At 43.8% G+C, this 72,089-nt stretch overlaps 2 protein-coding genes across 2 annotated transcripts; one reads left to right on the plus strand and one right to left on the minus strand.

Annotated features, from left to right (window-relative positions):
* Nucleotides 1-3,288: 3,288 nt before the first annotated feature.
* On the minus strand, nt 3,289-19,695 carry sgk2a (serum/glucocorticoid regulated kinase 2a). The gene is made up of 12 exons (XM_078236077.1): nt 19,642-19,695; nt 18,722-18,771; nt 18,580-18,637; nt 17,056-17,139; nt 13,609-13,740; nt 8,943-9,055; nt 8,809-8,845; nt 8,639-8,725; nt 7,007-7,102; nt 6,259-6,414; nt 4,985-5,074; nt 3,289-3,862 (listed from the first exon to the last, which is right to left on the minus strand). The coding sequence occupies exons 1-12, from the start codon at nt 19,693-19,695 to the stop codon at nt 3,704-3,706; spliced, it is 1,116 nt and encodes a 371-aa protein (XP_078092203.1). The 3' UTR covers nt 3,289-3,703.
* Nucleotides 19,696-47,906: 28,211 nt separating this feature from the next.
* On the plus strand, nt 47,907-68,549 carry slc2a10 (solute carrier family 2 member 10). Its single transcript, XM_078236159.1, has 6 exons — nt 47,907-47,964; nt 52,884-52,965; nt 57,994-59,418; nt 62,149-62,271; nt 65,208-65,343; nt 67,205-68,549. The coding sequence occupies exons 2-6, from the start codon at nt 52,938-52,940 to the stop codon at nt 67,293-67,295; spliced, it is 1,803 nt and encodes a 600-aa protein (XP_078092285.1). The 5' UTR covers nt 47,907-47,964; nt 52,884-52,937; the 3' UTR covers nt 67,296-68,549.
* The last annotated feature ends 3,540 nt before the right edge of the window (nt 68,550-72,089 follow it).

Raw genomic sequence — 72,089 nt, forward strand, 5'->3', positions numbered from 1 at the left:
AGACTTTGGGCGTGACGTGAGAATGGTGAGAATCGCTACTAGTCTGTACTAATGGAGGCCTTTCGCGATGGCCAGGCCGGAGGCCTCAGAGGCCATTGAAGCCCCCGGGTGGTTGGGGTCATGGCTGGACAGTGCCTGTCGGGCAGTGCCCACCTGGCGGTGCTCCAGACACCCTGGTGGTGTCCACCTGTCACCCTGGCTGTGGCCAGCAGTGCCGGCTGGGCACCATCAGTGTGCTAGTAGGGCACCTCCAGTGTCAAGTGGTGGTGCCTGTGGAGGGCTATGCAGTGGGTCTATGGCGGTGGGATCATGTGGAGATGGACCTTGCCAGGGGTAATGATAGGGGCGGGGGCATGTTGAGGGTCAGGCAGGAGGGCCCATCGGGAGGACCCCTGATGCCAGCGACTTGTGTCGGGGAGGGGAACATGTTGTCTGTGAGAGGGGTCCCAATGTGTGGGGGTGAAGGAAGGGGTCTCTCAGTGCACTGAGAGATTGGAGTACCCTTGCAAAATAGCACTTTGAAGCTGGGCTTACCAGTGTGTTTAAGCCCTGTTTCCAGACCACCACGCCCCCCCCCCCCCACCCGCCCCCCAACTCCCCGAGTACTGGTGCAAAATTCCAACTTTCCAAAAAAAAGTGACTAAGACCGTGTGGGAGGATTGTGGTATGGAGCACGCATGAGAGACTGGCGTGGATCACTCCAAATTCTCACTGGGCTGAGGGGGATTGTGATCGACCGGGGGTGGGTGACGGGCCAACTGACTGGGGAGGCCAGCGATCACACTTGGGGGGGGGGGGGCGGCGGTGGGGGTGACTGAGAGATCTCTCTGAGCTGTTGCACAGAACACAGAGATTGCACCCTCTACAGTGAGCTTTCTGGTGAGCTTAAGCCCCACCCCCTCTCCCTACTGGCAGGAAACAGATTATGCATTATTTGCACAGAGTGGCATAAGATTGGACTTGTGGCCTTGCCAAAAAAACAGATCTGAAACTCTCCTGTTTTCATACTCATTCAGGACGAAAGATTTTTTGGGTAAGATCTCTATGATTCTAATTGTACAAGGCATTGGCGAGACCACACTTAAGTACAGTTTTCTTTTCTTATCTAAGGAAAAATATACTTCCTTGGAGATGTCCAATAAATCTTCCAAGGATGGGGTATTGGTTGATGAAGAGATGTTGAATGGAATGGGTTGACATTTCCTGGAGTTAAGAACAAGGTTATTTAACACAACCTTGACTTTTGATCATGTAATTGCTGAGTGGCTGTATCCCTGACTGAGGCATCTAGAACTAGGAGCCATAGTCTCATGATAAGGGAATGGCCATTTAGACCTTCATTGTTGTAATGTAAAGAAAAGACTTTTGCACATATAGATTCAAACTAACAACAAGGTTTATTGAAAGAGATGTTCTCTACACAGAGTACAAACTGAAATTAAAAGCAGGAGCAGCTGAAACACCCCAATTGCATCACCATCAAATCATGTGACCAGCTCTTAAAGCAATCATCCAACTATTTAAATGTATAACAATTGTGGCAAAATTTGTTTATTCAAAGGGTTCAGAGAGTAGTGGAGAATGAGATTAGTAGTTTTTGCACACTAATCAAGGGATGTGAGGATAGGGTGAAAATATTCTTGAGGTAGAAAATCAGCCATGATTTTATTGCACAGAGGAGCAGGCAAGAAGGGGCCATGTAGCCTACTCCTGCAAGTTAGCATAAGTATCAGCCCTAGCCACGACTGGCAGGAGGAAATCCCAACAGATGATACATTGAACAGTACAAGTCACTATAGAACACCTTTCTCCTGATCCACAGTGAAGAAACAATACCACATTGAGCAATTGTTTCACTTGTTGGCAGCAGTACCCTCAGAAATCGATATTTGCCTCTTTGCGTTCTAACCATAATACAAATCTATAGTTGTGTGAGAATATGTTCTTCTCTGTGAACTCCAATTCATGCTTTCCAGAGCCTCAAAACAGAGTTTTAATTTCTGCATCAACTATAAAATAGCCATCACTAATCTGTTTACTTCATGCCAAAAAGATGATACCAGAATATAATATTATGTATATTTTCACTCTTAACCTTGAACCCAGTTCTTATGTGAGGAACTTTGGCAAAGAACTGCATCTACTATAAAGTAGATTCCTCTTCCGTGGAGTTCGGTGACAACTCAGTGAAGGGCAAAGACTTCTTATCCTGCCACCATTTTCCCCTACTGCCACAAATGTACCTTACAATTTTCTCCTGAAAAACTTCTCATTTGGGCCAAAAAATAAGCCCTTCATTTGAAAACTTAAGGGATTCTAAGCATGAACAAGAACTGGATAGATATATGCCATAAACTTAACCTGGATTGGATTTTCTCCCCCAACCTTTCAAAAATAGCCACAACCATATGGTCCTCTAGACGAGAGCATATTCCTAAAATAACATGTTTGTTAGAGTTGACATCCACTTGAACTCTTAGGTACTAAATTATGGGGAGGCAGTGGCATAGTGGCATTGTTACTGGACTAATATTCCACAGACCCAGGGTAATGCTCCTGGGGACCAGAGTTCAAATCCCACCATGGCAGATGGCGAAATTTGAATTCAGTAAAAGTCGGATGATGACCATGAAACCATTGCCGATTGTTATAAAAACCCATCTGGTTCACTAATGTCCTTTAGGGAAGGGAATCTGCTGTCCTTACCTGGTCTGGCCTACATGTGACTCCAGACCCACAGCAATGTGGTTGACTCTCAAATGTCCCCTCAGGGATGGGCAATAAATGCTGGCCCAGCCAGCGATGCCCACATCCCATGAACAAATAAAAGAAAAATCAATAATTGGGATAGGCACCTTTTATTTTCCAGCCAATATCTTGAAAATCCTCAAGTCAGAGAAAACTATAATATTGGATTTGAGGGTATCCACTGCCATATCCAGTTGGTTAGTCCATCATTCAGGATGAAGAATAGATCAGATCCCTGGGCAAGAGGACCAACATAATAGTATCTGCCAGAAGGAGTACTGTAGTGCTTTCAAGATTGTGGAATGAAAGGGACAATTTTACTTACACGTCTAATACTAATTTCAAGAAACCAGAATTTAAAGTTGTGAACAAATATTTGGGAGTCAAAAGAATCATTGCATAAATGAACCAACAGCTTGGTATGCACCAGAGTTGTCATTTTACTGTCAGAAGCTACCATTGAAGAAATTATCATCTAAATTGAGAAATGGAGCTCTGAGTTGCAGGAACTAGCAGTTGAGGTTGTGCAATTCAGGCTTGTTTTAAACAGTATTCAAGTCTGCATGTTTATAATGACAGGAACAGGAAGGTTAACAGCAAGGTATATTACACAGCTGGATGTCACAGAGAAAAATGGAAGGACAAAAGGAACACAACGTTAAAGCAAAACAGATACAGAAGAGTTAAGGGTATTTTACCCATATATCTGTCCATGTGCATACATGTTTAGAATTGAGTTGTGCAAGGCATGTTTGTACATTAATGGGAGATTGACCTGCAAGAAATGTTCCATAACTCATAAATTCTTAAGCATTATACTCCTCAGAAAACTGCAAGCAAGTCATTTTTCATTCAAGCTAAACATTAATTTCCCCAGATGTTTTGTGCGGTTTTCAGTGTCTTCTTCCTGATAGTAATGTCCATTTACATTCCTCAGTTTAACTAGATACTTTTATCATCTCAAATTATCGTCCGTAGTAGCATAGGAAAATCCCAGGAATGCAGTTGTTGCAGTCGGGCTGTTAAAGGTAGAATCAGGAATGCGTCCCACAGAATTAGGGACAATTTCTTGTGTGAATTCAGGATCAAAATGCTGTAGGTCACCAGGGCCAGCCTGAAAAAACAAAGACATTGTGAAGCAAAAGATTTAAAAATTGGTGTGTTTATTTATTTTATCCTGTGAGACACAAAGTTTTTGGTAGTGAAAATACTTTAGATCCCTTTATATGATGCCATGTCAGGTATTGTATGGACCAGCCATGATAAAGCTCACTATACTGTCTTGTCGGATCTTAAAATAATAGTCAAAATTGCACTTTTGCATGATGGTGCTTTCCCTCCAGACCTCCCCCCACCGCCCCAGACAAGTGCTGCTTACAGTATTGGGTTAGTGCAGTCTTACATGCAACTTTTCCCCCTCATGACCTCTTGAATTTTGCTATGCAATTTAAGCCTTCACATATCTGAAGTGTGAGCTTGGGACACTAGAATAAGTTCAAGGAAATTTAGAGATTAAACCCTTACAAAATCATATGCAGGGAAAAGTGAAAAACCTTCCTTTAATCAATACCAAAAATTCCATGCATTTCCAATTTTCCTAGCAGATGAATGATGGACAGATTTCAGCCAGTCAGACATATCGGCTACTGATTTTACTTGCAAATCGAATGAACCTAAACAGGAGTCTGGTATGTCATAGGCGCCTCAACTGACTTCTTAATCTCATTATATTCATTTTTTCACTTACTTGAGATTTGGGAAAGCATCCTTCTCACTATGGACTTCCTACAGTTAGAAGTGAGAAGGTAATCGCTTTGCATTTGCAAAACTCTTCCTTAACATAAATGAGAATTAGAAAATCACCTATGGGGATATGGCAGATGAAATGAGTTTCATTCTACTTCCATCTAAAGTTTGAAAAGTAGCAAGTGGTCTCAATCTGTTCTTTGCAACATTTTGCCCACCATGAACACTAAAACATATCCTGTATGTGATGAACTGACTGGAGAAGAAACCATATCCAGACACAAGAACAGCAACCCAATGTTACCTTGTGTAACATAGATCAGACTTAAATACATCTGTCCAACTATCTCCATGGTCAGTGTTGGTAGGTGCTAAATTGTGAACCATCGCTCAAGCAGATTTCTATAGCATTGTATCCTCTTGCAAAATGCCACACAACAAAATATACAGCTCTACAAGTATAAAAACCAACAGAAGCCAGAAAACATACCACATTGGGATTGTATGGTGGGGTAATTCTCTTGTGGTAGAGATCCTCCCAGTTGATGGATGAAAAGAATATGTGCTTTTTTATATCAAGCTGTGACAGGAGAAAATACAGTGAAGTTAGTCATGCCTCATTCTAAAGTTTGAAGTGAAAATTATGTTTTTTGGATTAAAGGCCTTGAAATGATTAGATCTGTTACCCAACACTTTGCACGTGCTCAGTGTAAAAGGCAGTATCCATAACTATTATTGAGGTTGTTATGAACCAAAACGTAATCTTATATATGCAGCGAGTAGGCTGTAGCATTCCTCAGGAAAAGCAATCCTTTGTTTATGGAGCGCCAAGAAAATATTTCAATTTCAGAGATGCTCAGAAAGCTTAATAGGCTTAACATTCAAGTATATCCAACCACTGCAGAGCAGTAATCAACAAAGCAAAGAGCTGAAATATGTAGCTAAAATAGCAGAATATAAAGCAAAGACATTATGCTCCAACTGAATTGTACATTGTTTTCACTGCACCTCTCTACAGTATTCAGACTTGGTCAGTGACAGAGCAGAGGCATTCAACACTGGAGGTAATATAGAGCAGAATCAAAAAGTTGATCCCTCGTATTAAAGAATTGAGGTATAAGGAAAGATAGGAAATTTGGGTTTTTAGACTTGAGAAAGATGAAGTGATGGGTGACTTTTAGAGCTACCTAACTTCGCCAGCAATATGGAAAAGGATAAACCATAAAATTACTTCTAACACGTGTCTGACAGATTCATTACAGTTTCAAGACTAACATATGATAAACTGAGATAAAGAAGATCTTCACACACACAATCATTAAATTGAATAAATTTCTAGATAACGGAGTAGAGGTGAAAGCCCTGAAACAATTAAATGTAATTGTGTACGCTGGATGAATTTAAATGGATGGAGTGGTGTTCCTCTTCACAAATCACACTGTGATGTTATAACATCCCTCATGTAGTCAAAACATCCCAATGCACATCTTAGTCAAATTAATTATTTTGAAGTGCAGTCATGTGGCCAATTTGCATAACAGCACTATTCCATTAATAGCAAATAAAGTAAATGATCATTGAACTTGTTTTGATGGTATTGATTGTTGGATGAATGTTGGCCAAGGCACCAAGCGAATGCCCTACATTTTTCCTCAAAATAATGCTATGCTGACTATCTTGGATGAACTCTCATTCTAATCAATGTAAAGTGTCCTCATATAATCCAGTGATTAGTGTTCAGTCATGTACAAAATGCACACATACAAAATCCGCTTCAGCTCCTAATCTTCTCTTTTGGTCTTTTTGTAGAAGTCCCATCAGGATATCACGAGCGGCTGTTGATTTACCCATTGGCAAGTGGAGTGGCTTGTAGAGAATGTTATTGTACAACTCAGCTACATCTCGACTGTAAAAGGGTGGCTGATGACATAAAAGAAAGAAACATTGACTCATTGATAAAATCTTGAAGGAAATAAGCCGGCGTCAAACTAAATTTACTGTTTAGACTTGACTAAAGAGAAGCTTGCACAATAGACAAAATAAATTAAAAAGCCTGTTTTCTTCATTTTAAACGTTGTTTTAGACCCAAATTTGACATATTATGTAGTATTTTGAATATGTCTTGAGTATAACAATTTTCACAGCAACTTCATTGCAGTGTTAATGTAAGCCTACTTGTGACACTAATAAATAAACTTTAATTCTCCTTCATTGTTACAATTATCTCAGTACTAAACAGAGTAGTTAGAAATTTTCAGTTTAATGTACAGTATTTAATACTACAATGTAAATTGGTTCAGAGTATTGAAACCATCACCAACTGCAGTAACAAGAGACCCCAACCATCTTAATGGGATAATGGTGGCAAGTATATTGGATGGGGAGTGGTGGTCAAGAAATATATAGTTTAATATATTTATATTGATTGTGAAAAAATGTTAAAAATACACCTAAATACTACATTGAGTTTTGGGTACAGATTGCAGGCTCAAGTAGCTAGTTTGTTACTTACCAATCCAAATAACATCTCGTAGAGGACTGCCCCAAAGCACCACCAGTCAACAGTCCGATCGTATGGTTGTTTTTTTAACACTTCTGGAGCAAGATACTGACAAAACAAAGTACATTTAGAATGGATGCTTATAAATTTTCCACAATGTGAAAATATACTGCTTGTGAGTATTAAATAGGAGCAATAGCCAATTGAAAGTTCATCAATCACACCACAAGAACAAAAGTAAACAAAACAAAAAAATTCCATTAACTTTCTTCCACCAATTAGAAACCTGATCAACAATCAGAAGTTGGACAGTCACTCATTGAACTGTAATATCCTTGCACTCTCAGTGGGTCAATTGTAAAGTTTATTTATTAGTGTCACAAGGAGGCTTACGCTGCAATCAAGTTACCGTGAAAATTCCCTAGTCGCCACACTCCGGCGCCTGTTCGGATATACTGAGGGAGAATTAAGCGTGGCCAATTCACCTAACCAGCATGTCTTTCAGACTGTGGGAGGAAACTGGAGCACCTGGAGGAAATCCACACAGACAAGAGGAGAGTGTGTAGACTCTGCACAGAGAGTGATGCAAGCCGGGAATCATACCCAGGTCCCTGGTGCTGTGAGGCAGCAGTGCTAACCACTGTGCCACCGTGCTGCCCTATGTATACAATCCTAGGTGCCCATTATCCACTGTTACAAGTATGACCAATGCTATCAACATTCTAGGGGTTACCATTGACCAAAAACTGAATTGAGTAGGGTCAGAGGCTAGGAATCCTGTGGCAAGTAACTCACCTCATGACTTCCCAAAGCCTGTCCATCATCTACAAGGCACAAGTCAGGAGTGTGATTAACTATTCTCCCCTTGCCTGGATGAGTGCAACAATGCTCAAGAAACTCGACACCAGTCAGGACAAAGCGGCCTGCTTGATTGCACCCCTTCCACAAACATTCACTCCCTCCACCACCAACACACAGTGACAGCAGTGTGTACCATCCAGAAGATGCACTGCAGCAACTCAGGAAGGCTCCTGAGGCAGCAACTTCCAAACCCATGACCGCTGCCATCTAGATGGACAAAGTCAGGCGACACATGGGAACACCACTGCTTGGAAGTTCCCCTCCAAGCCACTCCTCATCCTGACTTGGAAATATATTGCTGCTCCTTCACTGTCGCTGTGTCAAAATCCCGGAACTCCCTCCTTAATACCACTGTGGGTGTACTTACACCTCAGAGATTTTAGTAGTTCAAGAAGACAGCTCATCACCACCTTCTCAAAGGCAATTAGGAATGGGCAATAAATGCTGGCCAGCCAGCGATGCCCACATCCCATAAATGAATTTTTAAAAAACTCAATTAGTGCCATATGCTTTAGGAATGATCCTGGACAACATTCAGTCATGTGAATTGTTTTAGAGACAGAGCAGAGAAGGATTAGTGTCACCTGAAACGTATGGTGAAATGTAGAAATGTGAAAGATGTTTGATTTGGACTTAGCTGAAAAATAAACGAACTTTGCAGGATGGATGCCCTAATTGATGTTACTTACAAAAACTATGCTTTCTGTGTGGTCGCTTCACGGACAGGCTTTGATTATTTAACTCTTTCAGGCCAAATGAAATATAAAATTGTCACACACGTACCTCAGGAGTCCCGCAGAAAGTAGAAGTTGTTCCTGTTGGTTCTATTACTTCTTTACAAAGGCCAAAGTCTGTTAGCACGATATGACCCTGAAATAAAGTAAAACCTGGTCATGAACGGCGTTGTGAGACATTTTTATTTAAAATGAAACTGGGAAGATTGTTATTAATACCTGAGAATCCAAGAGAATGTTTTCAGGCTTCAAATCCCTGGAATACAAAGTGAGATCTACCAATCAACCGCAGAGGCTTTGGAATTTTATTTTTAAAATGTTGCAGAAAACACCTCCTTTACAGCAGAACTCACCGATACACAATGTTGAGCGAATGCAGGTATCCTATAGCACTGGCCACCTCCGATGCATAAAACCTGGCTCGTGGCTCCGGAAACGTGTGCTCACGTTGCAAGTGGAAAAAGAGCTGCAGCATTAAAAATAACACTTCTCAGTGGTTGTAATGTGTCAATTGTTTTCCTGCAGTCGCATGGTTTTACACCGACAGCCCTCTGGATCAACATGTTGTGGAACAGCTAGTCAGTAGCTATAGCAGATAACCGGAACCCCAAGCAGAAGGATTTCCTTTGGCATGGTCTCCCAGGATATTGTCAACTTTCAGCAACTAGGTACTCCCAATATTTCCTCAGTCTTCCAGACGCTGGGAGCAATTGTAGTCCCCTTCCCCTTGAGCCTGATCAGTAGGATCCAGCTCCCTCACTAAATTTACTGCAAAGAGATTGTGAGGATTTTAGTTCACTGCATTGCAACTGTTTTGCAAATGCTGTGGGTTGAATAATATCACAAGTTTAATGTATCAGGATAGTATGAGTCATAGAGTTTTACAGCACAAAAATATGCCCTTCGACCCATCATGTTTGTACCAGCCATCAAGTACCTATCCTAATCCCATTTTCCAGCCTTGTACGCTATGGCATTTCAAGTACTCATCTAAACGCTTCTTAAATGTTGTGAGGGTTCCTGCCTCTACCACCCTTTCAGGTAGCGAGTCCTAGATTCCAACCACCCTCTGGATGAAAATGTTTTTCCTCAAATCCCCTCCCCTTTACCTTAAATCTACACCACCTGGTTATTGACCCCTCTACTAAAGGGAACAGTTCCTTCCTAGCTACCCTATCTATGTCCCTCATAATTTTGCACCCCATCAGCCTTCTCTCTCTCTAAGGGAAACAACCCCAGGCTAACCAGCCTTTCTTCATAGCTCATAAAAAGTATGGAAAATCTCAAATTCTTGTTCCTGTGGATCACAATACACAAATGTTATTTGATAACAATCGGAGGTCCCTATCTGCTTCGAGAAGATGACCATCATCCCAGTACCAAAGAAAAGCCAAGCAGCCATGCCTTAATCTGATAGCTCTGACATCCATCATCATGAAGTACTTCGAAAGGCTAGTCATGGCACAAATCAATTCCAGCCTCCCGGACTACCTGGATCCACTGCGGTTTGCCTACCGCCGCAACAGATCCACAGCAGACGCCATCTCCCTGGCCCTGCACTCAATCCTGGAACACCTAGATAACAAGGACACCTATGTCAGACTCCTATTTATTGACTACAGCTCAGCCTTCAACACCATTATTCCTACGAAATTCATCTCCAAACTCTGTGCCCTGGGCCTCGGCTCCTCCCTCTGCGACTGGATCCTGAACTTCCTAACTCACAGACCACAATCAGTAAGGATAGGCAACAACACCTCCTCCACGATCATCCTCAACACCAGTCCCCCACAAGGCTGTGTTCTCAGCCCCCTACTATACCCCTTATACACCGATGACTGTGTGGCCAAATTCTCCTCCAACTCGATTTTCAAGTTTGCTCTCGACACCACCGTAGTGGGTCAGATCTCAAACAATGACAAGATAGAGTACAGGAATGAGATAGAGAATTTGGTGAACTGGTGTGGTGACTTGTCTCCAATCATTGACTCTGTCTACATTTCCCGCTGCCTCGGCAAAGCAGCCAGCATAATTAAGGACCCCACGCACCCCGGACATTCTCTCTTCCACCTTCTTCTGTTGGGAAAAAGATACAAAAGTCTGAGGTCACGCACCAACCAACTCAAGAACAGCTTCTTCCCTGCTGCCATCAGACTTTTGAATGGACCTACCTTGCATTAAGTTGATCTTTCTCTACACCCTAGCTATGACTGTAACACTACATTCTGCACTCTCTCATTTCCTTCTCTATGAACAGTAAGCTTTGTCTGTATAGTGCACAAGAAACAATACTTTTCTCTGTATGCCAATACATGTGACAATAATAAATCAAATGATAATTATATTGTTGTTACCTCGTGTTTATGGTTGCAATTTTTCAGAGTTAAAAATTTCCCAACATTACATAAACAAAGTAGGAAGGACAATTGGAAGTTTTGTAAAATTCAAATCCAATTGCTGTATGACCTCCCCTCGACCAAACAAATTCAGAGAAATGATTGTGTTTTGTGGTTTTCATCTCAGTAGCATAATTTGCCTTTGATTTTATCTCAGCCTTTCTGTTGATGATGTAGAGCAATATTGATCAGGATGTGTGCCAACTTTCACTAATCCTCATTCACACCTTTGTTAGCTATGGACAGAATTATTCCAATGCTCTCCCCCAATAAGGCTCAGCTCATCAAAAACCCTGCTGCCCCTATCTCCGATGTGCAGTCTGCTACCTGCCAGCTCCCAGGTCTGGAGAAATAGTCCTCACTCACATCATTCTAGAGGGTACTGGATTTGCAAAAAATAAATTCTGGGACAGTGCTTTTAAAAAGCCTCCCGAATGAATCAGCAAGCAGCTGCCTTAACCAGCGACCAAAGAATTCAAAACTTAACCTTGATTCAGATCTCAAAAGTTCCAAGTTTTGCTTCTTCTCCGGGGCCTCTGCGCCACCTTGTGGCTAGTGGTAGGAGTGCAGCTGTGCAAATAGCTTTAGAAATGAGGGACAAATGAGGCCCCGGGAGTAAGCAGAGCAGAATCTGGGACAATCAGCAAAATTACATAATGAACCCATACAAAACAGGGTGGTTGGACACCCTGAATGTTGGCTGTTGAGGTCATCAATGTATATTGTTGGATGTGCCTTTGGGCCACCGGTCATTTGATTTGATTTATTGTCACATGTATTGGTATACAGTGAAAAGTATTGTTTCTTGCGTGCTATACAGACACAGTATATTGAACATAGAGAAGGAAAGGAGAGAGTGCAGAATGCAGTGTTACAGTCATAGCTTGGGTGTAGAGAAAGATCAACTTAATAGGAGATAGGTCCGTCAAAAGGCTGATGGCAGCAGGGAAGAAACTGTTCTTGAGTCGGCTGGTTCATGTCCTCAAACTTTTGTATCTTTTTCCCAACAGAAGAAGGTGGAAGAGAGAATGTCCGAGGTGTGTGGGGTCCTTGATTATGCTGGCTGCTTTTCTGAGGCAACAGGAAGTGTAGACACAGTCAATGGATGGGAGGCTGGTTTGCATGATGGACTGAGCTTCATTCACAACCCTCTGAAGTTTCTTGCGGACTTGGACAGAGCAGGAACCATACCAAGCTGAGATACAACCAGAAAGAATGCTTTCTATTGTGCATCTGTAAAAGTTGGAGAGAGTCGTAACGGACATGCCAAATTTCCTTAGTCTCCTGAGAAAATAGAGGCGTTGGTGGGCTTTCTTAACTATAGAAAGGTTGTTGGTGATCTGGACATCCAAGGACAGGTTGTTGGTGATCTGGACATCCAAAAACCTGAAGCTCTCGACCACTTCCACTTTGTCCCTGTTGATGTAGACAGGGGCATGTTCTCCTTTGCGCTTCCTGAAGTCGATGACTATCTCCTTTGTTTTGTTGACGCTGAGGGAGAAATTATTGTCGTCACACCAGTTCACCAGATTCTCTTTCCTGTACTTTGTCTCATCATTGTTTGAGATCCGACCCACTACGGTGGTGTCAACGGCAAACTTGAAAATCGAGTTGGAGGGGAATTTGGCCACACAGTCATAGGTGTGTAAGGAGTATAGTAAGGGGCTGACGACACAGCCTTGTGAGGCACCGGTGTTGAGGATGATTGTGGAGGAGGTGTTGTTGCCTATCCTTACTGATTGCGGTCTATGGGTTAGGATGTCTAGGATCCAGTCACAGAGCGAGGAGCTGAGCCCCGGGCCATGGAGTTTGGAGATGAATTTCGTAGGAATAATGATGTTGAAAGCTGAGCTGTAGTAAATAAATGGAAGTCTGATATAGGTATTTGTTATCTAGGTGTTCCAGGGTTGAGTGCAGGGCTAGGGAGATGGCATCTGCTGTGGACCTGTTGCGGCGATAGGCAAACTGTAGTGGACCCAGGCAATCTGGGAGGCTGGAATTGATTTGTGCCATGACTAACCTTTCGAAGCACTTCATAATGATGGATGTCAGAGCCACCAGATGATAGTCATTAAGACACGCTGCCTGGCTCTTCTTTGATACTGAGATGATGGTCATCTTCTTGAAGCAAAGAGGGAACTCAGATTGGTGTAAAGAGAGGTTGAAGATGTCTGCGAATCCCCCGCCAGCTGGTCTGTGCAGGATCTGAGTGCTCGTCCGGGTACCCTGTCCAGGCCAGTTGTTTTCCGTGGGTTGACTTTCGAGAAGGCTGCTCTGACGTCTGTGATGGTGTTGTGTTTTGTCAAGATAGTGCAGGAAATCTCTGATCAGAGTGAAATAGTCAATGTGCCATCTTTGAACTGGGCTGATGGGAATTTTCTCCACCACATTCAGGAGGTTGTGGTTGGAAGCAATGTGCCCAACACGTACACTGCTGTCTCAGTATTACTTTGGTCGCAATGTCATCGCTAATTGAGACCAGCACAAATAATATGCAACCAAAGATATGGAGGGGCAAAAGAAAGGGAAGGGGTGCTACAGTTAAAGGTAAAAGTCAGATATGAAGCTTAAGAAGAAACTGCAATCTCCAGGAATCACGGTCCACTAGTGGCCATCCACTTACCTCACCACCGTTCACATAATCCAGGACAAAGTAGAGTTTCTCTGTTGTCTGAAAGCAGTAGTGGAGCCCAACCAGAAAGGGATGCTTGAGATTTTTCAGCAGCACATTGCGTTCAGCCATAATGTTCTTTTGCTAATTTAAAATAGATACCATTAGAATCTGAACGACTAACCACAGAGAAACGATCCTTCAATCAGTCCATTTAACTACTGTACATTTACATTCTCTGGGTACATTTCTAATTTTGTGAGTGAATTCATATAGGTTAGGGCGCCTTAGTGTCCAAAAGATATGTAGGTTAAGTTTGTTAGCTGTGGTAAATGGGCAAGTTTACAGGGATAGGGCAGTGGTGTGGGTCTGGGTAAGATACTCTTTTGGAGAGTCGGCACAAACACAATGGGCCGAATGGCCTCCTCCTGCACTGTAGGGACTCTATGGTAAATATCAAATTCAGCCCAGCTTCAGTGTACCTAAATGCATGCAATCCTATCCTTAAACAATCTCTTTAGTATTAATTACCAGTCATATTAAATTTTTACCCTAAATTTATCCCAGTGCAAAAGCACAGTTGTAGGCCCTTTCCCTGTTAACAGTCTGAGATTAGCCTACCAGTTCATAACCTTAGTGTCATATTTGACCCTGAGATGAGTTTCAGAACTCATATTCATGCCACCACTGGGACTGCTTATTTCTATTTATGTAGTATCATCCAACACACCCCATTTCAGCTCATCAGCTGCTGAAACTCTCATTTATATCTGAAATACTATTGGGCTTCATTCTTCCAATGCACTCCTAACTATCCTCCCACATTCTACCCACTAGAATTCATTCAAAACTCTGCTCTCTGTGTCTTCATTCGCACCAACTTCTACTCTCCTATCGTTCCTGTGCTCCCTGATCTACATTGGCTCCCACTCAAGGAACATCTTCAGTTTAAAATTCACATCCTAGTTTACAAATGGGGGCAGCAATGTGGCACAGTGGTTAGCACTGCTGCCTCACAGCGCCAGGGACCTGGGTTCGATTCCCAGCTTGGGTCACTGTCTGTGCGGAGTCTGCACTTTCTCCCCGTGTCTGAGTGGGTTTCCTCCGAGTGCTCCGGTTTCCTCCCACAGTCCAACGACGTGCAGGTTAGGTGCATTGGCCGTGCTAAATTCTCCCTCAGTGTACCCGAGCAGGCGCCGGAGTGTGGCGACTAGGGAATTTTCACAGTAACTTCATTGCAGTGTTAATGTAAGCCCACTTGTGACAAATAAACTTTAAAAAATAAATCCTCAATGGCCTCATGCCTCCATCTCTGTGACCTCCTCCAACCCCACAACCCTCCGAGATATCCGCATTTTTCTCATTCTGACCTCATGAGCACGACTCATAGTGGGTAATCAGAAGCTTTTTGCCAGGGTGGAAGAGTCAACCACTAGGGGGCACGGGTTTAAGGTGCAAGGGGCAAAGTTTAAAGATGTACAAGGCAGATTTTTTACACAGAGGGTGGTGGGTGCCTGGAACTCACTGTCGACGGAGGTAGTGGAAGCGGATACGATAGTGACTTTTAAGGGGCATCTTGACAAATACATGAATAGGATGGGAATAGAGTGATATGGTCCCTGGAAGGGTAGGGGGTTTAAATTAAGTTGGGTAGCATGGTCGGTGCAAGCTTGGAGGGCCGAAGGGCCTGTTCCTGCGCTGTAATTTTCTTTGTTCTTTGACTCCAATTTTAATCACTCCATCACTGCTGCCTGTGTCTTCAGTTGTCCGGGGCCTGAACTCCTTACACCTCTCGGCCTCTACATGTTGCTTACCTCTTTAAGAGGCTCCTTTAAAACCTATCTCTTTTTAACAAGGCTTCTGGTCATCAAACCCAGTGAGTGAAATTTAATCCATTTCATCATAGTGGGTAACATGGTGGTTGGGCCCACTTTTATTTTATTCATTCAGGGGACATGGGTGTTACTGGCTGGCCAGCATTTATTGTCCATTCCTAGTTGCCCATTTCAGAGGGCAGTTGAGAGCCAACCACATTGCTGTGACTCTGGACTCACAAGTAAGACAGACCAGGCAAGGTTGGCAGATTTCCTTCCCTGGAGCAAGTTTGTGAACCAGATGGGTTATTCTGACAATTGACAAATGATTTCATGGTCATCAGTAGATTTGTATTTCCAGATTTTTATTATTGAATTCAAATTCCACCACCTGCCATGGCGAGATTCAAACCTGGGCCCCCAGAACATTAGCTGAGTTTCTGGATTAATAGTTTAGCGATAATACAACTAGGCCATTACCTCCCCCTAATCGCGGGAAAACCCACTCTTCAGTCTCCCAGTGGCAGGAAAAACCCCCTGCGATTAAGTTGAACGCGGGAAGGGTCCAAGCTGGAAACTTGCCCACTCATGCTGGGATGTCAATTTCACAACTGAGCCAATTGACATCAATTATTTGAGCCCACTGGGTGTAGTGGGAGATCAGGGATTAAAAACCAGTCGTGTGGCTTTCCTATTATTCCCAAAGGCCATCTACTAAACCCTGTTTACCAGGGTTGGGGAGAGGTGTCTTGTTATCAGTCCTCAATTGAAGGATCCAGCATCAGAAAGGGTGGGGTAATGGGGGGAGCGGCTGATAAGAGCTACTTCCCTTCCAATGCCTCCAAACCCCTTCTCTCCCCTCTCCTGCGATTCCTACGACCCACCTCATGTCCTCATTCACCTGAGTCCATAGGACCTAGCAATGGTCCCTGGTGAAGTTCCTATGGCATTACCAGTAGCAGTCAATGCTCCTGGTGGTTACTGGCAGTCCTGTAAAGCTGATTGGCGGGCAGCCACTGGAGGGCAGGATTTCTGCTACTGGAGTCCTAAATGCTCGGGACAATCCGAAGCTGGCCAGTTAAGTGACCAGGGAGGCAATATTGGGCCTCTCCCACAGAGTCTACATGGTTTTCCAGCAGTTTGGAGACCCACGGGACCTGTGTTGAGAACATTAAATCCAAACCATTATCTCCTTTTGTGGCTTGCTGTCATATTTTGTTTTTGATATTGCTCCTGTGAAGCACCTTGGGATATTTTATTAAGTTTAAAGTGCTAAATATAAGATGCTTTTTAAAAAAGTTTATTTATTAGTGTCACATGTAGGCTTACGTTCACACTGCAATGAAGTTACTGTGAAAATTCCCTAGTCACCACACTCCGGTGCCTGTTCGGGTACGCTGAGGGAGAATTTAGCATGGCCAATGCACCTAACCAGCATGTCTTTTGGACTGTGGGAGGAAACCGGAGCACCCGGAGGAAACCCATGCAGCCATGGGGGAGAACGCGCAGATTCCACACAGACAGTGACCCAAGCCGGGAATCGAACTTGAGCCCCTGGTGCTGTGAGGTAGCAGTGCTATCCGCTGTGCCACCCAGTTGCCATTACACTAAAGGAGTTAAACAATGAGGACAGTCTTATACTTACATCTTTTCTATTCAGGATCATCTTCTTCTGCAAGACTTTGATGGCATAAAACTTGCCATCTGATTTATGTTTAGCAAGGAGAACCTAAAATAAAAGTTCAGAGATTTAGAGTCCTAACTCTGTAAGCCACACTCATAGGATATAAAAGCTACATGTTTTCCAAGTCTATATTGATTATATTCCAAGCATAATTTTGACCAAGTCTAAACTAACAAATTGGATCATATTTCAAGACAGTTGCAAGTTTCTGTCATAGAGTCACAGAGGTTTACAGCATGGAAACGGGCCCTTCGGCCCAACTTGTCCATGCTGCCCTTTTTTTTTAAAGCCAGTAAGCTAATCCCAATTGCCCGCATTTGGCCCACATCCCTCTATACCCATCTTACCCATGTAACTGTCTAAATGCTTTTTAAAAGACAAAATTCTTCCTGCCTCTACTACTACCTCTGGCAGCTTGTTCCAGACACTCACCACCCTCTGTGTGAAAAAATTGTCCCTCTGGCCACTTTTGTATCTCTCCCCTCTCACCTTAAACCTATGCCCTCTAGTTTTAGACTCCCCTACCTTTGGGAAAAGATATTGACTATCTAGCTGATCTGTGCCCCTCATTATTTTATAGACCTCTATAAGGTCACCTCTCAGCCTCTTACGCTCCAGAGAAAAAAGTCCCAGTCTATCCAGCCTCTCCTTATAACTCAATCCATCAAGTCCCGGTAGCATCCTAGTAAATCTTTTCTGCACTCTTTATAGTTTAATAATATCCTTTCTATAATAGGGTGACCAGAATTGCACACAGTATTCCAAGTGTGGTCTTACCAATGTCTTGTACAACTTCAACAAGACATTCCAACTCCTGTATTCAATGTTCTGACCGATTCTGACCTGTTCTGTAAGCTGTTCATTTTGACAGACCTGCATTTAGCTTAATCGATGAAAATATCTTACTTTAAAAATAACGCTCTATGGAAAATGGAAACAAAATGTAGAATGAAAACAGAAAATGTTGGGAAAACCCAACGGTATTTTCTGTTATTATTTCAGATTTCCAGCATCTGCAGCATTTTGCTTTTATACCAACATATTCTAATTCTCTTCCCACACCTAGTGGCAGACTTTCATCTGTTTCCATAACTAGTTATTCTGGGAACAGGTCGCTAATCTGTCGCCAGGGGCTTATAGCTTGAGGGGCACCACTCCACATCAAGTATGGCTGACCAAGAGTCCCTCCTGCTCTTACCACCAGCTATAGGTGTGTTGGAAAGATTTGCAGGTTGACACTCAACCTGTTTGGCCACATTATAAATACACCTTCCTTGGCCATTAGGCCCTGGGGTGGGACTCAAACCTGGAGGTTCTGGCTCAGAGGCGGGGACGCTAGCCACTGTGCCCCGAGACCTCCATGACAAAATATAGGAGCTGGGAAAACAGGTTCAAAGTTTGCACTGCAGGAGAAACCCAAACATAAAAGTACAAACAAAATAAAACAGAAATAAAATTATCTTAGCAGTAAAATAATTCACTTACTTTCCCAAAGCTCCCTTTTCCAATAATTTTGAGAAAATCAAAGTCTGTTGGTTTGGCACTGCAAGCAAATAACCATGTTTTTAATTAACTGTTTCCTGGGACAACAGAACATGATTCCAATATTAAAATTAAATGAACTCACAAGGAATTGGCAGAAGGTCCCAGGTTGATGTTATTCGGCACTGACTTGATCTGCAAGAGTAGATTTGGATAACACAATCAAAAGAAGGGATGTGCTTGTTAAATCATTGAATAAGGATCTGGAAATAATCTCTCCCTCAATGTCAACAAAACGAAGGAGATCGTCATCGACTTCAGGAAGCATAAAGGAGAACATGCCCCTGTCTACATCAATGGGGACGAAGTGGTAAGTGTCGAGAGCTTCAAGTTTTTAAGTGTCCAGATCACCAACAACCTGTCCTGGTTCCCCCCATGCCGACACTATAGTTAAGAAAGCCCACCAACGCCTCTACTTTCTCAGAAGACTAAGGAAATTTTGCATGTCAGCCAAGACTGTCACCAACATTTACAGAGAACCATAGAAAGCATTCTTTCTGGTTGTATCACAGCTTGGTATGGCTCCTGCTCTGCTCAAGACCACAAGGAACTATAAAAGGTCGTGAAAGTAGCCCAATCCATCACGCAAACCAGCCTCCCAGCCATTGACTCCTCTGTCTACACTTCCCACTGCCTCGGCAAAGCAGAAGGCATAATTAAGGACCCCACGCACCCCGGACATTCTCTCTTCCACCTTCTTCCGTTGGGAAAAAGATACAAAAGTCTGAGGTCACATACCAACCGACTCAAGAACAGCTCCTTCCCTGCTGCTGTCAGACTTTTGAATGGACCTACCTTGCACTAAGTTGATCTTTCTCTACACCCTAGCTATGACTGTAACACTACATTCTGCACTCTCTCCTTTCCTTCTCTATGAACAGTATGCTCTGTCTGTATAGCGTGCAAGAAGCAATACTTTTCACTGTCTGTTAATACACGTGACAATAATAAATCAAATCAAATGTCAGAACAGGAAATCACGGGTTAAGAGTATTTTCTACTCACCGGATTGCCCTCCTCATTGTGAAAGGGATCCTTTCGAATTTTTGAGCGATTCATTTTTCACAAGGCAACTAGTTCTGGAAAGAAGAAAGACATCAGCTGCCTCTTGCTCTTTGAAATCTCCTGTTTTATAGTGCGATTTTATAAAGAGAATCCAATTCAAACAGATATATGATGCCTTCATGATCAAGTGATACTTGAAAAACTTGGGGGCAAGTAAAGCTTGGCATTATTTTCATCAAAATGGTGTCACTCACAAGGGTTATATAAGAAATCACAAGCGTACTGAATTGAAAAAAAAATTCACTGAACATTTTCATCTGTGAGACTGCGTGCTGCCACCGGTTTCATGTATTTTCAGATTACTTTATCACTCTTGCAACAATCCCAATTCTATTCCCAGTGAAAACAGTGGGGCAGCACGGTGGCACAGTGTACTGCTGCCTCACAGTGCTAGGGACCCAGGTTCAATTCCTGGCTTGGGTCACTGTTTGTGCAAAGTCTGCACATTCTCTGCATGGGTTTCCTCTGGGTGCTCTGGTTTCGTCCCACAGTCTGAAAGATGTGCTGGTTAGGGTGCATTGGCCGTGCTAAGTTCTCCCTCAGTGTACCTGAACAGGCCCTGGAGTGTGGCGACTAGGGGATTTTCAAGGTAACCTCATTGCAGTGTCAATGTGAGCCTACTTGTGACACTAATAAATAAACTTTTTTAAAAAGATCTCCTTTCTCTGAATCCTTTATAATCTTAAACCTAGGCTATTACTGTCCCCCGTGGATTATCCCAAGCTGTTGCAGGGTTATCAGCACCTATTCCCAAGCTAGGTTCTCAATTTGCTAACTAGATATATTTACAAAAAATGTAAGCAGGTCGGTTTACAGAATGGCACAATCCTCTGTATAAAGACTGCAAAGAAGCACAAGGTCATTTAAATCTGTATAAAGCTGCAGTACCAGTGTATATACAGCTTCACCTGCCAGCAGTTTCTAAAACACTCTCACATCCACTTTTGTTTCATCCACAACTAATTTACTTCTCATACTCTGGTGTATTTGCACTGCATTTCTTAGACCAGAGGTTTAAATATTCTCAATTTCTTCAATGTGTCTGGAATGGATGACAAATTCCAGGAAGGCATAAAATAACATGTAACAATGTGAACGACGACAAGACGTTAGATCCTCCAGTATTCTCATTTCCAGGTTAATTTCTGGGCAGTGCTATAACCTCTTAAGTAAAGTTTTCCTGAGTTACTTAACACGAAAATAGTATTTGGATAGGAGCCATTTCCTGCATGGAACCTAATCCTCCCTCCACCCACTTACACTGCAGAGGGTAACAGTACTGTGGCATGTATCAGACCTTGCTAGGGGAGACTGATCTAACAATGTGGCTCTCCCATGTATACCTATGTATCAGGCAGCTAGCTGGTCTCACTGTAAGCCATCTGACTGTGCAGGCTAGGCATTCCCTGTCGGCACAGGTAGGTTGCCACAGTTTTGCCAGTGAACATCTGTGCAGCAGTCACATCATCACAGTAAACCCACCATTAGTGTTGGGTGAGCTTCTAAAGGTCATATGGTGGGATATAATTAATATTCACTTTGAAAGGCATAGGTTAATTAAAAGCGGTGATTATGGAAAAGACAATCACACCTGACAAACCTAATTGAGCTTTTGTAAATAAGCACGGTGGCACAGTGGTTAGCACTGCTGCTTTCACAACGCCAGGGACCCGGGTTTGATTCCAGCCTCGGGTCACTGTCTATGTGGAGTCTGCACATTTTCCCAGTGTCTGCGTGGGTTTCCTCCGGGTGCTCTGGTTTTCTCCCACAGTCCAAAGATGTGCAGGTTAGGTGGATTGGCCATGCTAAATTGTCCCCTTAGTTTCCAAAGATGTGTAGGTTAGGTGAATTGGCCGTGCTAAATTGTCCCTTAGTGTCCAAAGATGTTTTGGTTGGGTGGATTGGCCATGCTAAATTGCCCCTTGGTGTCGTAAAATGTATAGATTAGCGGGGTTAAATACGTGGGATTACAGGGATAGGGTCTGGGAGGGATGCTGCCTCGGAGAGCCGGTGCAGACTTAATGGGCCAAATGGTCTCCTTCTGTAGGGATTCTGTGGGAAGAGTTTTCCCGTTCCGCCTGCCACGGGAATTGTAGCGGGCGGGACACAGACCATGAAAGGTCCATTGACCACGGGGGGGGGGGGGGGGGATTTCCCGACCTTGGGACAAGTGTGGCCAGAAAATCTGGCCCATAGATTCTGTGATAACTGTTCCTTCACTGCCACTGGGTCAAGACCCTGGAACTCCTCCGGAAATTCCTCCCTAACAGCACAGTGTGTGTACCTACACCACATGAACTGCAGCATTTTAAAAAGGTGGCTCATTAGCACCATCTGAAGGGCAATTAGGGATGGGCAATAAAATGCCAGCTGAGAAAGTGACACCCACATCCTGTGAAGGATTCGGTAATGAGTACGGTCCAGTAAATGTTCCAGAGACTTAATACAATGCAAGGTTTCTTGATAACATTCGGGCACTTTGGCACTAAAGGAAATGAACCAGACACAATCAAATAAATGGTGAAGAACAAGGAAAAAGAATAATATTTATTGGATATTTTTCAGGTTGAAGGAATGATGTTCCCAAGGTGTCAGTGTTGGATCCACTGTTGTTCAAATTGAACATTATGCAGGAGATTACCAACTTTTTCAGTACAATAGGGAACATGCATACAGCCACAGAGAATTGTAATGAACTGTTAATATATTAGGCAGACAAAGGTGAGAGGAAATTCAATGTGGATAAATGTGAAGCATTCATTTGAGAGCAAGAAGGAGGAAATATACATTAAATAATAAAACCTCGAACGTAGTATTGCTCAGACATTTAGTCAGATATGTAAGAAATATGGACTTTTTATATCTTTTTGCATTGTGAATTCTATGTTATGTATCTTTTATGCTGTTTTGTATTAACCTTTGGTAGTACAAAGTTAACAGCTGGGTTAGGTTCTAATGGCAAACTACTGCTCACATTCATAGAATCCTACAGTGCTGAAGGAGGCCATTCAGCCCATCAAGCCTGCACCAACCACAATCCCAACCAGGGCCAATCCCCATAACCCCATGCATTTACCCTCGCTAGTCCCCGTGACACTAAGGGGCAATTCAGCATGGCCAATCCACCTAACCCTCACATTTGGACTGTGGGAGGAAACTGGAACACCCGGAGGAAACCCACGCAGACACGGGGAGAACGTGCAAACTCCACACAGACAGCAGCCCAAGCTGGGAATCGAACCCAGGTCCCTGGCGCTGTGAGGCAGCAGTGTTAACCACTGTGTCACCATGCTGCATTGACGAGTTTAGGCATAAATGATGTCACACGATGATTTGAGATAATGTGTTGTACGAACCAGACAATTCGAGAGAGAGAGGGTAAGAAGCTGGAACAATTTAAAATGATTGAGACTGTCGGTGGAATGCATAAACTAACAATGGAGACAGAAGAAAGGACAGTTAAATGTTTAGGCTGCCTGGAAGATCACAAGTGTAAAGAACAATGTAAAGCCTATTAATTGGCTGCTTGCGAATTTTGTTAATTGTAGACTGGATATAGCTCTGACAAGGGTATAACAATCGGTTGGAGCTACTAATGGTCCATTAATAATATTGATTATGTTATGAATTGTGCAAATTGATTGCTGGACTTTTACCAAATGAAGTAAGCAAAATCCTGGTGATGGGGGCTGCAGAGAGATAGGAAAGGCTCCCTGTCTAGAAGTTTAAAGTTTATTTTATGAGTGTCACAAGTAGGCTTACATTAACACTGCAATGAAGTTACTGTGAAAATGCCCTAATCGCCACAAGACAGCATGAGGGAGAATTTAGCAAGGCAATCCATCTAACCAGCATGTCTTTCAGACTGTGAATCAAAGAATCATAGAATCCCTACAGTACAGAAGGAGGCCATTCGGCCCATCGAGCCTGCACCAACCACAATCCCACCCAGGCCCTATTCCCGCAACTCCACATATTTACCCTCCGAATTCCCCCTGACACTAAGGGTCAATTTAGCACGGCCAATCAACCTAACCCGCACATCTTTGGGCTGTGGGAGGAAACTGGAGCGCCCGGAGGAAACCCACGCAGACATGGGGAGAGTGTGCAGACTCCACACAGACCGTGACTCAAGCCGGGAACTGAACCCTAGCACTATAAGACAGCAGTGCTAACCACTGTGCAGTTTCACAGAAGGGAGAAACCAGAAGAAGAAGCACAAAAGTGAAGGAAAGAAAAGAAGCCAGTAGGTGTTGAACTGTGCCCGGGCTGCATTGGGAAGTAAAGCCAGTGTGTAGTCCATCCACCGCTGCCAGTTTGTTAAGTGTAATCCTTGCTTAATAAATTTCTCATCTGTTTGGAATACCTTTGTTATCTGATTCAGGGACATTTGTCCAAAATTGAGAGGAATACAAATGTTAAAAGTGACAGCACAGGTTGATAAAATCTAGAAAGAAAAGGATTCTAGGAGGGGGGGTGGCGGGGGGGGGGGGGGGGGGGGGGGCGCGGTGGTGGGAATGATGGAGCACAGTGGTTAGCACTGCTGCCTCACAGTGCCAGGGACCCGGGTTTGATTCCCGGCTCGGGTCACTGGCTGTGTGGAGTTTGCACATTCTCCCCGTGTCTGCGTGGGTTTCCTCCGGGTGCTTCAGTTTCCTCCCACATTCTGAAAGACGTGCTGGTTAGGTGCATTGACCCAAGTGTGGAAACTAGGGGAATTTCACAGTAACTTCATTGCAGCGTTAATGTAAGCCTTACTTATGACTAATAAATAAACTTTAACTTTAGGCTGGTAGGGCCGAATGGCCTACTCATAATCCTATTTTCAATGTTTCTATGGTTACTTGCACCCTGCTCATGGGCAGCGAGTTCCAGGTCATTGCCACTTGCTGTGAGAAAATATTCTTCCTCATTTGGAAGCATGGAAGAAGAATTCACGATGGTTTTTAAAAAGGGAAATTGATAATCCTTTGGGAAAGACAGGGATATAGAATCATAGAATCATAGAAACCCTACAGTGCAGAAAGAGCCCATTTGGCCCATCGAGTCTGCACCGACCACAATCCCACCCAGGCCCTATCCCCATATCCCTACATATTTACCCGCTAATCCCTCTAACCTACGCATCTCAGGACTCTAAGGGGCAATTTTTAGCATGGCCAATCAACCTAACCTGCACATCTTTGGACTGTGGGAGGAAACCAGAGCACCCGGAGGAAACCCACGCAGACACGAGGAGAATGTGCAAACTCCACACAGACAGTGACCCAAGCCGGGAATCGAACCCAGGTCCCTGGAGCTGTGAAGCAGCAGTGCTAACCACTGTGCTACCGTGCCGCCCTATAGGGACTGGACAGAGCAACAGGACTTCTTCCAAGAGAGCCAGTGTGGATCCAATGGTCTTCATCTGTGCAGTAAGATTCAAAATGATGTCAGTGCAGAAAATAATAGCACGCAGGTCATGATGTTCCCAAAAAATACCCACAGCATGTTTACTGGGCAGAGAAAGATTGTCAGCAGTCTGAAGCTCCCCGTTTTAAAAAAAAACAGTTCTAAGAAAAGTCCAGCAACTCTATTTTATTGTTGCCACTAACTACATGAAATCTTGGTTCTATGATCTGGTGGTCAAATATTGAGACCAAAAAAACAGTTTATGGATATATTGATGTTGCAGCTGCCGCTCTGAGATTGGCAAGAGCCATAATGGTTTCGGGCAAACGTTCTTTGTTTTCCAGTGAAGGCCAACGTAGACTGGAGGAACAGTACCTCATCTTCCAATTAGGCACTTTACAGTCTTCCAGGCTGAACAAGGAGTTCAACAACGTCAGAGCAGGACTTCTCTCCTCCACCTTCACTCCATTTCCATTTATTTTATTTAATCTATTTTATTGTATTAATCCATTACTTTATACTCTAGTGTACATTTTAAATTTTAATTTCTTCCACCATTGCATTTGTCCACTTCTAAATTTCGCTTTCAATCTTGATCCCCCCCCCCCTCCCCCCTCCCCCACCTCCCATCTGCCACATTCCTCAGGTTGTCCTTTGACACTCTGCACCTTTGTTCTGTCATTTCCACATTCAGATCCCTTAATGGATGCTATTAGCACCATTCTCAGCCATTAATCACCATCCTTTTGTCTATGACACCTTGGTCAATTTAACCCCCAACCCTGTCCCCCCCCCAACCCCACCTCCACCTCCACCCCCACCCCCACCTCCACCCCCACCCCCACAGTAGAAAATCTCATCCTATTTTCTTTGTCTTTAGTTCTGACGAAGGGTCATCCAGACTCAAAACATTGGCTTTATTCTCTCTCCACAGATGCTGTCAGACCTGCTGAGATTTTCCAGCATTTTCTGTTTTTGTTTCAGATTCCAGTATCCGCAGTATTCTGCTGTTTTCTTTGTTTCTCTACTTGTCTGGCACCAATTCGGATCATCAGAACCCGGGAGAGAATTCTCTGTTTGCATGTACTTGTAGCAAGCACAAGAGCTCCTGCCCTTGTAATTATAGTATTTTGAGTGTATGTGGGTGGAGCATCCACATACTCCGAATATTTAAATCAACTTTGGCTAAGCTTTTTTTAAAAAGTAAGAGTTTTGTAGATAACAAGCATTTTTAAAAAATGAGACTGGAGTAATTTTCCTCCTTTTGAGGATAAAATTCAGGTTGTTGACATTGCCTCTAGGCACAGCTGGAGAACTGTGGCGGTTCTGGTCACCTCACTATAGGAAGGATGTGATTGCATTGGAGAGGGGGAGGGGGGTGTGGCGGGGGGTTCAGTGGAGATTCACCAGAATGTTACCTGGGATGGAGTATTTGAGCTATAAGGAGAGACTGGATAGGCTTGGATTGTTTTCTCTTGGGCAGAGAAGGCTAAGGAGAGTGGGTACAAGATTGAGGTGCATAAGATTATCAGGGGTATGGACAGGGTGAATAGGGAGCAGTTGTTCCCCTTGTTTGAGGGGTCAATCACGAGGGGGGCATATTTTTAGTGTAAGGGCAGGAGATTCAGAGGGGATTTGAGAAAACATTTTTTTACTCAGAGGGTTGTGAGAATCTGGAATGCAGTGCCCGGGAAGATAGTGGAGGCCGGAAACCTTACAAATCTTTAAAACAATATTTGGATGAGCACTTGAACTACCATAATATTCAAGGATATGGGACAATGCAGGAAAATGGGTAGATCAGTGGTAGATATTGTCGGTGCAGACTCGATGGGCCGTTTCTGCACTGTACAACTCTATACTCAGGGTCGGGAAGTGACGAGTGAAGGTGGGTCTCACATCACTGCCTCCCAAAGTCAGATCAGCTTCCCACCAGAAACTGCTTCATTGCAACGCCAAATTGCAGTATAAACAAAATCAAATTACTCTAATAGAACCTGATTTGGTAATATTCACTTTCAATACAAGCGTCAACAAGATGCCACGTAATTCGGTTTAAAAGTCATTGTGTACTCACTGTGTACACATCGGCAGTTCAGCATTGCATAAGCATCCGATCAATCCTTCCCTCTGCTGGTTAATAAACTATGTAGAACAATAATAAATGGGCCGAATGGCCTCCTTCTGCACTGTACAATTCTATGATCCTGTAATAGTGTTCATACAAAGTTATTGCTGAATATGAAAAATAACAAAAACTATATATTTTGCTTGGAGCTCATATGGAGAATTCTGATAGCTTCATACATCCTTGGACAGAGATTAAATCTGGTTTTGTTTGCCAAGGTCACCTCCCTCAGTGGAGTTTAAACCGCCCAAGTATTTGCAGTTTCTATATGTTGTCTAAGAGATAACATTGCATGGATTTGTGAATGAATGAAAAACACCACTGTGACTTCAGAAGCTTTTTTTATTATTTCAAAGCAGGGTAAAGATTAGCTGGAGGTTTGTCAATTTCTTGCACTGAATCACAATAAGAACTTGCCCTCTTTTTAGGTCAAACCAAATAAACAAACTCAGATTAAGTCAGGACAAAGTAAAAGTGGTGTTCTTATCGGGATTTAATCCATTTGTGTCCGATTGAGAAAAGCGATTCATTCAAATTAAGTGTTTTAGAAAAACAGGAATATTTAAAAGTGAACAGATTGGATACTAGCACAAGAGTTCAGAAGTTGGCCTTATTGTTTGATGCTTTGACTGAGAAAAGAATTTCAATCACAAGGGCTTTTGCTGTTTTTAAAGGGGTAATTAATTATGCATTTTGTTTTTGTATAGCAGCTGTTGATTTTGCTATGTCTTGTTTACTTCGCTTCCAGATCAATCTATTTGTTTCTTTATTGGTCCCATTATCAAATCCTTCTGCTTTGAACCATCAGCCCTTTGGTCCTTTTCGGGTCAGCCCTGTCATCTCTGAGTCACAAAGATTTGGGTTCAAATCCCGCTCCAGGACTAGAGTACAAAAATCAAGGCTGCCACCCTAGGCGTGTGCTGCAGTTTCAGAGGTGGCATCTTTTGGGTGAAATGTTAAATTGAGGTCTTAGCTGGAATTCTCCAGCCGTTCATGCCAGCGGGATTCTCTGCTCCTGCCAGCAGCGCACCCCTGCCGTGGGTTTCCCGGCAGCGTGGGGTGGCTTCAATGGGAATTCCCATTGACAGTTACGGGACCAGAAGATCTCGCCTCCAGTAAACGTCGCATCGCCTCCCACTGCCGAGAAAAACACTAAAGGGAGGCCAGAGAACTTGACCTTATCTGCCCTTTTGGATAAAGGATCTCATGGCAATATTTTGAAGATGAGCAAGGCAGGTATTCCAGACTCTTCTGAAAAAGACTCAAAACGCTCACCCTGTTTCTCTCCCCACAGATGCTGCCAGACCTGTTGGGGTTTTTCCAGCATTTTCTGTTTCTATTTCAGTTATTCCAGGTGTCCTGGACAATATTTATCCATCAATCAACTTTACAAAAACAGATTATCTAGTCTTTCTCACGTTGTAGTTGTGGGAGTTTGCTGTGTGCAAATTTGCTGCCATGTTTCTTACATTACAACAGTGTCTTACACTTCAAAATTACTTCATTGGTTGTAAAAGACTTTGACACGTCCAGCGGTCATGAAAAGCCTCATAAAAATCCTCTTTTTAATCTTTTCCCTATTGCTGAACTTGCTTAAAACCTTTTGTATCTCTAACTTTTAGCTAGTTCTAACTTAACCATCTGAAACATTAACTCTGTTTCCCTCTCCACAGATGCTGCCTGACCTGCTAGGTATTTCCAGAATTTTCTATTTTAATTTTGGGGTTCCAGCATTTGCAGTATTTCGCCTTTGTTTGACCAATTTCATCCAATTGGTTTTGTTGGTTGAAACACAGTTATTTCTTTTTCACGTGACAGACTTCTTAGCCCTAATTTTAATACATGGATCATGGCTAGAAAGAAGTGTTAAAGTATTTCCAATCATATTTAAATATTGTCATATGCTAAAACATCTTTAGCCAAGTTTGAGGAAGTCATTCGGAGGTGTGGATCATACTCAAGTGGAGATTTAATCCAATCCTCTTTCACATTTGAAATGTTCAAATGAAGCTTGAAATGGGGCAGCATGGTGGCACAGTGGTTAGCACTGCTGCCTCACAGCGCCAGGGACCCAGGTTCGATTACAGGCTTGGGTCACCATCTGTGTGGAGTTTGCACATTCTCCCTGTGTCTGCGTGCTCTGGTTTCCTCCCACAATCCAAAGATGTACGAGTTAGGTGGATTGGCTGTGCTAAAATTGTCTCTTAGTGTCAACGGGGCCTAGCTAGGGTAAATGCATGGGATTATGGGGATAGGGCCTGGGTGGGGCTGTGTTCGGATTAGACTCGATGGGCTGAATGGCCTCCTTCTGCACTGTTGGATTCTATGAAGCTATCCCTATTAATCTAATTTTAGCTCCTTTTATTGCTCACTGCTTAATGGAGATTAATAATAATTCCTAATAACGCCACAGGCAGACCACTGGCAGATTTTAAATTGTTCTTGTATTAATGGAACTGTTATTTTTTAAATGGACTTGTCAGATGATGTCAGGATTTAATAATCAAAAATGCTGTTTTTTTAACACGAAGATGTAGAACATTGCAAGGTGTCAGCATCTTTCAACAAGTTAACAATGATAGTAAATTAAGTGAGAAATTTTGAATTAAACAAACAATGCTGTCTAATCAGATGAGCAAGGGAAATGGTCTATATTTTGTCCTGTTAAAACTGTCAATAATTCTGAAGTAACACTAAGTAACATAGAAGGGCTTTATCTGGGGATTAATCTGTGCTCATATGTGAGCAGACTGAATGTGTGGTGTTGGATTAGAAATTTTACAACTGACTGGAAACTAGGTTCCAGTTATATCCTTCACATCCTGCCTATTTGAGCCAAAGCACCTTGAACCTTGGTTTACACTACAGCTTTAGCAATGACGTGTGACAGATACTGCTTTGTTCTGACACGAAGATATTGGCCGGAATTTCACCAGCATGCCCGCCCTGATTCCGGGGGAGGGCAAGGCTCAGAGAACAGCATTCTCTGTTGGCCTCGGGTGGGATTGTACGAACCTCGGGCAGATGTGCCAGTAAAATCCCACCCATTGTGTAAATCCACATACATAGGAAATCAACTTTTCATTACCATGTACCTGATCTGAGTGAAGCTTATTCTTAAATATGGTATTACTGCCATAATGAAACACATGTATTAAAACAGAGAAACATATACAAACATACAAAATAGGAGCAGAAATAGACCATGTCAGCTACGACTCTCACCAACTTTTACAGATGCACCATTGAAAGCATTCTTTTTGGTCGTATCACAGCTTGATATGGCTCCTGCTCTGTCCAAGACCGCAAGGAACTACAAAAGGTCGTGAATGTAGCCCAATCCACCACACAAACCAGCCTCCCATCCATTGACTCTGTCTACAGTTCCCGCTGCCTCAGCAAAGCAGCCAGCATAATTAAGTATCCCACGCACCCTGGACATTCTCTCTTCTACCTTCTTCCGTCGGGAAAAAGATACAAAAGTCTGAGGTCACGTACCAACCGACTCAAGAACAGCTTCTTCCCTGCTGCTGTCAGACTTTTGAATGGACTTACCTTGCATTAATTTGATCTTTCTCTACACCCTAGCTATGACTGTAACACTACATTCTGCACCCCCTCGTTTCCTTCTCTATGAGCGGTATGCTTTGTCTGTATAGCGCGCAAGAAACATTACTTTTCACTGTGTGTTAATACATGTGACAATAATAAATCAAATCAAAATTCAACCCCGAGAGAATGCTCCACCAATCAAAAAGATCATGGCTGGTCTGTTTGAGTTTTAAATCCCGCATTCCCATAACCTTTGAATCCTTTGTTTAACAAGAATCTATCTCATTCCGTTTTACAAACACACAATGACCTCACCTCTATAGCCTTTTGAGGCAGAGAGTTCCAAAGTCACACAACCGTCAGAAACAAATTCTTTCCATCTCCATTCAAAAATGATGACTCTAATTTAGAAACAGTGCCCCCCTAGTTCTGGATTCATCCACAAGAGGAAGCATCCTTTCAACATCTACCTTGTCAATACCATTCAGGATCTTATACATTTCAATCAGCTCACCCCTCAGTCTTTCAAACTCCAGTAGAAATAAGCCTAGTCTTTCTAACTCTTCCTCATAAGGCAACCTGTTCATACCAGGTATCAATCTAGTAAACCTCATTTTAACCACCTCCACTGCATATACATCCTTCTTTCAACAGGGAGACCAAAACTGCACACAGTATTTGAGATATGGTCTCACCAATGCCCTGTATAACTGAAGCATAACACCCTTACTTTTATATTCAATCCCTCGCATAGTAAAGGATAACATTCCATTAACCTTCTTAATTACCTGCTGTATCTACACACTAACTTCTTGTGACTCACGCAAAGAACAAAGAAAATTACAGCACAGGAACACGCTTTTCAGCCCTCCAAGCCTGCACTGACCGTGCTGCCCGACTTAACTAAAACCCCCTACACTTCCGGGGACCTCTATTCCCATTTCATTCATGTACTTGTCAAGACGCCCTTTAAAAGTCACTACCGTATCCGCTTCCACTACCTCCCCCGGCAATGAGTTCCAGGCACCCACCACTCTCTGTGTAAAAAATCTGCCTCGTACATCTCTTTTAAAACTTGCCCCTCGCACGTTAAACCTATGCCCCCCAGTAATTGAATCCATCCCTCTGCATTCAGGTGGCACGGTGGTTAGCACTGCTGCCTCACAGTGCCAGGGATCGATTCCCAACTTGGGTCACTGTCTGTGTAGAATCTGCACGTTCTCCTCATGTCTGCATGGGTTTCCTCCGGGTGCTCCGGTTTCCTCCCACACTCCACAAGACGTGCTGGTTAGGTGCATTGGCCATGCTAAATTCTCCCTCAGCGTACCCGAACAAGCACCGGAGTGTGGCGACTAGGGGATTGTCACAGTAATTTCATTGCAGTGTTAATGTAAGCCTAATCATGACACTAATAAATAAACTTAAACCTTGGAATTCTGCAGCCATTCTCCATTTAAGTAAATACTCTGCTTTTATTCTCCACATTTTACATATCAACATAACTATAATTTCAAATATTTTGTCAGCTCACAATCCTATTGGTCTTTAAAATACTAAAAGTTCAGTTTATTTGACAATGTGTATATTTTCCCAGTGGACTCTTCGATTAGTGTCCTCTTTGTGAAAACATTACTGGCACTAACTATTCCTCTATGTAATATATAACTGTGTTAATTTATTGACAATATATTTGGGATTAGACCGGAGGCATTCAGACACCAGGATGAGGCAGCAACACAATTAAGGATCAATTCCATCGCCAGAGACAAACCTGAGTTGCTGCGGTCCTACATAATTCAAACAGTATTTTCCCCGTTAAACAGGAGGCCAGCTCAACCCCACTGTGAAGTTTAGCCATTTCAGTGTCGCAGTTACTGCTGTAGCTTGCTAACCCAACATACCTGCCGGCATCCATACGCGAAGACACTGGGGAAGTGAAAATTCAGTCGATTCTGGCCAGCGGGCTGTTGTCGGCACCATCAGCTGATAACCAATGTCTGGTAATTATATAGCGCCTTCAACACAGTGCAATGTTCTCAAAGTGCTACACGGGAGTGTAATCAGACTTTGACAGCGATTTGTTAGATTTTAAGACGGAAGGCGATTGAGCACTTGAAGAATATGATTTAAAATGATGTACCTCTAGCGGGAAATCCTTGAGAAACTGCAACCCTCTCTAGTCGCTGTTTGATAGCAATAAGCTGCTGCTATTCCTGGAGCTGCCAGCCAAGAATGTGAGTGACCTGCAGGTAAACCAGGACAGAAAAGGACAGGAACCTATTTACTAAACAGAAAACAGGAAACAAAACACTGTTTCTACTCACCTGGCATGAAAAAGACACACTGCAACCTTCAACTGCCCTATATTTACCACTCTGAATGCATTAGAAATATGTATTTAACCATTCTAATAATTTAACATTACTAGTTACATAAAGAGAATCTTTCTATCAGGACTCGTTGAAAGAATCACGATTAAGATTAACTTATTCCCATTGCATTAAAAAAACATTTTTTTGTTAGTGAGGGTTAAGTGCCTATTGCGGGCACTGAGTTTTGAAGGAATTATTATACTGGACAGCCTGAGGAAACTTAACTGAAGAATTTGGAGTAGAAAATGTCATCACCTTGAGACTGCTTCTTGATTTGATTTATTAGTGTCACATGTATTGGCATATAGTGAAAAGTATGGTTTCTTGCGCGCTATACAGACAAAGCATACTGTTCATGGAGAAGGAAAGGAGAGACTGCAGAATGTAGTGTTACAGTCATAGCTAGGGTGTAAAGAAAGCTCAACTTAATGCAAGGTAGGTCCATTCAGAAGTCTGACGACAGCAGGGAAGAAGCTGTTCTTGAGTCGGTTGGTACGTGACCTCAGATTTTTGTATCTTTTTCCCGACGGAAGAAAGTGGAAGAGAGCATATCCGAGGTGTGTGGGGTCCTTAATTATGCTGGCTGATAAGCTGAGGTAGTGGGAAGTGTTGACAGAGTCAATGGATGGAAGGCTGGTTTGCGTGATGGGCTTCATTCACGACCCTTTGGAAATTATCTCTTATTGAATCCACTGACCCCAGAGAGAACATCATGGGGACCAGCTCCCTAACCTCTTGGATGAAGTTCTCCTCTGCGAATGTGCTTTCAGAAAATCAACCCTCATATAGAAACTAGAAGCAGGAGTAGGCCATTCGGCCCTTCAAGCCTGCTCTGCCATTCATTATGATTATGGCTGATCATCAAATTCGATATCCTGATTCCGCCCTTTCCCCCATATCCCTTGCTCCCTTTAGCCCCATGAGCTATATCTAATTTCATCTTGAAATCAGACAATATTTTGGCCTCAACTACTTTCTGTGGTAGTGAATTCCACAGATTTGCCACTCTCTGGTTGAAGAAATTTCTCCTCACCTCAGTTCTAAAAGGTTTATCCCTTAACCTCCAAACTATGACCCCACCATCGGGAACATTCACTCTGTATCTAACCCTGTCTAACCCTGTTAGAATTTTGAAAGTTTCTATGAGATCCCTTCTCACTCTTCTAAACTCCAGTGAATATAATCCTAACTGACTTAGTCTCTCCTCATATGACAGACTTGTCACCCCAGGAATCAGCCTGGTAAAGCTTCGCTGTACTCCCTCTATAGCAAAGACACCTATCCTCAGATAGGGAGGCCAAAACTGCACACAATACTCCAGGTGTGGCCTCACCAACGCCCTATACAATTGCAGTAAAACATCCCTATTCTTATACTCAAATCCTCTGGCTATGAAGGCTAACATGCCATTTGCCTTCTTTACTCTTTTCTTGACCCCCGTAAACCTTTGTGGTTAATTAATTTCTTCAAGGCAATACCTTGAATTATGTTATCCACATATAATTGTTAAAGAAAACATCATATTCTCCAAAAAAATGAATAAAGTGGAAAGCACAGTATTAAATCAGATTTACCTTTTAGTAACGATTCAATCTCTAAATATGGATGAGATACTGAATGAGTCTTTTTTTAAATATTAAATAACTATTTCACCCATGCGATTAGTAGCAGTTTGTAGTTGATTTTCAAATAATAGTGAACACAATTTTGAAGGAACATCTTCTTCAAGCTGCACTATGCTATGCCTGTTACTTTTTTGCAACAGTATATGTTTCACTGTGCCATAGACTCAAATATAGCAACTAAAGTCTGCAGCAATTAAAATGAGAATAAAGGTTCATGATACGGCATTTGTGGCAAACATGCAAGCTCTACTCGTATTTTACTTAGACCAATTCAGGAAATCCTGCACTTCAAGTTGTAGGTTATAGCATGAGCTAGCTAGTGTTACACTGGCTCTGACTTCTTTGGTGAATTTCACATTCAGCCCACCCATATAAACTGATACTGGCACAGTCTGAATTAGACTGAATTCCTTAGCTTCTTTGCTGTTCTGACTGTTCTGGCTATTTTGAGTAAAGCAGGTATATTTAGCTACGATAAACATAACCCCTTTACTGATTAGAATGTCTACTTTTCCTATTTAGATACTCATTGCTTTTGCTTTGTCCATCTCCCACCTGGTTCCCGCTCGGAGAAGAAATCACCATCAGACCAAACCGATAGATTATTCAAGGAAGACTTTCACAGGAGACATCCAGAGTCACAATATCATTTCCCTGTGCTAATTATATTCTTTCCTTGAATTTTCTGCCCTTCTACCACTTTGAGAGTGCTATAAATAGGCAGGAGCAGGGTCACATGGATGTGAAACGTAACTGTGTCTCTCTCCCTCCGCAGATGCTGCAAGACCTGCTGAGTTTATTCAGCATTTTCTGTTTTTACAGCAAGTTACACTGCTGACTATGCACACTCTTAGATTAAGGAAAAGTAGAACCTCGTGCGTAAACAATGCTTTGATAAACAGCACCCAAACACTGTTGAATATTAATATTGGTAAATAGCTAATCGCTCCATTGGATCAGTACTAATATTAAGATGTTAAAGAGTTCATTGGTCACTTAGAAACTTTATAAACCAAACTTAAAGTACAAGAGGGTGGAATTCATGCTTTAGTTATGCAAATGTGTGGTTAGATCATAGCTGGCAACCTGAGAGAAATCTGGACACCACACTTAGGATAGTATCAGCCTTGGAGCGCCATAGATTTACCAGAATGATGCCTTGACTGAATGGTTAAATTACATAGAACAGTACAGCATAGGAATTGGCCCTTTAGCCCACAATATTGTGCCAAACATGATGCCAAATTAAGCTAATCCCTTCTCATAGAAACCCTACAGTGCAGAAAGAGGCCATTTGGCCCATCAAGTCTGCACTGACCACAATCCCACCCAGGCCCTATTCCCTTATCCCTACATATTTACCCGCCAATCCCTCTAAACTACGCATCTCAGGACACTAAGGGGCAATTTTAGCATGGCCAATCAACCTAACCCGCACATCTTTGGACTGTGGGAGGAAACCGGAGCACCCGGAGGAAACCCATGCAGACACGAGGAGAATGTGCAAACTCCACACAGACAGTGGCCCAAGCCGGGAATCGAACCCAGGACCCTGGAGCTGTGAAGCAGCAGTGCTAACCACTGTGCCACCGTGCCATCCTTCTGCCTGCCCTTGGTCCATATCCCTCTATTCCTTGCAGATTCATGTGCTTATCTAAAAGTCCCTTAAACATCCCTATCATATCTGCCTTTGCCACCACCCCTGGCAGCGCGTTCCAGACACCTACCACTTACCCCTCACACCTCCTTTGAATTTTCCCCTCCTGCCTTAAGTGCGTGTACCCTAGTATTAGACATTTCAACTCTGGGAAGAAGATTCTGACTGTTAACCCTATCTATGCCTCTCAGAATTTTATAGACTTCTATCAGGTGTCCCCTTAGCCTTCACTGTTCCAGGGAAAACAACCCTCGATTGCACAAAGAATCATTACAAAGTAGGGGTGTATTCCCAGGAATTTAAAAGGTTAAGGGGTGATTCAATTAACTTTTCAGGGGAACAGATCGGGTAAATAGAGAGAAACTAACTCCCCTGGTTTTGGACTGGAGTCAGATCTTTCAGGAGTGAAGTTAGGAAACAATTCTGCATGCAAAGAGTGGTAGATAGAAGCCACACAGTGCAGAAGGAGGCCATTCGGCCCATCGAGTCTGTGCCGACAACAATCCCACCTGGGCCTTATCCCCATAACCCCACATATTTACCGCGCTAATCCCTCTAACCTACGCATCCCAGGACACTAAGGGACAATGCAAGGCCAATGCATCTAACCTGCACATCTTTGGACTGTGGGAGGAAACCGGAGCACCCGGAGGAAACACACACAGACACGAGGAGATGTTTGCAACTCCCTTCTGCAGTTAGGAATTGATGTTAATTTTAAATTTGAGATTAATAAATTGCTGTTAACCAAAGGCATTAAGGAATGTAGGGCAATAGTGAATATAGGGGGATGGATCATTGATCAGATTTTATTGCAAGGTGGTACAGGCTCAAAGGGCTGAATGGCCTTCTCCTGTTCCTGTATTCCTACGATTTAAGGATCAAATGATTTCTTCATTTTGGCCGCAGTTAGACTTCCGCATCTTGTGGTTTTTTTAATATAAACAGCTGAAGCAACCAACACCTCATAAGATAAAAATACCCAAGTTCTGCACCTTGTGACCAGTGCAACCCAGATTGGCTATTAAGATACATGCATGGGAAAATAGACAAGGTGCTCAGGCTGCTTCCCCTTGTACGAAGCATCAACAAAATATTTTGCCCTGTTTACAAACAGCCAATCTGCTTCTAAACCAAAGTGTACGGAGGCTCAAGTTTCTGCTTGTTCCTGCCTGTTCTGAAGATATTAAACATTCTCATATGACCTTTTTGTGTATTGTTGTTTTATTAATGCCTGTTACTATAACCGAGTTCAACATAGTGATTAGAATGTGTTGGTAATCACATGCCACAGCCAGCTGCATCTAGATAATAATAGTTCAAACTGGTCCCAGTTTTAATGGGAACATTGGAACAGGCGTAGGCCGTTTAGTTCCTTGAGTCTGTCCCGATATTCAATGAAATCCTGACTGATCTAAGACCCAACCATTGCCTTTGTCCCATATTATTCAACACCTTAGGTTAACAGAAATCTATCCAGATCAGATTTAAAATTAACAATTGATCTAGCATTAGATGGCATTTGAGGAAGAAAGTATCGAATGTTTACTACCCTTAGATCAAAGCAAATTATCGCGGATGCTGGGATCAGAAACAAAAATAGAAAATGCTGGAAAATCTCAGCAGGTCTGACAGCATCTGTGGGGAGAGAATAGCGCCAATGTTTCAAGTCTGGATTACCCTTCGTCCAGCTCTGACGAAATGTTATCCAGACTCGAAACGTTGGCTCTGTTCTCTCCCCACAGATGCTGTCAGACCTGCTGAGATTTTCCAGCATTTTCTGTTTTTGTTTACTGTCCTTTGCTGATAGCAATTTCTTAGGCTCTGTGCCTTAGTCCTAGATTCTCCAATCAACAAGAAGTAGTTTTCAATCTGCTCCATCACTTCCCTTTAACATTTTGAAGTCTTTTCACAAATCGTCTTAATCTTCTAACTTCCAGAGAATTTAACCTAGTTTATGTCTCCTCCTAATTTAACTCTCAAAATTTTGCCATCATTCTAGGGGTGGCACAGTGGTTAGCACTGCTGCCTCACAGCACCAAGGACCTCAGTTTGATTCTCGGCTTGGGTCACTGTCTGTGTGGAGTCTGCACGTTCTCCCTATATCTGCGTGGGTTTCCTCCGGGTGCTCTGGTTTCCTCCCACAGTCCAAAAGACATGCTGGTTAGGTGCATCGGCCGTGCTAAATTCTCCCTCAGTGTACCCGAACAGGTGCCGGAGTGTGGCGACTAGGGAATTTTCACAGTGACTCCATTGCAGTGTTAATGTAAGCCTACTTGTGACACTAATAAATAAGCTTTAAATCTACACTGTCCTCCTTTCTAGACTAATAAATTCTTCCTGAGGTGCTGTGCCCATTGGATTCCAGGTTTGTTGGCTTTGAGCAGTTGCAACATGATTTCTAACCCTTTGTATTTTAGCCCATTAGATTTAATGCCAGAATTCCATCTGCCTTTTTGATCATATTTTTATACTTGTTAATGGCGCTTTAATGATCCATGTAGATGGAATTTTAAGTCCCAACACAGATCCTTGTCACACCGCTCACATTATTTCAATTAGCTTGTTATTCTTACTCAATCTCTGCTGGCTTCCCAGCCTGGTCAATCATTTGCTTTCAATCCATGGCCGCAACTTCACTGAACAGTCTTTTACGAGGAACTTTATCAAATACTTTGTCTAAGTCCATATAAAATGCATTCATAGACATTCCTTGTCCACAGCTTGGCTGGAATTTTCTAGCCCTCCTGCGGAGGGATTTCCTGTGGCAGTGACGGCGCGCTGTTGGCCTCTGGCAGGACATTCTGGTCCCACTGACGTCAATGGCCATTTGCCTGGTCTGCCAGCCCTACCATTGGGGAACCTGGCAAGGGGGGAGGGGGGGGGGCAGTGTCGAACTCGACGGGATTGGAAGATCCTGCCGACGCGATGGGCTGGAAAATCTCACCCGTTCAGTCAGCATGTCAAAAGGTTTGGCCGGGTTCATTGGGCATCACCAGCGCTTAATCCGTGCTTTCTCTCTCTGGCCAGCTGGAAATTTTCAAGGTAAGTCACACATTCTGCTTAATTATCAACTCTAGCAATTTGCCAACGACAGATGTTAAGCTAACCAATCTATGATTCCATGTTTTCCTTCTGTCACATTTCTTATTCCCGCTTGGGTCACTGTCTGTTTGGAGTCTGCACATTCTCCCCGTGTCAGTTTCCTCCAGGTGCTCCGGTTTCCTCCCACAGTCCGAAAGACATGCTGGTTAGGTGCATTGGCCGTGCTAAATTCTCCCTCAGTGTACCCGAACAGGCGTCGGAGTGTGGCAACTAGGGGATTTTCACAGTAACTTCATTGCAGTGTTAATGTAAGCCGCCTTGTGACTAATAAATAAACTTTAAACTTTAAGTAAATAAACTTTTAAACAGTGGAGTGACATTTTCAATTTTCCATTCTAAAGAGATTGTTCCCAAATGGAGAGAACTTTGGAATATTATGATTAGGGCATCTGAAATGCTCCCACTCTTATCGCTAATTTCTTATATGCTAATTACAGGAGACTCAGAATAGGTTAGGATCACCTTTATTCAGGCATATGCAGGAAGAGCGCTACTTCAGAGATCTCGGACGCAGACTCTGATGTTTATATGAAGGCTGCATATATTTATATCATGCTTCACACGAGCACAGACATTATTTAAATTTTGATCTAACAAAATAGAGAGGTTTTACCAGAACAGGCACATCTTGTATTTGTCACATTTAACATTGTCTGTATTGCAGCAGCTTCTAACTTAATTTGGTGTGCCACCCCCCACTAGAACTCTTCTTGCTGAATGACTCCAGAACTTAGTTATCGCTAAAGCAGCCAGTTTGTAAAGTTTCTTGCAGTTTGAAATTCTGCTGACTTTAAGTTGTACAAGGTGCTATTTTCCTGATTTCCTGTAACAAAGGAATCCGTAACCATTTTTCTCCTATTTTCTTATTAATTATTAATTCTTAAACCTTACAACGCAATCATATTAAAACCTCAACCTTTTGTCATTTTTATTCCCTCACCCCTAATACCACCTACTTCTTTCAAAACGCTGGGATGGAAACCATCTGTCCCAAGGATTTGCCACTCTTGAGTCCCATTATTTTCTTCATTATTATATTGCTTACATTAAACTTATTCAGTCTCGGATACGATAATAATTTTCTGGGGATGTCTGGCACGCCCACTATTTGCTCTACCGAAAATACTGAAGCAAAGTAATTATCAACATTCCCGCCATATCTTTATTTTCATTGATGTCACCATTGTCAGTTTGCAAGGAACCCACATTGCTTCTGATCTCCTTTTTCCTGATGGAAATTAGAAAGGATTTTCTTTTGTGTTCACCTTGACAACTCTTGCAAATATATTTTCATGCTCCCTTTTTGTAGCTCTTTGCCTCACCCTTTGCTACTCTTTGTATCTTTCCCATTCACCCGGACTTTTTTTTATTTGCATTTTTGTATCCTTTTCCTTTTAGTTTTATGTAGTCTCTTATCCCATTAGTTGCAAATGGTTGTGCTTTTTGGCAAGAATAACTCTCCCCCATTAGGGGCTTAAACTGATTTTATACCACATTAAATTATTTTTTGAACTCCTATACTTGTCGCTTCCGTCATTAACTGATTTGTTCACAGAATCCCTACAGTGCAGAAGGAGGCCATTCGGCTTATTGAGTCTGCACCAACCACAATCCCTTCCAGCTCCTCACCCCGCAGCCCCACGTATTTACCCTGCCAGTCCCCCTGACACTAAGTGGCAATTTAGCATGGCCAATCAACCTAACCCGCACATCTTTGGAATGTGGGAGGAAACCGGAGCGCCCGGAGGAAACCCACGCAGACACGAGGAGAACATGCAAACTCCAGACAGACAGTGACCCAAGCCGGGAATCAAACCCAGAGCCCTGGTGCAGTGAGGCAGCAGTGCTAATCACTGTGCCGCCGTGCCGCCCTTCGGTTTACTGGGGACAGGCTTACCATATTGAAGTCAACATTTCCTATATGTTAGGTTTCCGGACATTCACTACAGCCTTGGCCTGTACATGGACCAAAGAGCTGAACTCCAAAGGTGAGGTGAGAGTGACTGCCTATGACAGCAATGCAGCGTCTTCCCAAGTCTGGCATCAAGGATGAGTGGAAAGTAACATTTGTGCCACACAGAACCACTCAGTTTATACTCTGTTCATTTATATAATGAATATTTATTCTGGCCACACAACCTAACCTCCTTCTGTTCTAGTGATCTACCCACACATTTTCTATTTTCCTCGGTTTCATTATTTTACATCTTTTACTTCCCCCTTTACCCATCGGGCCGGATTTACCCCCTCGCTCGGGTGAGACTGGAAATTCCCACCTGAGTCAATGGAGATTTCCGTTGTCGGACCCTCGCCTGCGCTGATTCCGTGGCAGGCGAGGTGGTAGATTTCCGGCCATAGTGTCTAAAGCACAATTTCTGATTGTTACTTCACTTTCTTCCCTTCTGTTTGTTTTTGGACCATTATCTACACCAGTGGTTCCCAACTGGTGTGCTGTGAGGATCCCCCAAGTGTGTCATGAAAAAAAAATTCAAATGATCCAAAGTTCATGAAATTAAACTAAAACTAACCTTGGTCCTCAGCTCTGTGGTTGGCAACTCCCTCGCTCTGGCAGCTGGTGCTCCCCCTTATTATTGAATCCCCCTCCAACATGAGGTTTCCTTTCCTCTTCCCTTTGGACAGCCTCCTGCTCCAAAATACCACAATCCACATTCTAGCTGCGCCTCCAACTATTTTCATTCTTATCCTCTCAGGTAGTAAATACATTGCACCAGTTGGATCGGATCAATTTCTGTGATTCCTTTTTCTCCATTTCACTTGGGTTTTCCTTACTCTGTGCACAACTGGTCACACCGACTCCGTTCTGAACCTGTACCTCTCCAAGAGGTGTGAGCGAACAAAATCTGGAGCAAACTGTTCAGATAATGCTTTGCCTTCCTTATACCTAAGGATGTCTCCAATTCACAGTCCAGCTCAACAATTCGAGATGAAGACACCCACTGCAGATGTGTTCACTCGGTAGAGTTCCACTGTCCACAAACTCCCACATACTGGAGTCCAAACACGGACTCGCACACACACACACACGGCGGCACGGTGGCACAGTGGTTAGCACTGCTGCCTCACAGCTCCAGGGACGCAGGTTCGATCCCTGGCTTGGGTCACTGTCTGTGTGGAGTCTGCACATTCTCCCCATGCCTGAGTGGGTTTCCTCCGGGTGCTCCGGTTTCCTCCCACAGTCTGAAAGATGTGCTGGTTAGGTGCATTGACCTGAACAGGCGCCGGAGTGTGGCGACTAGGGGAATTTCACAGTAACTTCATTGCAGTGTTAATGTGAGCCTTACTCGTGACTAATAAATAAACTTTTTACTTTAGGCACACAACCTGTTCTGCCATAGTTTTAATTATTCATATCTTGTTTTTAGTTTGTTGTTTTTTTTCCCACAGACTAACTTGCAGTAAACTACCACTTACCGCTCTCAACGTCTGATACGAGTAACCGGAGGGTAAAAGAAAATGAAGAAAAAGCAGCACCTCGTTTTCCTCTGCAGCAAGTCCTGGACGGTATCGCTCTGTTAACTCTGCACTCTGTTCTGCTTTCACCTTTACGTTGTTTACTCTTTGCGGCAGTAAATGCTCTTTGAAGTGGCTTGGTGGTACAGAACTCAAATATTGTGGAAAAAAAGAGTAATATTGCTGAAGCTTCCCGTCTTGAAAGTCAACTTGCCAACCAATCGGCACCCCTTTTTCTTTAGTATAAATTGTTGTGGTTGTTTGAAATTTGGCATTCTTGTGTTTGTCCTGATGAGTGCCAGATGAAAAGCTTCAGTAACATGTCTCTCTTTTCAGCTGAATACTGTTTACTTACACAGAGCTCATGGCAGACACTCAAGTTACAACTGCTAACTCAGCCTCCTGCTCACAGTAACTAGCACCTATTCGGGTTAACCCACTTCCAGTTAATTAACAGTTAACCGCCAGGCAGTTCCTGATAACCAGGCAGCTGAACAAGCTTGAAGTTTCTTTTACAGTTTTTTTTTTAAAGCTCCAAGTCAAATTTTTAGACGTCAAATTAAATTCCAGCTTGAGAAATAATTACCAGAGAAATCGCACTTGCAGCCAGTTCCTTACTTTGGAGCTTTGCTAACACTACACTCGGTCCTGTGTTCGCTCTGCTCTCCACTTGTGCTGTGGTACTTTTGCCAAGTACCGTTGATACTCGTCTGTTTCATACTAAGCTTGCTCTCGGAAGTATTGCAGAGCGCTTAACAGAAAATGAATCACATTGAAATGCAATCACTGTTATTATGTTGACAAGCAGCCGAGTCATTGTGCACCATGTAATGTCACAGAAATAGCAAGGAGTGGCCAGTTAGTCTGTTTTTTTTGGAGGTATTATTGGTTGCCCAAGGAACCCAAGGAGAAACCCAGTGTTCTTTGAATAATGTTATGAAATCTTCAATGTTCATCAAAACTACCATTACAGCTAGCAGTTTAAAAGTCACCTGAAAGTCCGCCATGATATGTTTTGACAACGATGGGACTCAGCAGTGGGGGAGGTTGGAGATCGTCAGTGTAGAGGTCATTCAAAACACCTTGCCTGAGATTCCTTTGCATTGTACAAGAGAAAAGTCTGTGTAGTATACAGTGTACTTCAACATGCAGAAGGAGCAATACCATAGAGCCATAGAATCCCTACAGTGCAGAAGGAAGCCATTCAGCCCATCGAGTCTGCACCGACTCACATCTTACCCAGGCCCATCCCCAGCCCTATCCCTGTATCTCTGCACATTTAAGAAGTTTAACAACACCAGGTTAAAGTCTCTGCACATTTACCATGGCTAATCCACTTAATTGATGCATCTTGTGACACTAGGAGGCAATTTGGCATGGCCAATCCACCTAACCTACACATCATTGGATGGTGGGAGGAAACCGGAGCACCCGGAGGAAACCTACACAGACACGAGGACCAGAATTGAACCCGGGTCCCTGGCACTGTGAGGCAGCAATGCTAACCGCTGTGCCACCGTGCAGCCCAGAAGCTCTGCAGAATTGTATTGAGGGTTAATTCTGTTCAAAAGATAATTTTTAGTTACAAGGATTACATATTTTAAGACATTAAAGGCAGTATATAAACACAAGCTGTTATTTTTGTATCTTGTGGTGTATGTGTTGCGTTGCAGTTTCAACTCTAGCTCTGTGCTGACAGAGTCCACCCTTTTAGCTCTGCCAGACGAGGAAACACCCATCAATACTTCTGTACACAAGAATGTAAAGCTGGGAGTACAGTAAGCATCTGTAGGTGAAGGAGCAGCATAAGGACACACACACACACACATGTCTGGATTTGAGGGAACGCAACGCATTCACCCAATCTACATCTCCAAGAGCAATCGCAGCTACATAAATGTAAGACTCTCATTTTATCGCCTGGTGTCATTTTGTGCTCAGAACTGTTATTCTTATTTTACTAAAGTACTTTGGTAGTCCTGTTCTTTGTTGCTGAAGAGAGAACGTCTTTGATCTTCCTTGGCTTTTAAACAGCGAAAGTAAAAGAAAGAAAATTGGAACAGGAATAAGACAAAGTTTGCAGATCCAAGTCAATCCACCGCACTGATCACAAAGGGAGGTACACTTTTATCTTCAGCAAAGATCAGATCCAAAGCTGGTTAAAATATAATTCCAGGTTACTCTTGTGAGACCAAAGTATTTGAACATAGTTTCATCCTTAGATCAAATAATTTATAGGTGTTAATGTTTAGATCAAAAGTAAACACATTCCTCAGTTTCTTTCTCCGAGTCAGAAGATTGTGGGTTCCATTCCAGAGACGGGAACATATTATCTAGGCTGCCCCTCCCAGTGCCCGTACTGGGAGGGTGCTGCACCATCTTTCAGACGAGGTGTTAAACTACATCTATCCCAACATGTGGATGCAAAAGATCCCAAGGCACTAGTTTGAAGAAATGCCGGAGTGTTATCCCTGGTGTAACCTCAACCAATATCACTGTAAACACATAACTTGGTGATTGGCATGTCGCTTCTTGCAGTGGGCAAATTGGCGACCACCTTTCGCTGTGTTACACCAGTGACTACGTTTCAAAAAAAAAACTTACTCATCTGTAAACTGCTTTGGGAGGTTCTGAGAGTTAATTATTCAACTTAACTTTCAGAGGAGAGTTTAATGGGCAAGGAATGTGCCAATGCAGCAACTTCATGCAATACATAGGGATTCTGCAAAGCTAACGGATACTGCAAGGCCTGGATAGAGTGGACGTGGAGAGGATGTTTCCACTAGTAGGAAAAACTAGAACCAGAGGGCACAACCTCAGGCTAAAGGGACGATCCTTTAAAACAGAGATGAGGAGGAATTTCTTCAGCCAGAGAGTGGTGAATCTGTGGAACTCTTTGCCGCAGAAGGCTGTGGAGGCCAGGTCATTGAGTGTCTTTAAGACAGAGATAGATAGGTTCTTGATTAATAAGGGGATCAGGGGTTACGGGGAAAAGGCAGGAGAATGGGGATGAGAAAAATATCAGCCATGATTGAATGGCGGAGCAGACTTGATGGGCCGAGTGGCCTAATTCTGCTCCTATGTCTTATGGTCTTAACAGCGGAGTGGCACAAATAATTCCGTTAATTGTATGGGTTCGCAGTTCACAGGATATCACTTTCTCACCACAAGTTGCTGGCCCATTTTCACATCAGTAAGAGCATACGTTATCATTATTCAACACATGGGAGTGAGGTAGCTTAATTTAGCCTTAGGGTCTAAACCAGTGATGCTCATGAGTGATCCTCCTTCATCAGCGGGCCGCAGCATTGAAATCAAACTTGTTCACTAACCAGAACGCCATGAATAAGATTAAATACATTTAATACCCGCCGAATATTTCATAACAAGTTATAGAAAATGCTTAATCGTTCGTATGTTAATAGAACTATCATTGACTTCAAATGGTAAAAAAAAAATATTTACACCTTGGACGCAGAGGGAGCGCATGGCTCTCACAGTCAATGTTGTGAGCAATCAGCACGCACCTCAGTTCACATGCCCTTGCTTTATGTGTGAATCACTTCAATCATACCGGCAGGAAAAAAAACTACATGGATGGAAATCCACAGAATGTGGCAAACCTGCAGGTGAGCAATGGTCAGCAAAATGTCTTGTGGGCCGCACTCAGAACTCAAATGGGCCGCATGTGGCCCCTGGGTCACAGGTTGCCCAATGGTCCAAGCCAACCAGTGTCACTCCCCTGTTATATATAACCACATCTTTTCCTTCTCTTTTGTTCTCAAGAATGGTCATATGGACGTGAAACATCGCTCCCTAGGGAGGCTGCCAGATCTGCTGAGTTCTCCAGTTTTCTCTGTTTTTGTTTCAGATTCCAACATTTTGGAAGTATTTTGCTACTGAAGAAATGTCATATCTTCATAGAATCCCTACTGTGCAGAAGGAGGCCATTCGGCCCATCGAACCTGTACCGACAACAATTCCTCGCAGGCCCTATATTTGATTTGATTTATTATTGTCACATGTATTAACATACAGTGAAAAGTATTGTTTCTTGTGCGCTATACAGACAAAACATATCGTTCATAGAGAAGGAAACGAGAGAGTGCAGAATGTAATGTTACAGTCATAGCAAGGGTGTAGAGAAAGATCAACTTAATGCAAGGTAAGTCCATTCAAAAGTCTGACAGCAGCAGAGAAGAAGCTGTTCTTGAGTCGGTTGGTACGTGACCTCAGACTTTTGTATCTTTTTCCCGTCGGAAGAAGGTGGAAGAGAGGATGTCCGGGTTATATCCCCGTAATCCCACATATTTACCCTGCAAATCCCCCTGACACTAAGGGGCAATAAAACATGACCAATCCATCTAACCTGCACATCTTTGGAGTGTGGGAGGAAACCGGAGCACCCGGAGGAAACGCAGATACGGGGAGAACGTGCAAACTCCACACAGTCACCCGAGGCTGGAATTGAACCCGGGTCCCTGGCGCTGCGAAGCGGCAGTGCTAACCACTCTGCTGAAACATTGGGTGGAATTTTCCCATCCCGCCGCCGCGCTGGGAATCGTAGCGGACGGGACAGAAAATTCGGTGGATCATTCAAAGGTCCGTTGAACTCGGGCGGAAATCTCCAGCCTTGGGGCGAGCGCAGCCGGAAAATCCTGCCCATTTACTCTGTTTCTCTCTCCACAGATGCTGTCAAGACCTGCTGAGTACTCCCAGCATTTTTTCTGCCTTTGATTTCAGATTTCCAGCATCCCCAGTCATTAACAAGGGTTGGGCAATTTCAAGCGGACTCCGAGTGGTAAAGGCGGTGTCTGCCGCTCTCTGGTGGCCTCCCGGTGTAATTGGCAGCCACAACTCACTGAGTAAGTTCTTCGCTCTCTCAGTTTAAATTCTTTTGCCACGTCGACTTCGCGGGGACCGCACATTCCGCAAGAGGCTGAACCTCAGCACAATGTAACGGTATCACTTTTCCTGTAATTCATTCGAAAAGTACTCTCTCGGCTTTGTTTGCTTTGAAGGCAGAGGTGAAAGTAGACAACCTCGGGAGAAACTCAATACTTGCAAGTGAGCGAATTGTTAATGTAACGGAAAGGAGCAGCGCTCACAAGAAAATACCAATTAGGCCACAATTTTACAGGAACCCTGTACTCCCAACAACAAAAAACCCCAGATCTGTTTATCTCTTCTAAAATGTGTGGCGTCTTGCAAGAATCAGCAGATGGAGATTTCTGTCTAATTTGATGAATATTCCAGCAGAACTGAAGCAATGATTCTGAAAACGAGTGTGATATTGTTAACTATAGCAAACAACTGCATTATTAGAGTGTTTTTAAAAAAAACTTTTAAGATGAGGGTTAAACTGTTAATGGGACGTACACAAAATGTATTTATCATAAATATTTACTTGGTAAGGAGGCTCCAGTTTCAAACAATGCAGCAACACGTTGAAAAGATCCAGGTTTCTGAATGATTAGGACTGAACTCTGTACCCATTCCTCTCAACTTTTTTATTTGCTACTTGCTGCTGTTTGCGTTGTTGAACATCCTGAACAAGTCTTCTGAGCGATTATTTCAGCATGTGTAATATCCCCCCTCCCCAGGCAGCAAAGTGTTCGCAGGCTGTTCGATCACGAAGGGCATCACACCCAGACACTGCTTGTTCCAGGGCGGAATCTTTGAAATTGTGGCTGTCTCCAGACTGGGGGGGGAGGGGTGGGGGTGGTGTTGGCAACAGCTAGGGTATTTGGTTTATTGTCCATCGAATCATAGAATTCCTACAGTGCAGAAGGAGGCCATTTGGCCCATTGAGTCTGCACCGACAACAATCCCACCCAGGCCCTATCCCCACAACCCCACACATTTACCCACTAATCCCCCTGACACTAAGGAGCAATTTAGCATGGCCAATCAACCTCCCCAGCACATCTTAAGTTTAAGTTTTTTTATTAATGTCACAAGTAAGCTTACAATGAAGTTACTGTGAAAATCCCCTAGTCGCCACACTCTGGCACCTGTTCGGGTACACTGAGGGGGAATTTAGCATGACCAATGTGGCTAATCAGCATGTCTTTCGGACTGTGGGAGGAAACCCACGCAGATACAGGGAGAATGTGCAGACTCTGCACAGTCACCCAAGCCAGGAATCGAACCTGGGTCCCTGGCACTGTAAGGCAACAGTGCTAACCACTGTGCCACCATGCTGCCCCAATCACCATGCTGCCCCTCTTTCAGAGCTGGATGGTGAGTGGTGTCTGAGAGGGCTCTTTATATAAATGAAGGGGAAATAATCCTTCTTTGGTGTTCAATCGATCTTAATTAAACCAGACCTTGGATCACTTTTGTCTTTTTTTGTGTAAGAAGGAAGGATTTGCATTTATAAAGCGCCCTTTATGACCTCAGAACACGGCACAGTTCTTCACGGCTAATTAAACCCCATTTTGAATTGTAGCTCACGTTGTAATGGAGGCAACACTAAGTCAATTTGTCATGCCAACAGTAATACAGCAACATGATGACCTATCATTGTGATGTTGGTTGAGGGATAAATATTGACCAGGATACCAAGGAGAGCTCCCCTACTCATTGGAGTAGAGACGCAGGGATCGGTTACAACCACCAAAGGTCCCTCTGATAGTGCAGCTCTCCCTCAGCACTGTCCCTCTGACAATGTAGCACTCCCTCAGTACTGTCTCTCTGACAGGGCAGCACTCTCTCAGTACTGTCCCTCTGACAGAGAAACTAGAAGTAGGAGTAGGCTATTTGGCCCTTCAACCCTGCTCCGCCATTCATTTTGATCATGGCTGATCATTGAATTTAACTGGATTAACTGCCCCCCCCCCCGCCCCCGTATCACCATATCCCTTGATCCCTTTAGCCCCTAAAGCTATATCTAATTTCTTCTTGAAATCAGACAATGTTTTGGCCTCAATGACATTCTGTGATAGTAAATTCTACACATTCACCACCCTCTGGGTGACGAAATTTCTCCTCAGCACGTTCCCTCTGACGGTGCAGCACTCCTTCAGTACCCCTTCGACAGTGCAGTGTTTTTTTAGAACTGACCCTTAGACAGTGCACTGCTCCCTTCACATTGCCCTTGGAGAGTGCCTGTCCATTGGTGTGGCATTCCCTTGGCACTGCTGCTCATGCAGTATGGCACTTCCTCAGTGCAGTGCTCACTTGGCACTGCCAACTTGGTCAGTCTGGCACTTCTTTAGCACTGCTCCCAGTATGTGGGTGAGTGTACCATCTCAGACGGCATAGCGTTCCCTTGGCACCCTCCCTCGGACGGTGCAGCCCTCCTTCGTGCAGCATTCCCTTGGCACAGCAGGCGAGTTCAATCTCTGTTAGTGGGAATGCTATCAGTAAGCAAAATTCGACAATGTAAAGAATGAGGCAAATGGTTACACCCTCCATTGTCACACGATGCCTGTGACCATCCATTGTGTTATGATTTCAAGATCAAGGTTACGTGACTGCTTCACTGCCTCTCCTGTAGGATAAATGACCCTGGCATCTTGCTCCAATGGTGTTTATTTTTAAAGAGGAAGTGAAGATTAGCTGAGGTTAGGCTTTTCACAGGTTCAAGGTGAGGGGGGGCAAGGTTCAACACAGATGTCAGGGGGACGTATTTTACACAGAGGGTGGTGGGGGCCTGGAATGCACTGCCAAGCAAGGTGATTGAGGCGGACACGCTGGGATCGTTTAAGACTTATCTAGATAGCCACATGAACAGACTGGGAATAGAGGGATACAAACACATGGTCTAGTTGGGCACATGAGCGGCGCAGGCTTGGAGGGCCGAAGGGCCTGTTCCTGTGCTGTATTGTTCTTTGTTTCACGTCATGAAGGATTTTAGATGAGCCAGTCTAGGGGCTTTCCTGCTGGTTCCAGTGAAATACCAGTTGCTGTAGAACTAGGAATTCTCCAATAGTTCCTCATACCAGCAAGATGGTTCTGATGACTTGGGGGGGGGGGGGGGGGGGGGGGGGCGGCGGGGTGGTGTGTGGTGGTGGTGGGGATGAATGGGTGGGAGGATAAAACAAGGCTATCCATGCTGAGCCTTGCTGCATTTTAAATGCGTATAACAGAGCAATAGTTTTCAGAGAAAATCTTTCATTCTTTAATCCCCAACCTTACTCCTTCAAGACAAAGTTCCTTTCTCCCAGAGGTTCATTTTGAATATCCTTTTGCTACTACTTTTAGCATTATACAACATTGCCCACTTTTACAGCATTCTTCAACATCATACCAAATCAAAACCATTACCACTAAATCAATTAGTTAAGTTACAATTTTCATTCAAATTGTTTTAGCTGTTTCTTTCACCACATTGTATTGCAGTTTGCTGTTTACCCTGTTACTGTGGGAACCAGAAACTCATCAGGGGAATAAGCTACATATACAAATCCCCGATTTGCAATGATAGGGGTGTACCAGCTTCTCCATCCCCCAGTGTGTGGGTGAGATGTGCCAACCACTCCATCTCCCAGTGTGTGGGTGAGATGTACCAGTCTCTCCATCTCCAATGTGTGGGAGAGATGTACCAGTCTCTCCATCTCCCAGTGTGTGGGTGAGATGTACCAAACTCAACATCTCCCAATGTGTGGGAGAGATGTACCAAACTCAACATCTCCCAGTGGGTGGGTGAGACGTACCAGTCTCTCTATCTCCCAGTGTGTGGATGAGATGTACCAGCCTCTCCATTTCCTAGTGTGTGTGTGGGTGATGTACCAATCTCTCCGTCTCCCAGTGTGTGGATGAGATGTACCAATCTCTCCATCTCCCAGTGTGTGGGTGAGATGTACCAGCCTCACCATCTCCTAGTGTGTGTGTGGGTGATGTACCAGCCTCTCTACCTCCCAGTGTGTGGGTGAGATGTACCAGTCTCTCTATTTCCCAGTGTGTGGGTGAGATGTACCAGTCTCTCCATTTCCCAGTGTGTGGATGAGATGTACCAATCTCTCTATCTCCCAATGTGGGGGTGAGATGTACCAGTCTCTCAATCTACCAGTGTGTGGATAAGATGTACCAATCTCTCCATCTCCCAGTGTATGGGTGCGATGTACCAAACTCAACATCTCCCAGTGTGTGGGTGAGATGTACCAGCTTCTCCATACCCCAGTGTGTGGGTGATGTGCCAGTCTCTCTACCTCCCAGTGTGTGAGTGAGATGTACCTGCCTCCTGATCTCCATCTTGTTATTTATGGAATACCCTGCATATTTATGATATAATGTACTAATTTTGGTTTACTATTCTCATTTTATTCAAGAAATGACATTTGGATGTACTTTTTAAAAATGACAACCTACGGTCTGGGTGGCCATTTCACCATGAAGAATATTGGGTAATAATTACCGATCATTAATTATCCAAATTAGATGACCAAATCAACCAAGCCTTAACGCTCGATTGGTCCTTGGATAACCATGCCAACCTATTTGCTCACATGAGTTTCTATGGAAACTATAATCTTGCTACCCAGCAATAGCAGGGGATGATGGACATTACACCATAACAATACATACTGATCCCACCCTCAATAATGTGACCAGTGTATATCACAATGAACAAGCCTATTTTAATAACCTACTGTCTCTCTCTGTCCCCTGGATGTTTTGATGGAACTCTGGCTATTGAGTCCACTAGTTGCCTTGGCTACAAATCTCTTTGATGTTCCTCAAGAGGTTTCAAGTGGTTCCTAGCACGTCATTTGCTAACCTTCATTTTCCCTTGTGTTCAATTGCTGTCAGCATGGAGCAGCTGAAGGAAAAGAGCAATAAGTCATAGAAAAACAGCTTGGTTAAAGCCGATTTACAATAGGAAATTACATACTGATTCTAAGTACTAATGATGTGTACTGTTCGTCTTTTCCCAGAGAAAGATCGGATGCTGTACGGGAAACTAGATCACTGATTGATTTTGAAGAGTAATGTGGTTTTGCTCTTGTGGGGAGATGGGTGAGTTGCGAAATTGAACGTCTCTTGGGCTTCTTTTCACTATATTTGATTTTTTTAAACCTCAACATCTAATCTTTTTAAAAAATTTATTTATTAGCGTCGCAAGTAGGCTTACATTAGCACATTACATGAAGTTACTATGAAAATCCCCTAGTCGCCACATTCCGGCGGCTGTTCGGGTACACTGAGGAAGAATTTAGCATGGCCAATGCACCTAACCAGCGCGTCTTTCGGACTGTGGGAGGATATATAAATGTTAATATAAGCCTACTTGTGACACTAATAAATAAAACAAGCATTCTATGGTGCTGCTGGTGACTCATGGGGATAAGGCAGCTGCATCTGTACATTTAACTTCAACTGGATCATGTGTTGAAATTAAACATTCCCCTATTCTGCCTTCACTGCCAGAGTCAGATGCTGTACTGGAGGCAGCCTGCTCCCGGAGAAGATGCTGTTGTGATGTAAATGTTTTGATGAGGAGTGGGAATGACTCTCCTGCTGCACTCTCCTTTGCTCCAGGGTGGTGTCAGTGATTATTGATTCACTCATCTATGGAAAAGACACCTGGAACATTGTTAAAGCACATCAATATTACCTGCCCTTGCCTCCTTGAGGTTGTTGATCTAGGAGAAGTCTATCCTTGCTGATCCCTGAAATGTGAGACATGCAACACTGGGCGTGTTCAGTGTGCACTGAATACTGTGCCTTTCTGGCAGTTAGTGTGGCAATAAAGAAAGATAGTTGTGCAGCAGATATTGTAATGATTGTGCTTTCCAGTATCCATGTGCTCATTTCATAGGTGGGACGAGCAGTGGCAGGTGGGGCGTTTGCACTCTATCCAATTCTAGTAGCAACTAGTCCCTTACTTCACACGATAGGCAGGTACAACCTGTTGCATGGGTGTAGGATTAGGGCACCACTGCTGAGAGAGTGTCTCTGGAGGAGTCATCAGAAAGTGGCAGATGTGCTGAGCAATGGTCTAGCCTCTCCTTTATTCATACCTGGGGAAGTGGACATCTGAGCGGACCTCTCTGAGTTGAGGGTGAAGGACAGGTTTGGATGATACGACTGTTTTCTGGGACCGCAGTGTTCCCACATCCTGTGACCAGCAGTACAAATGGTTTGGACGACGAGGATGTCTTCCGCCTGAGGTCTGCAGAGTGGCAAAGTGCATGTGGCAAAAAGTGACACCATGAACGCAGAGAGTGCTGCTTGATGGGTGCTCACACTTGGCTACAAAAAGTCCTGATAGGAATATCTGCTATCATGTCTCAGGGTTCTGACTTCCCTTCCTGTGTTAGGCCAGTACAGCTTGTGAATACACGCTCTCCTGAAATGTGGGTCAAGACAGCAGCCATCCTTTTCTGGCAGTTTGATGCCAACATGAAGCCTGTCAAAAGTGGCAGTGGAGCACAACTTCAGTGTGTGGAGGTGACAGCATCTCACTGATGTTGATGCCTCATGGAGTTTGAGGCTGAAAGCTTTGTGATTCCACAGGAGTAGACAGGAGTTAAACCCCCTGCTCATGATCCAGCCTGGGCCGTACGGCATGTGGAGCTAGATTAGGGCCCACAGGTTTGAAAGGCAGCAGCAGCACATCATAACTCCATCTCCACTGTTCGATCAGTGAGACCCAGTTCCATCCATCCACTCACTTGTAGCTGTGCCGTCAATAGAAAAGGATGTAATCAGATTATGTTGTTGACATACAGGGTAACTGTGGGCTGGCAGGTAGAGTAGGCATCACTGCGTCCAACAAGGAAAATATCCCAGGTCAAAAGGTCGTTGATTGCTGTCAATGATCTACCTTCCCCAGGTTTTCCATTTACCTGCTCCTTGACCTCTGCTGGCATTGCCGATAACTCTATTAGTGTTACAGAATTGCAGAATTGTTGCAGCGGAGAAGGAGGCCATTCAGTCCATCGTCACACGCATGGTTACCCGGCTCAGCCACACAGATGGCCTCAGGCACTGAGGGAACTTTCACAAGATCCAGTGGAAAATAATAGCAATATGCCACCGAGGCTCAATAAAATGTCTCTGTAATGACGCACGGTTTGGTGTTGCCGGTGCTCATCCGCGTTTCTCAGGAATACGCGGCGGGGAGTCCACTCCGGCTAAAGCTGCTGGACTCGTACCTGCTGTACATGGCGCTGAGCAGAGGAGCTCAGTTCCTTTACTGCATGCTGTCTCCCTCTTCAACTCCTTCTTGTTTGAATTTGTCGCTTTGTGCTGACAGCTTGCTTATGGATACAGATCAACCCTTAGAACAAAGGTGAGTTAAGTGGCATCTCACCCGAGCGTAAATTTTCTCTTGCCAGCACCATTCTTCATCTTGTGGTGAGGGTGGCACAGTGGTTAGCACTGTTGCCTCACAGCGTCAGGGACCCTGGTTCGATTCCGGCTTCGGGGTCACTGTCTGTGTGGAGTCTGCACATTCTCGCCGTGTCTGCGTGGGTTTCCTCCGGTTTCCTTCCACAATCCAAAGATGTGCTGGTTAGGTTGATTGGCCATGCTAAATTAACCCTAGTGTCAGGGGGATTAGCATGGTAAGTATGAGGGGTTACGGGAATAGGGCCTGGGTGGGATTGTGGTCGGTGCGGACTCGATGGGCCTCCCTCGGCACTGTAGAATTCTATGAACTTCATTTGTCTAGTGTACACATTGTCATGCAGCAGAGATAATGAGGGGAGCTGGAAGTCGTATTGCCTCTGCGGTGGATCTGCCGGAACTTTGTTTACACATTTTTGTTTCATTCCTGTATATATAAAAGGTTCTTCATTTGAAGCATTGGTTATTAGTTCATTTGCAAATAAATTTTTGATGCTAATAAACTATTTATCCGCAGGGCAGAGAATGTTGCTGACGCATTTTTGCCATTTCTTTAACACGAACCTCTGTGGACCCTAGCATTGTAAGAGTTTTAACAACAACAGGTTAAAGTCCAACAGGTTTATTTGGTAGCAAATACCATTAGCTTTTGGAGCGCTGCTCCTTTCGAAGGAGCAGTGCTCCGAAAGCTAATGGTATTTGCTACCAAATAAACCTGTTGGACTTTAACCTGATGTTGTTAAAACTCTTACTGTGTTTACCCCAGTCCAACGCCGGCATCTCCACATCATGACCCTAGCATTGGAAGAGAAACACCTCAATTTGCTACGTTAGTGTCAATGATTAGAGACAAACATTTGGACCAGTTGGAAGTTTACGCAATTCCTATGTTGTTCTGATTGCAGTTTTATACACCACCAATTCAAGTTACTGTTTCACATTCACCTCGAGATACGATTCTGTGTTTTTAGTAGTTTACCAGGGGAATCTGGCAGTTCCACTGAACTGAATTAAGTGGAGAGTCCAACATCACAGGATCAGTGAATTCGACCTCTGAACACAACATGACCTTAACTGTGCTCTGAAACCTAACTTTGACCTGTACCCTTTGTAAACACAATGAGGGGAGGAGATGGCCTAGTGGTGTTATCGCTAGACTATTAATCCAAAAACTCAGCTAATGTTCTGGGGACCTGGATTTGAATCCCACCTCGACAGGTGGTAGAATTTGAATTCAATAAAAAATATCTGGAATTAAGAATCTACTGACGACCATGAAATCATTGTTGATTGTCGGGAGAAACCCAACTGGTTCACTAATGTCCTTTAGGGAAGGAAATCTGGCATCCTTACCTGGTCTGGCTGACATGTGACTCCAGAGCCACAGCAATGTGGTTGACTCTCAACTGTCCAAGGGCAATAAATGCTGGCCAGCCAACGACGTCCATGTCCCACAAATGCATTAAAAAAAAAGAAAAACCTCAGTCACGATGTGGCTTAGTTTCCCATATTGTTGAAAGTTGTACGTAAGTGCATTGTATTACCAGCTAATCACTTTCTTGTGTTTGAGCAGCACATATCCTTCAAATCCCCTTGCATTTGACCTCCTCATATTTGCGTATTGCGAAGGCCATGAAATATCTCTCAATGGGAGTGATGTTCCTCAGTCACTTCCCACATTCTGGTCATAATTGTAGGCAACTCTTTAATTTTATCATTCTAATCCTTGTTTTCAAGTACCTCTGTGGCCTAACCCCTCCTGCATCCCCGCAACCCTCTGAGAGTTCCTGAGGTTTTCTGAGCAAACCCAATTTCTAATCAGTCCACCACTGGTGACTGCCTTCAGCTGACATGGCCTTAAGTTCTGGGATTTCCTCCCTAAACCCCTCTACCTCTCTTTCCTCTATAACATTTGACTAAGCTTTTGGTTATTTGATCTAAAACCTTATGTATTTCAGTGTTAAACTTTGCTTTATAAGGCTCTTATGTTGGGATGCTTTATTGTGTTAAATATGAATCATAGAATCACTACATTGCAGAAGAGGCCATTTGGCCCATCGAGCCTGCACCGACTCTCTGAAAGAGTATCTTACCCAGGCCCTCTCCCCCGCTCTATCCCCACACATTTCCCGAGGCTAATCCAAAGAACCTACACACCTTGGAAAACTAAGGGGCAACTTAGCCAATTCACCTAACCTGCAAATTTTTGGAGTGTGGGAAGAAACCGGAGCACCCGGAGTAAACCCACGCAGACACAGAGAGAACGTGCAGATTCCACACAGTCACCCAAGGCCAGATTTGAGCCCGGGTCCCTGAAGCTGTGAGGCAGCAGTGCTAACCACTGTGCCACCGTATATTTGTGTGCTATATAAATACAAATTGTTGTTCATGTTATCCGATAGTACTTTAAGTGACCTCTCCAAAGGCCTTTAAAGGAACATGGGGATCCAAATCAAGGTGTTCAGTTGTATGCAGATGGTGGACATTAACTAGGGACTTCCTTGTGGGAAGTAGGAACAGACAGAAACTTTGGTGGGTGGGTTTGGAAGCCTATGCTTATGATGTGTATTTCTGTTAATAAAAGTGTGTAAAGATTGGTTCCAGTTCTATCCTTCATTATTCAGTGGCTATCTGTTAAGGCTTTGGGTGAGATCTGATGGTCAGCATTTTATGAATGTTTGCATTATATTTCAGGCCGGCTTGCGCATGTGCTGCTGCTGTCATCGACAGTGGCACTTCTCGGAGGACTGATTTTTGGATATGAATTGGGAATCATCTCGGGTGCTTTGTTGCAGCTCAAGGAAGTCTTCAGTCTTAGCTGCTTGCAGCAAGAAATACTGGTCAGCGCCCTTCTGATTGGGGCTTTCTTTGCCTCCTTGGTTGGAGGGATAGCCATTGATTATCATGGGCGAAGAAACTCAATTGTTCTTAGTGCGGCATTGATTTGTGTTGGAAGTAGCATCCTCTTACTGTCCTCCTCATTCACACTGCTAGTCTGTGGCCGGATGACTGTTGGGTTTGCCATGGCCATTTCCTCCACGGCCTGTTGCATCTACGTTTCCGAAATAGTCAGCCCCAGTCACAGAGGCAAGATGGTGTCTCTTTATGAAGTTGGGATCACGTTTGGCATTCTGAGCGCCTACGTCTTGAATTATGCCTGGTCGGATATAGGAAATGGATGGAAATACATGTTTGGTTTGGCCATTGGCCCAGCGGCTTTCCAGGGCATCAGTGTTCTCCTCCTCCCCTCAATGGCGCAGAGGGTCAAGAGCCAAGGTGATGATTCACAGAAAGTTCTGCTGCAGTTACAGAATGGAGAGAATGACAATCCCGACTCGGAGGATGTGGATTTAGCTCAGGGAACCAGCCGCCAGTACAGTTTCTTTGACTTATTTCGTTCCAAAGACAACATGAGGGCCAGATTTCTGGTGGCACTGGGTTTAGTGCTGTCACAGCAGTTCACTGGCCAGCCCAATGTGCTGTACTACGCCTCAACCATTTTTCGGTCGGTGGGATTTCAAAGCAATGCCTCGGCAGTTCTGGCTTCGGTAGGACTGGGAACAGTCAAAGTCATCACGACTGTAGTAGCCATGGTATGCACTGACAAAGTTGGAAGACGAACACTGCTAATTGGCGGCTGCATTGTAATGTCCGTGTCAGTCACTGTGATCGCCTTCTCAAGCCAGGGTGTCACTGTGGCATCCCACACCAGCTGCAGACTCAAAGCCCAGGTTAATGGATCAAATCAGATGGTAAATTCCAGCGTGACTTCCTCCAAACCAATTCTTTGGCAAACAGATCCAACATTCACCAATGGAAATTCACTCAACATGAGTCGAACTTTGGCCTCATCTGTCCAGGGCAAACGACATCTAGCCTTTGAAGTAGGAGCGAACAACAGCTTGTCCAGCGAGCAGACAAGTCATTCCCTCAGCGCAGTGGACTCTTTAAATAACATGTACACTTCAGATGAAAGCTTCCATTCAAAGAAAACAAGGAATCACCTGAAAGAAACTTCAGTAAGCTCGACTCAAACCTCCAGACATTTGGCTTTAAATTGGATTACACTCTTTAGTATGATGGCCTTTGTCAGCGCTTATTCAATTGGGTTTGGTCCAAGTAAGTGCAATACTATTTCTATTGATTCTGTAGTTATAAGCTGGGATTAGAACTTAGAATCCCTACAGTCCAGGAGAGGCCATTTGGTCCATTGGGTCTGCACCAACAACAATCTCACCCAGGCCCTAGCCCCGCAACCCCACATATTTATCCCGCTAACCCCTCTAACCTATGCATCCCAGGACACTAAGGGGCAATTTAGCATGGCCGATGCACCTAACCTTTTTAAAGTTTATTTATTAGTCACAAGTAAGGCTTACATTAACACTGCAATCAAGTTACTGTGAAATTCCCCTAGTCGCCACACTTCGGCACCTGTTTGGGTCAATGCCCCGAACCAGCATGTCTTTCAGTCTGTGGGAGGAAACCGGAGCACTCGGAGGAAACCCACACAGACATGGGAGAACATGCAAACTCCATACAGACAGTGACCCAAGCCGGGAATCATACCCAGGTCCCTGGGATCTGTGAGGCAGCTGTGCCACCGTGCCACCCAATGTTCTTAAGTTGCAGAATGTCTAGCTTGTTGAAAACGATGGAGCAGAGAGGGATTTGGCTGTCATCCACACCAGAGAAGGTAGAATCCTGCACTATCAAAAATGTTTATAAAGGACATTCACTGTGATGAACTTAATCGATTTGCAGTCTTGCAGTATCAGTGCTGACTTTTCGGAATAGTTGAGGATGAGGACTGCTTACTGGCATGGCTGCATGACATTGTTGAAATACCTATTATTGGAAACTAAATTAACAGTTTAACTTCATATTAACCAAACTTACTCCCTTTCCTTCTGTAATGAGTTTTGTCTTGGTTTTCTTTAAGGTTTGTCTGTTAGCCTAAGAATGATACCATAGACTGTTATCCATTAAAACCCTTCTTGTTTATTTACAGATCCATGTACATTGAGGTTTTTTAAAGTTTATTTATTAATGTCACAAGTAGGCGTACATTAACACTACAATGAAGTTACCGTGAAAATCCCCTAGTCGCCCCACTCCGGCGCATGTTTGGGTACACCGAGGGAGAATTTAGCATGGCCAATGCACCTAACCAGCATGTCTTTTGGACTGTGGGAGGAAACCGGAACATCCGGAGGGAACTCACACAGACCCGGAGGGAACTCACGCAGACATGGGGAGAACATGCAGACTCCACACAGACAGTGACCCAAGCTGGTAATCAAACCCGGGTCCCAGGCGCTGTACTAACCACTGTGCCATTGTGCCGTACACCTCTGTAATCTACACAGAATTTGTAGTTCTGCTTCTCACCAGATCTCAGTCTCTTAGTCATGTAACATTGCATCATAGTTAACATCTGTACTAGGTGCTCCTGGTGTTAACCTTTTACTCTGCATCTTCCCCCAAAGTCTCAGACTTCATAGGGTTAGTCTCTGTGGAGTCTTGACCTGATCTTGTGCGGATTTCATTTTGTGGTTGAGGGGCAAACTGCACTCTCTCATCATTTGGGTGTTTGTAGAATTTCTATTTGTTTCTAGTTCCTTGTATCCCTCCAAATCTAAATAATAAGTCTAAGGCTCCACTGGTTTCCTTCCCAACCATATCAAGGCTCTTGGGTTCATTCTCATATTTGCCTGGTCCGCCTTAATTCTTTACGACCTCAGTTGTAGAACTCTATCTATTTCAATGCCTTGTTTCTGCTGATCTCGTACCCACACTCTCTCCCCGGGTTGTAGCACTTTCAAATCTCACGCTCTGTGCCTGAAGTGGAAATTCTGAGCTTGACCAAATCTTTGTTGCTCCTTGCACTTTCTGCCTTCGTCATGATGATCTGACGTATGTGATAAGTTGTCGTGTTTATTGTAGAGCTGGAAATTGTATCCATAGTCATCTTCTTATCAAAAATTCTCATGCCAAGAATCCGTTTTTAGCAGTGTGGTTCTGTAGTTAAGAAAGGGTTAAGTTAATATCTTTGTTATTTTTCAACAATCCTTTGTCCGAACTCTTTTTTCCAATCCTCCTGATTGAGGGTCTCTAGGCAAGCTATTCATGCGCACACACGCACATGCATACACGCGTGCACTCACACACACACACACACGCGCGCGCCTGCCTCCCTCACAGAATACCACAATGAACCCCTAAAATAGTAAAAATAACAACATCTTTCTTCACAATAGATCAGCAATTCTCAAACTTTCCCTCCATTATTGTCTTTCTGACCCTCTCCAAGTTTGGGACACCAAGGTGACTTTCAGATAAAGAGTTGTGTGTGAACAAGTGTTACAAAACAAAAAAAAAAGGTAGTAAGTCCAATTTATAAAGGTCACTGCAATGATAACTGTGGCCTGGTGTGGCTTTTGTGAATGGGAAAGGGAATGAAAGGGAGGTCAGGTAGGGTTTGCTGGGGGTCGGATGTGCGGCGGGGGGGGTTGGGTGTGCAGGGTGGGGGTGGAGGAAGGTGTGATTGTTGGGTGAGGTTGGGCGGAGGCCCTCAGCTCCAGGTTGTTAACATCTCTATATGACAACTGTCAAACAACTCATTGAGTAAAAATAATTCTTAAAGCTGCTCAGGGGAAAAAAACATATACCAGCAGAGGGAGTTGGGGAGTGGAATAATATTTGAGATTCCAAACAAACTACAAATTTATTTGTTTAAATCTGTCTTTTCTGTTCCCTCACGGCCTGATCTATCTGTGATAAAATCTACACAAGGCCACAATGGCTGTAACAGTATCACAAACTTGACAGATTGCTCTAATATTTCAGTGACGTGGTTGGTTCTGAGTGAGATATTCCCTGCGGGCATTCGAGGACGAGCGTTTGCATTCTCCAGCAGCTTCAACTGGGTGGCGAATATTATCGTCACTGTCACATTCCTGGATGTAATTGGTAAGTAAGAGAAGAATAATTGGGTTTGTCTTTGACCTTATTATGTCAGAATATCAGCGATAGCCTAGTGATATTATCGCTAGACCATTAATCCAGAAACTCAGCTAATGACCCGGGTTCGAATTCCGCCACAGCAGATGGTGGAATTTGAATTCAATAAAAATATCTGGCATTAAGAATCTACTGATGACCATGAAACCGTCGCTGATTGTCGGAAAAACCCATCTGGTTCACTAATGTCCTTTAGGAAAATAAATCTACAATCCTTACCCAGTCTGGCCTACATGTGACTACAGGCACAGAGCAATGTGTTTGACTCTCAACTGCCCTTTGAAATGGCCTAGCAAGCAACTCAGCTCAATGGGCAATAAATGTTGGCCTTGCCAGCAACGTCCATGTCCCACAAATGAATTTAAAAAAACTCCAAAGATTATTTTAGAGTAAATAACTACATATGGAGTGCAGTGACTACTGTTACTGAGGCAAATACAGCAGCATTCTGCAGCAGCAAATTTCCACAGACAGCAGATGCAAATGATGAGTCCTTTTGACTAAGGGAGGAATGTTGGACCGCATTCTTTGAAATTAGCATATTATCTCATCAAAATTGGCACTTTTATCAATTGAGAGGATGCATACTTCTTTCTATGTTCGAAGGTTTAAATTGCTCAATTTTGATCTAGGCCCAATCATCCTCAGTTTCCTCATCAATGGCCTTCCTTTCATCATATGGCCAGCACTGAGCATGTTCGCTGAAGTTTGCACAGTGTTCACTGTTAATCATGATGATTCAGACACTGAAGCAGTTCATGTCCAAATACAACAAGACCTGGATAATATGCAGGCTGGGCTGACAAGTGGAAAGTAACATTTGTGTCACATAAGTGCCAGGCAATGACCATCTCCAACAAGAGAGAATCTAACCATCGGCCGGTGACATTCAAAGGCATTACCATTACTTGATCTCCCAATATCAATATCCTGGGGTTACTATTGACCAAAAACTGAACTGGACTAGCCGTATCAACGCAATGGCTCCAAGAGTAGCTCAGAGGTTAGGAATCCTGTGGTGAGTAACTCACTTCCTGACTCCCAAAAGCCTATCCACCATCTACAAGGCACAAGTCAGGAGTGTGATGCAATGCTCTCCGCTTGCCTAGATGGGCGCAGCTCCAACAACACTCAAGAAACTTGCCAACAAGCAGTCCACTTGTTTGGCACCCAACAAACATTTGCTCCCTCCATCACCAACACACAGTGGCAGCAGTATGTACCATCTATAAGATAAGACCATAGACCATAAGACATAGGAGCGGAAGTAAGGCCATTCGGCCCATCGAGTCCACTCCACCATTCAATCATGGTTGATTTCAACTCCATTTACCCGCTCTCTCCCCATAGCCCTTAATTCCTCGAGAAATCAAGAATTTATCAATTTCTGTCTTGAAGACGCTCAACGTCTCGGCCTCCACAGCCCTCTGTGGCAATGAATTCCACAGACCCACCACTCTCTGGCTGAAGAAATTTCTCCTCATCTCTGTTCTAAAGTGACTCCCTTTTATTCTAAGGCTGTGCCCCCGCGTCCTAGTCTCCCCTGCTAATGGAAACAACTTCCCTACGTCCATCCTATCTAAGCCGTTCATTATCTTGTAAGTTTCTATCAGATCTCCCCTCAACCTCCTAAACTCCAATGAATATAATCCCACGATCCTCAGACGTTCATCGTATGTCAGGCCTACCATTCCTGGGATCATCCGTGTGAATCTCCGCTGGACCCGCTCCAGTGCCAGTATGTCCTTCCTGAGGTGTGGGGCCCAAAATTGCTCACAGTACTCCAAATGGGGCCTAACCAGTGCTTTATAAAGCCTCAGAAGTACATCCCTGCTTTTGTATTCCAAGCCTCTTGAGATAAATGACAACATTACATTTGCTTTCTTAATTACGGACTCAACCTGCAAGTTTACCTTTAGAGAATCCTGGACTAGGACTCCCAAGTCCCTTTGCACTTTAGCATTATGAATTTTGTCACCGTTTAGAAAATAGTCCATGCCTCTATTCTTTTTTCCAAAGTGTACGACCTCGCACTTGCCCACGTTGAATTTCATCAGCCACTTCTTGGACCACTCTCCTAAACTGTCTAAATCTTTCTGCAGCCTCCCCACCTCCTCAATACTACCTGCCCCTCCACCTATCTTTGTATCATCGGCAAACTTGGCCAGAATGCTCCCAGTCCCGTCATCTAGATCGTTAATATATATGCACTGCAGGAACTCACTAGGCCTCCTTAGACAGCACCTTCCAAACCCACAACCACTACCATCTAGAAGGACAAGAGTAACAGATCCCTGGAATTCCAACACCCCCCACACCAAGTCACTCACCACCCTGACTTGGAAATATAGTGTTGTTACTTCATTGTTGCTGGTTCAAAATTGTAGAACTCCTTCTTTAACAGCACTGTGAGTATACCCACAACACATGGACTGTAGCAGTTCTGGAAGGCAGCTCACAACTGTCTTGTCAAGGACAATTAGGGATGGACAATAAATGCTGGCCTAACCAGTGATACCTACATCCCAGAAATGAATAAAACAAAAAGTGCTGTCAGAGAGAGAACAAAGGAATGGGAGACAAACACAGGCTGGATGTTTCTGATTTTCAAAGAGGAATATGATAAGTGCCCACTGTTGGCACAGAAGTGATGTGGTCACTGTCCCGACCTGTTCAGAACAAGAGTTGCCTTGTCTGTGCAAAGAAAGAAGGAAAAAGAAGAATTACTAGCTGGTGAAGTGCCTAAATGTTTTGTGTGACAGTAGAGTGACACCAAGCTTTCATTGCAGTTAAGTAACTCAAGAGGGGGAGCTCTTGGGCGGAGGCCAATATTAACATTGAAAAACCCCACACCTGAAAATGAACATTTCTTACTCTTTGTTCAGAAACAATTGGACTCTTTGGGACATTCCTATTCTATGGAGTGGTAGGGTTCGCTTCAGTCGCTTTCATATGTCTTTACCTGCCTGAGACCAAGGGACAATCACTGGACGAGATCGACAGACAGTTTTCTGCTAGAAGGTAAATAATAGAATCCCTACAGTACAGAGGGAGGCCATTTGGCCCATCAAACCTGCACCAACAACAGTTTTAGTTTATTTATTTATTAGTCACAAGGCTTACATTAACACTGCAATGAAGTTACTGTGAAATTCCCCTAGTCGCCACACTCTGGCGCCTGTTTGGGTCAATGCACCTAACCAGCACGTCTTTCAATCCCACCCTATCCCTGTAACCCTACATATTTACCCTACTAATCCCCCCGAACTAGGGTCAATTTAGCATAGCCAATCCACCTAACCCACGCATCTGAAACCAGAGCACCCGGAGGAAACCCACGCAGACAGGAGGAGAATGTGCAAACTCCTCACGCAAGCTGAGAATCCAACCCGGGTCTCTGGTGCTGTGAGGCAGCAGTGCTAATCACTGTGCCGCCCCATCTAATCTTCAATTTAAAAAGAAGCCAAGGCTTTGAAAAAATGCTGCATGAAATTGTTATGTAATAGAACTGGAGGGAGAATGTGTTTCAAGAACAAGCATCAAAGTTTTAAAAAAAGTTTATTTATTAGTCACAAGTCGGCTTACACTAACACTGCAATGAAGTTACTGTGAAATTTCCCTTGTCGCCACACTCCAGTCCCTGTTTGAGTCAATGCACCTAGCCAGCACGTCTTTCAGACTGTGGGAGGGAACCGGAGCACCCAGAGGAAACCCATGCAGACACGGAAAATGTGCAGACTCCACACAGACAGTGACCCAAGCTGGGAATCGAACCTGGGTCCCTGGCACTGTGAGGCAGCAGTGCTAACCACTGTGCCACCATGCTGCCCCTTGTCTTATTATTGCATTCACTGGTACATATCCTGAATTCAGAATAAGCAGGTGTTATTTTGGATCACTCACCAGCTCCTACAGGGGCCTTCTCCTTCTATGCAGCATCCTCATTGTCCAAAGGTTGCTAATTACGGCTCATGCCATGATATTACTGTTGGACAATACAGGGCCTAAGAATGACTTCAGCCAATGTAGAGATTGAAACCGTACTGTTGACATTTTCTTCAGCACATCCCAGCATTTGACCAACTGAGCTAACTGATCCCCATGGAGCTCTTCGGCCTGGGTTAAAGCTGTAATATCCAATTAAATTCAGTTGGAGGTTCAAATGCTACTACACAATGGCTTTCACATAGGACACTTGGATTATATTTATATTCATCTCATTATACTCTGTGTCCTACACTGAGACTGAGTCTAAGGGTACATTTTTACTTTCCCAGTAAACAGTACCCCCAATTGTGTTAGTAAAAGCTCCACTAGTTCCCAATGCATAGGTCTTCCAAAACTGGTTGCGATCAAGAGTGAGAGCGTTGAGTTTTAAAGTTTAACGTTTGATTGGGAAGATCCAAGTTTTCATTGTCCCTGGCTGTAGAAAATCACAACATGTGGATGTCGCAGTTTGTGTGAGATTTCTGTAATGGATGTAATAATGGGTTCCATATTGTCTGCACACTGCCTGGATTACTGCTATATTATCTCTTTAGACCATGGTGGGCAAAATCTTACCAAAAACTGGCAGAATGTTGTTTCCGGCGAGAAAACCAGCATGTTTCTCTCCAGCGAATCATCTGGCACTGATTGAGCCAACATAAATTAGGAATATCTTTGGAAAGAAAGGAGAAAAATTGTTAAACAACCTTAGAGATACATTAAAAGTTTGGTGCATAGGGTTATTCATGTTCAGAGGTTTTAACACTCTTGGTTCCTGGTCTGTAATGTGGCTAATTATACACCAGAGGTTGGAACTGAGAACATTAGCCTCCAGTAAATGGTTAATTCTTTCACAAAAGTTGCATTTCACATCTTAGCTGTACTTATTTTCTAGGGTCTCAGAAGTGAGGTGCTGCTGTCCGAGAATCAGCAGAAGAGGAGCATCCACGCCTCGTTACAAACGGGTTGACAGTTTCTTATTTTAGACATTCCAGATTTTTATTGTTACAGACTCCAAATGCGATAACACTAATTTGAATGGTTCTTTGAAATTGAGTCTTGAAGGTGTTGGAGTTTTAACAACGCATTGAAAGCAATATCCCAGAAGAGTCTGAAGGAAGAGTCTGATCCTTTATGTCAATTGTCTTCATTCCTCGCTGTACTCTGGACATTCTACCAGAGACAGCATTACGCCGACATGCAAAGTAGCAGAGTGCAAGTATTTCCCAACAGAAAGGGAGGAGCGTTGGGAGAATGGATCAATCCGAGGCACTCATGTAGCTCATGAACTTCCTAACTGTCTAGTCATGAACAACATTAGCAGAGGCCTAGCAACGGGTTGTAACTTGATGTTGCTGCTTTACCCTGCCCTTTGATTAAGGCAACATTCTGTCACAGAGAGGCCAAACAAAGTGATGAAGGGAGAAGAAACAAAACCTTTCTGTGACATTTTGTTTAAAGATTTTTTTTCTTGAGGGAGATATGACCTTTAATTTACTTCAGGTTTCCAGAGACTATTGTTCATAGTGCCAGCTATACTTGTACAACTGAGAGTTATGGACGATGCATCCTGACCTATTGATTTATCATTTTCTTTAAGCCCCTTTCAAACTGATGCAGCATGACTCGAAAACTGAGAGGACGTGCATCGCACAACTTTCAGATCTTATCCCAAAGTCGCAGAATTTGAGGTGTGAACAGGTGACCTCAAAATGATTGTCGCTTCCTGTTGGGAAGTACATGGCCACCACTTACTGGAACCACGTGACAGTCAGGCCGCTACATGGAGCTCATCCTGAGGGGAATTGCCTGTAACCTGGTGCTCAGTGGCACAGTGTGTTGGTGCAGTCAGTCTCTGCTTTGCCTCCAGGTTTAATCATGGCTGTGAAATTTTGAAACAATATAAAAATGAACAAGAAGCAGAAATTGAATCCTGGCACTTTGGGCATTACATGAAGCAACAGAGAGGCATGACGATGGACCCATAGATAATTCAACCTTTTTTTTTGACTTATTTGACTACTCAGCTAATACTCTCAAATGAGAGTAAAAAGCATTTAATATTGTGCAATACTATTTATTTATTTGGGTTTTTTTAGCAGGATGAATGTGTGGTTTGTATGTTCATATTTTAACGTTTTGGATTGATCTGTGCACAGACCAATGCGAGTTAAATCAATGTGTGGTTACTTTGCTGTTGTATTGTGCTCTGGTAAATTTTACATTTCTGCTTTTGGTATATTCTTGTTATTGGTTTGTGTACTTCAGACCTCACCACAATCTTTGCACCCCGACCACTAACTCCATCCTCCCAGAGCCAAGGCCATAAGCTCTGGAATTCCTTCTCTAAACCTCTCCGCCCCCTTGACTTCAACTTCCTGTTGCAAGACACTCCTTTAAAACCTACCTCCTTGACCAAGCTTTTGGTCAGTGGGCCGCCTAATACCGCCTGATGCGGTTCAGTGTCAAGTGTTGCTTTACTTGCCTTCAGTGAAGTGCCTGAGGACATCTTACTGCAAAATGCATTGGGCAGGATTCTCTGGTCTCCCAGCCGCATGTTGGCGGTGGGAGGCGGCATGTCATTCATTCAGGCAGGATTCTCTGGTTCTGCTGCTGTCGATGGGATTTTCCATTGAAGCCACCCCATGCCGCCAGGAAACCCATAGGCAGGGGTGCACTACTGGAGTGAACAGCCAGAGAATTCCACCCGTTATATAAATGCAAGTTGTTGTTGAATTGCCTGAAGACAGCATTCATTTCTCAAGCCCGAAATATTCAGAAAACAACTGGCGCAATTTCACATGAGATTATGTTTCTGAAAAGTAACGTTTATTTATTAGTTTAAAAAAAAGTTTATTTATTAGTCACAAGGCTCAGATTAACACTGCAATGAAGTTACTGTAAAAATCCCCTAGTTGCCACAGTCCGGCGTCTGTTTGGGTCAATGCACCTAACCAGCACGTCTTTCAGAATGTGGGAGGAAAGCGGAGCACCCGGAGGAAACCCACGCAGACCATGCAAACTCCACACAGTGACCCAAGCCGGGAATCGAACCTGGGTCCCTGGGGCTGTGAAGCAGCAGTGCAAACCACTGTGCTACCATGCCGCCCCAGCTACAAGTAAGCTTACATTAATACTGCAATGGATTTACTGTGAAAATCCCCTGGTTGCCATATTCTGGCACCTGTTCGGGTACAGAGGGAGAATTTAGCATGGCCAATGCACCTAACCAGCACATCTTTCAGGCTGTGAGAGGAAACCAGGGCACCTGGAGGAAACCCACGCAGATACAGGACGAGCGTGCAGACTCCACACAGTGACCCAAACCGGGAATTGAACCTGGGTCCCTGGCGCTGTGAGGCAACAGTGGTATCTACTGTGCCACCATGCCGTGCACCATGCAGCTATGCTAATCGCTATGCCACCCTTGCTTCACTTATGGCGGAGTTGAGATGTTCCAGCCAACGAATCCACATAATCAGGGGTTGCCTTTCGGAATGGGCGGCACGGTGGTGCAGGGGTGAGCACTGCTGCCTCACAGCGCCAGGGACCCGGGTTCAATTCCAGCCTCGAGTGACTGTCAGTGTGGAGTTTGCACATTCTCCCTGTGTCTGCGTGGGTTTCCTCCGGGTGCTCCAGTTTCCTCCCACAGTCCAAAGGTGTGCAGGTTAGGTGGATTGGCCAAGGTTAATTCTCCCTTAGTGTCCCAAGATGTGTAGTTTAGGGGGATTAGCAAGGTAAATACGTGGAGTTATGGGGGATAGGGGCTGGGTGGGATTGATGTCGGTGCAGGCTCGATGGGCCAATGGCCTCCTTCTGCACTATAGGGATTCTATGAATAAGTTAGGTACCCAGCCAGCCCCTGCTCCATGTGGGAAATTGATAATCAGAACCAAGACAGGAAAAAGTTCATTTTTACCATGGGAATTCATCAAAACCATATTGACCATGCTAACAGACAGGGATTTCATTCCATTTAGTAGAAGTGGTGTTCATGACTTGATGCAAATTTCCTGAAGACACTGAATTATGATGGGGTTATGGTTCCTTTGGTCCTGGTCACCTATTCTGCCTCTTCATGTGTGACTGTAAATAGTGAATGCTGCCAAGTTGTTAGGCTTTGGTGACTTTGGAAGAGCATCATACCCAGGTGGGCTGCCAGCCTCACCCCAAAGATACATTACCGACTTGGGCACACTAGCCAAATGGACACTTTTATTATGAGCTCGTGAATACTGTCCATGAGGAAGATTAGAAAAATGAAAAGACTATGAAAAATGACAGCTGGTGGCACAGCTTGAAGAAAAGATCAATTATTGCTTTGGGGAGCTTTCATCAGAGCCCTGAGTTCTAGTGAAGGGCTTTGGCTGAAATTTTAACTATTTCATTTCAGATGCTGATCGGGCTGCTGGGCATTTCCGGAATGGCTTATCTTATCCTGGTTTTCCTTACTCTCAGTTTTCCTTTGAGCCAAATGTGTTGCGTACAATCTGTCTAAATCAGTAAATGATTAAGGAATCTGCACTATTCTTTGCGGTTCATTCACCTGCCATTTATCTGTGTATGTGTGTTAGAATCATAGAATCCCTGCAGTGCAGAAAGAGGCCATTCAATTCCACCCAGGCCCTATCCCCGTAACCCCACGTATTTACCCTGCTAATCCCCCTGACACTAAGGAGCAATTTAGCAAGGCCAATCCACCTAATCTTCACATTTTTGGACTGTGGGAGGAAACTGGAGCACCCGAAGGAGGAGAGAATGTGCAAACTCCACACAGATAGTCACCCAAGGCCGGAATTGAACCCGGGTCTCTGGAGCTGTGAGGCAGCAGTGCTAACCACTGTGCCACCATTCGTGAGAGATGTAAAGTATTTTACAATCCTCCAATAATTTCACCACATTTCTGCTGGCAGTTTGAAATGAGAGCGGCATTTGGTTCAAAGGCGCTTTGCAAATAAACATTTTACAGAGTGCCGGAAGTTGGGATCAGCGTTAATTCAATTCCTGCGTGGGGTTCGACTTAAAATTTAGATGACTTCTGTATTTCAGAAAACTTCCAGGGAAGTTTTCTTCCACATGTCCACATTCCGGTACATTGGACCCAGACAAGTGCGCGCACACCTCCCGCTTGCAATAACTGAACAGTTTTTATTGTTCTGCCGCTTCAGCCTACAAGCTGCTGAACATCAGTGTAGTGTGGCAGAACAGTTCAGAGTGGGATCAGGCACGGCCCACCACTACATTTCGAAATGCATCACGTCCTGCTTGACAGATGGCACCTCCATTAGTTTCAGATTATGTTTAATTGGAACATCTGTTCAAAGCAGTTGGCTGCATATTTTTCAATGATTCCTTATGGGTGGTCTCCTTATGGGGGAGGGGAATGGGAGAGGGAGGGGGAGGCGAGGGACATAAAAGGCCACCATGACAACACTGCAACTTCATGTTATAAAGGACTTGCTGAATCTATCTTCTGACTATGTATTTTTACGTAATAAAATGATGAAAATCTGAGTTCCAATGTGCTCTTTTATAAAAGATATATAAAACCAACTCAAGTTTCTGAGATTCAGCCATCAAAAATGGAAGGTGTCTTGACTTGATTTAGAGTTTCTTTTTCACTCCTTTTTGCCTTTGGCTGGCTTGTCTCTCCTGTTTTTACCTGTTGCAAAAGGGTTCACCGCCTGCTGCAATTAAACTGCAATAAATTATAGTTGTTTTTTTCTAAAGGCACATTGAATTATGCAAAAAAGTCAATTTTTCTTTGTTTGATGTTGCCT

The sequence above is a fragment of the Mustelus asterias genome, chromosome 20, assembly GCF_964213995.1.
Source record: "Mustelus asterias chromosome 20, sMusAst1.hap1.1, whole genome shotgun sequence".
Classification (NCBI taxonomy): Eukaryota; Metazoa; Chordata; class Chondrichthyes; order Carcharhiniformes; family Triakidae; genus Mustelus; species Mustelus asterias.

Bases quoted from the DNA above. Each gene is read 5' to 3' on its own strand.
- sgk2a (XM_078236077.1), bottom strand. From the start codon at position 19,695: ATGAATCGCTCAAAAATTCGAAAGGATCCCTTTCACAATGAGGAGGGC. The intron at 17,140-18,579 runs GTAAGTGAATTA...CTTTTATTTTAG, and splicing joins GAAAAGGGAGCTTTGGGAAA to GTTCTCCTTGCTAAACATAA. The intron at 9,056-13,608 runs GTAAGTGGATGG...TTAATGCTGCAG, and splicing joins ATTATGTGAACGGTGGTGAG to CTCTTTTTCCACTTGCAACG.
- slc2a10 (XM_078236159.1), top strand. From the start codon at position 52,938: ATGTGGTTTTGCTCTTGTGGGGAGATGG. The intron at 59,419-62,148 runs GTAAGTGCAATA...CTAATATTTCAG, and splicing joins TTCAATTGGGTTTGGTCCAA to TGACGTGGTTGGTTCTGAGT. The intron at 62,272-65,207 runs GTAAGTAAGAGA...CTCTTTGTTCAG, and splicing joins CACATTCCTGGATGTAATTG to AAACAATTGGACTCTTTGGG.